Source organism: Lagopus muta, chromosome 3, assembly GCF_023343835.1.
Source record: "Lagopus muta isolate bLagMut1 chromosome 3, bLagMut1 primary, whole genome shotgun sequence".
Classification (NCBI taxonomy): Eukaryota; Metazoa; Chordata; class Aves; order Galliformes; family Phasianidae; genus Lagopus; species Lagopus muta.
Window position 1 is genome coordinate 1,300,045 of NC_064435.1, and position 56,337 is coordinate 1,356,381.

The window sequence follows — 56,337 nt, forward strand, 5'->3', positions numbered from 1 at the left end:
ATCAGGTCAATCAGGGTGAAGTTTCTCTCAGCTTCCTTCTTCATTTCTTGAACGCAGGAGGGAGATGAGTCTCATCCATTCTTCAGGAATCACTTTGATTCACCAGGACCTTACAGGGCTGCACCTCGAGTACTGTGTCCAGTTTTGGGCCCCTCACTGCAAGAAAGATATTGAGGCCCTGGAACGTTTTCAAAGGAGGGCAACGAAGCTGGTGAGGGGTCTGGAACACAGGCCATATGAGGAGAGGCTGAAGGAGCTGGGAATGTTCAGCCTGGAGAAGTGGAGGCTCAGGGGAGACCTGATTGCTCTCTATAACTTCCTGAAGGGAGGTTGTAGTGAGCTGGGGGTCGGCCTCTTCTCTCGTGTCATTAGTGATTGGACCAGGGGGAATGGTTTCAAGCTACGGCAGGGGAGATTCAGGCTGGACATGAGGAAGTATTACTTGTCAGAAAGGGTGGTCAGGCACTGCAATGGATGCCCAGGGAGGTGGTGGAATCACCAACCCTGGGGGTGTTCAAGGAAAGACTGGATGTTGTGTTGAGGGACATGGTTTAGTAGGAGCTATTGGGAATAGGGGAACGGTTGGACTGGGTGATCTTTTAGGTCTTTTCCAACCTTAGTGATTCTATGATTCTATGATTCTATGATTCTATGAAAAGGGCCTTACAAAGACATCAGGCACGTCCCTCAGCATCTGTGGGAGAAACTTGTCAGGTCCTGTACACTTTTGCACACCCAGGAGCACAACTTCTTCATTTGACCCTGCAACCGGCAGCACGCATCTTTCCCACATCCCACCAAGCAGCACAAAGGGAACTCCAGATGGCACTGTGTCAGACCAAAGCCCAGGCTTCATCTGGATGATCCCCAATAAGGGTGGCATAGAGAGAGGACACTGGGACCTTTCTGGGACTAAGGCAGTACTCCCAACTCCAAAAGCCCTGTCAGCTCTGACACAGCCCCACACGGACAGCATCCTGCTCTGGTTGTCCACCCCAGGCGCACAGCAGGCAGCCTCCTTTCTGCGGTTGCACCTCTGCAGGCACCAGGGGCAGCAGACACCTGAGCAGGCAGCGCTCCCAGGGGGAGAGGGAGACGGGCTGAAGACTGCTTTGTCACGTGGGACAAAGGCAAGGAAGGAGGGAATGCAATTCCAGTGGCAATAAAGCCCAAGAGGCACAGAAGCGTGGAGCAGCTTAACAAGGATGCCAGGACATGGCGTACACACCTCACAACACAGCCACAAACCACCACCACAAGTGCCACACGGTGACCTCACTCCTGATACCCACCCACCACTCACACTTTCAGCACGTATGGACTCAAATCCCAGTCCCACGTGAACACTGCCAACAGGGTCAAAGGAACACAACCACAAGAGAAGGAAATGAAAAGGCAGCATTTGGGGAAGACAAAAACACATCGTGTCATCACTGGTCAAGCATTGGCACGCAAGAGCTGTTTGTGGCACGCAATGCTGCCATGCGCAGAGGCTCTCTCCAAGCCCTCAGGCACTCACACAGCAGCATAAAAGCCTGTCCTGTGCCTTGCTACCTCACACCACTCTCCTGACACCTTCTCCTCTGCAAACCTCCAGGTGAGCCTGAACCCCTTCCTGCCTTTCTTTCGCCACCCCACCTGGCCAAAATCTCCATTCCTTGCTCTGCCCAAAACTCTGAAACTCTTCCACCTCCTCTCTGTCATGCTCCACACAACCAGGCCTCCCCACTGCCTGGGAACACAACGCCATTGCTTCACTCACCCCTTAACACACTCCGCTCACCCAACACCCTCTCTTGCAGAGACCCTCCACCCACAGCCATGTCCTGCAACAACCTCTGCCGCCCCTGTGGACCCACCCCGCTGGCTAACAGCTGCAACGAGCCCTGTGTCAGGCAGTGCCAGGACTCCCAAGTCGTCATCCAGCCTCCTGCCGTGCTGGTCACCCTGCCGGGACCCATCCTCAGCTCCTTCCCCCAGAGCACCGCCGTCGGATCCTCCGCATCAGCTGCCGTGGGCAGCGCCCTCGACGCCCAGGGAGTGTCCATCTCCTCCGGCGGCTTCGGCTTCGGAGGCCTGGGCTGCTTCAACGGCGGCAGAGCCCGCTACCCCTGCTAAGGGCCTGCGCCCACACCCTGACACCAAACACCTGCACCCTGCAGCGCGCCTCACGCACTGACCAGGCACCGCTGGGTCACTAATGCCACATGGGCTCACAAGCTATGGCTCTTCTTTTCATGGCATGCAACAGGGAAGCATGGAACAACATCAGACCAGGCTGCCTGGAAACATGACCGCTTAAACTTTCCTCTTTCCTTGCACTTGAAATTGTGCTCTTTCCACTTGGCGATCACCAAGTGGATCCTTCCTCTTAGTGTCTTTCCCTCAATAAAGTTCTCTTGCACATCAGCCTCAGATTCCTCCTCTTCATTGCTTTGCACAATGCCCTTTCCACTTCACCCACTACAAACACTTGGCTCTAGAAACCAGCAGGTCTGCTACAAAAGGGCCCCAACACCTCCTCTTGCAACCGCGTCTCCAACAAGAGCTTGGGTGCCTAGCACATGCCCTTCAGCACAAAATACATTATCTACTCCTACACTAATAAAGTCTTGGCCACATTGACGCTCTTCTGCCCATGCTCTCTCATACAACACCTCTGTGTCAGCACACACTTGATTCCTTTTCCACCTGGGCAAGATTCACTCGTATTTACAACCAACATGCTCACAGAATCTTTTCTTTTTGTGCTATCGTCTTGATTTCTTACAGTGCAACAGCCCCGCTCAAGCACAGTCAGCAAGAGCAGGCTGTCCACAATCACGTCCAGTCCCCGCACCCAGGCGTTTGGTGAAGACACTGAACCTCATTCTGTTCACTTCCCTTTCATTCACTTCCCCGTCTTGGCCTGGACAACTCTGAACTCACCACATCAGGTCTCTGTCACTCCTCTCACACCATCAGATCCCTGCATTCAGCCACTTCTAAGAACATCTCAGCATCTACTTAACTGAGCAGTTTGCTGACAGTTTGTCTATAAAGCATGTCATGGGAGGAAGCCTCAAAGCCATTCCTAAAGGCAAGGGCATCAAATGTCACTTCACCCCCTCATGCACGTAACTAATCACTTTAGTGCTGAAAATCTGACGTGGGCGTGTGCAACTTGGTTCTCTATTTCCAACAACTTCTGAGCCATTCTGTGCATGGCTGTACTTTCTGGGAGGATTTCCACCACCTCCTTCCCCGGGACTAATGTCAGGCCGACCAGGCTCAAGTTCCATCCGTCTTCATTCTTCATTCCTTTAAGATGGGAACAGCAAGAGTCTCTTACAGTTTACAGAAACCGCTCCTCATTACACTGATCCTTCTAACGTAATTGATGTCAGCATGGTCAACACATCAGACCCTCACCACTCATGGGTGCAACTCTACAGTTTCATTCAGCTCATGCAGAACCTTCCTGATCTCCACAAATCCAAGAATTACGCACGCCCAAAAACAACACGAAGAACTCTTACTCTCTTCACTACGGACAGCCTGACACACTCCATTACCATTGGGGATGCAAATAGCCCCACAAACAAATCAGGTCTGCAGCCCACGAGAGACTGCGTCCTCAGAGTACACCGAGGAATTACTGAAACCCTCATTCTGAACAACAAACATGTGAGTCCAACTCATGCCTCCACAACTTGCTCCTTCAAAATTAAATGGTGGATCTGAAGGCATTGCCCAACGTGTCTTGAAATCCAGCAGCCATGGTGCATCTGCACTGGAGCCTGGGAGCCTGTTCCATGCCCACTGCTCTCTTATGCAGAACCACAGTTGAGAAAAGCCTTTAAGTTGGACTTGTGAGGCAACAGTTCACTCAACGCTTACTGTCTTTGCCTATCTCTGTGCTAGACGTTTTCCCCAGAACTATATGGAGAAAAACTAGGAAAATCTTGGTAGAAATCCTTAGAAATTAGGCCTATTAGGATCCCTTGGGGAATGACATGGGCATTCATTTCAGAAAGGGAAGAGCCATCTTCTCCGATCTGGGACACCCAGAATGCCCAGACCAGGCTTCCACGGCTGTTTGCAATTGGCAGCTCCTCTAACAACAAAGGCACAAACCCTATTGCACAAGTGCCAAGCCATGACCTCGCTGACTCCTTTTCTGTGCTTTGGACACAGAATCTTCCGCATCCTCTCACACCAACGTGCCAAATCCCTCCCCTGCCCTCCAGTACTCTCACTTGGAACGTGCCACCAGTGCCAAATGGACGCGTCCTCAGGTATGCAAAAAGGCAGATTGCTGGAAGAGCAACACATAACAGATGACACGCAACACTACGCGATGCAAGAGTAGCACGCAGCATGGAGAGGAGATCCTTAACAGTCCACTGGTAAGCAGGAGGAACTTACCTCCAACTACACTTGCTGCCCTCCATCACAAGGCTCTGGGCCCAGGCCTTCCACCAGCTGCTTTCCGTCCACCTCGGAAGCTCTCCACTTGTCGAACCAACACTGCCTCAGCTTCTGCATGAGCGTGGCATGGGACACAGCCTCAAATCATACCGTTATGCAAATGCGGAACGGTGAAGGTTGGAAGGGATCTTAACCACCATCCCTTCTGTGGGCCGACAGCCTCCCAACAGGGCCCCATCCAACCTGGCCTTCAATGAAAAACCAGGGATGAACAACGCACAAGTTGATCGGGCAGCCTGTGCCAGGGCCTCACCAGCACCCGAGTCACAAATTTCTTCCTTACATCTAATACAAATTTCTCCTCAATCCTTTAAAACCTCCTATTGCAAGCAGACCGTGTAAAAAGATGATTCCCCTCCCACCTGAAAGCTCCCTTCACGTACTGGAAGGCCACCGTCAGATCTCCCTGGAACCAACTCCTCTCCAGGCTGAACAAGCCCAACTCCATCAGCCTTTCTTCACAGTAAACGTGCTCCAATCTTTGATCTTCTCTGAGGACCTCCACTGAACCCACTGCACACAGCTTCCTCAGCATTCCGGCCTGACACCCGGAAAGCAGGCCTCACACACCTAGGCACATCCCGTTCAACAGCCCCTCTTTCTACTTTGCTCCATCTTCTCCAGAACAGGTCATGAAGGGGCTCATGGCTGCTTCATCCATTCACACACCCACCAATAAACGACCCCAGCATCTCAACACCACACATTGTACTGCTCTGGCTAAAAATATTAAAGCCATCATGGATGGCCCGACGCTGAAACAGCACAAAAAAGCCTGCCTCCTTGCTCCAAAACACAATTTTCAAAGCAAAAACGCAATCAAGGTGTTGACACAGCACACCCAATGCAGAAGACAACCACTAAGCTCAAGGAAAGCAAATTCAGGAGAAGGCAGGCAGGGAGTGCAGTGCAGTGCAACTAGCAGCGTCTCAAGCCAAACGCACCTGGGAATCACAGAACAGCCCTCTAAGGAGGCCTGGAATGGGGTCCGCACCTCACAAAGTGGCCACAAACACGACTGCATGAGTAGCACACGATGGCATCACTAATGAGACCACATCACTCCTCCAAAGCTTTGCACAAGCCTTCCAACATCTTCCAAGAGATGCGCCTTCCTCGTCACTCCAGTCACACTCAAAAGTGCCGACAGAGTCAAAGGATCAAATCCACAACAGGAGGAAATGAAAAGGAAGTGTTGTGGGAAGGCAAACACACCCCACCTCATGACTGGCCAGGCTCTGGCATGCAAGAACTGCTCACTGCACAGTGCTGCCATGCGCAGAGGCTCTCTCCAAGCCCTCAGGCACTCACACAGCAGCATAAAAGCCGGCCCTGGGCCTCACTCCCTCACACCACTCTCCTGACACCTTCTCCTCTGCAAACCTCCAGGTGAGCCTGCAACCCCTTCCTGCCTTTCTTTCGCCACCCCACCTGGCCAAAATCTCCATTCCTTGCTCTGCCCAAAACTCTGAAACTCTTCCACCTCCTCTCTGTCATGCTCCACACAACCAGGCCTCCCCACTGCCTGGGAACACAACGCCATTGCTTCACTCACCCCTTAACACACTCCGCTCACCCAACACCCTCTCTTGCAGAGACCCTCCACCCACAGCCATGTCCTGCAACAACCTCTGCCGCCCCTGCGGACCCACCCCGCTGGCTAACAGCTGCAACGAGCCCTGTGTCAGGCAGTGCCAGGACTCCCAAGTCGTCATCCAGCCTCCTGCCGTGCTGGTCACCCTGCCGGGACCCATCCTCAGCTCCTTCCCCCAGAGCACCGCCGTTGGATCCTCCGCATCAGCTGCCGTGGGCAGCGCCCTCGACGCCCAGGGAGTGTCCATCTCCTCCGGCGGCTTCGGCTTTGGAGGCCTGGGCTGCTTCAACGGCGGCAGAGCCCGCTACCCCTGCTAAGGGCCTGCGCCCACACCCTGACACCAAACACCTGCACCCTGCAGCGCGCCTCACGCACTGACCAGGCACCGCTGGGTCACTAATGCCACATGGGCTCACAAGCTATGGCTCTTCTTTTCATGGCATGCAACAGGGAAGCATGGAACAACATCAGACCAGGCTGCCTGGAAACATGACCGCTTAAACTTTCCTCTGTCCTTGCACTTGAAATTGTGCTCTTTCCACTTGGCGATCACCAAGTGGATCCTTCCTCTTAGTGTCTTTCCCTCAATAAAGTTCTCTTGCACATCAGCCTCAGATTCCTCCTCTTCATTGCTTTGCACAATGCCCTTTCCACTTCACCCACTACAAACACTTGGCTCTAGAAACCAGCAGGTCTGCTACAAAAGGGCCCCAACACCTCCTCTTGCAACCGCGTCTCCAACAAGAGCTTGGGTGCCTAGCACATGCCCTTCAGCACATCATACATTATCTACTCCTACACTAATAAAGTCTTGGCCACATTGACGCTCTCCTGCCCATGCCCTCTCATACAACACCTCTGTGTCAGCACACACTTGATTCCTTTTCCACCTGGGCAAGATTCACTCATATTTACAACCAACATGCTCACAGAATCTTTTCTTTTTGTGCTATCGTCTTGATTTCTTACAGTGCAACAGCCCCGCTCAAGCACAGTCAGCAAGAGCAGGCTGTCCACAATCACGTCCAGTCCCCGCACCCAGGCGTTTGGTGAAGACACTGAACCTCATTCTGTTCACTTCCCTTTCATTCACTTCCCCGTCTTGGCCTGGACAACTCTGAACTCACCACATCAGGTCTCTGTCACTCCTCTCACACCACCAGATCCCTGCATTCAGCCACTTCTAAGAACATCTCAGCATCTACTTAACTGAGCAGTTTGCTGACAGTTTGCCTGTAAAGCATGTCATGGGAGGAAGCCTCAAAGCCATTCCTAAAGGCAAGGGCATCAAATGTCACTTCACCCCCTCATGCACGTAACTAATCACTTTAGTGCTGAAAATCTGACGTGGGCGTGTGCAACTTGGTTCTCTATTTCCAACAACTTCTGAGCCATTCTGTGCATGGCTGTACTTTCTGGGAGGATTTCCATCACCTCCTTCCCTGGGACTAATGTCAGGCCGACCAGGCTGAAGTTCCATCCGTCTTCATTCTTCATTCCTTTAAGATGGGAACAGCAAGAGTCTCTTACAGTTTACAGAAACCGCTCCTCATTACACTGATCCTTCTAACGTAATTGATGTCAGCATGGTCAACACATCAGACCCTCACCACTCATGGGTGCAACTCTACAGTTTCATTCAGCTCATGCAGAACCTTCCTGATCTCCACAAATCCAAGAATTACGCACGCCCAAAAACAACACGAAGAACTCTTACTCTCTTCACTACGGACAGCCTGACACACTCCATTACCATTGGGGATGCAAATAGCCCCACAAACAAATCAGGTCTGCAGCCCACGAGAGACTGCGTCCTCAGAGTTCACCGAGGAATTACTGAAACCCTCATTCTGAACAACAAACATATGAGTCCAACTCATGCCTCCACAACTTGCTCCTTCAAAATTAAATGGTCGATCTGAAGGCATTGCCCACGTGTCTTGAAATCCAGCAGCCATGGTGCTTCTGCAATGCCTTAGGGAGTCTGTTCCATGCCAAGTGCCCTCTGGTGCAGAACCACAGTTGAAAAAAGCCTTTGAGTTGGACTTGTGAGGCAACAGTTCACTCAACGCTTACTGTCTTTGCCTATCTCTGTGCTAGACGTTTTCCCCAGAACCATATGCAGAAAAACTAGGAAAATCTTGGCAGAAATCCTTAGAAATTACGCCTGTTGGGATCCCTTGGGGAATGACATGGGCATTCATTTCAGAAAGGGAAGAGCCATCTTCTCCGATCTGGGACACCCAGAATGCCCAGACCAGGCTTCCATGGCTGCTTGCAATTGGCAGCTCCTCTAACAACAAAGGCACAAACCCTATTGCACAAGTGCCAAGCCATGACCTCGCTGACTCCTGTTCTGTGCTTTGGACACAGAATCTTCCGCATCCTCTCACACCAACGTGCCAAATCCCTCCCCTGCCCTCCAGTACTCTCACTTGGAACGTGCCACCAGTGCCAAATGGACGCGTCCTGAAGGATGCAAAAAGGCAGATTGCGGGAAGAGCAACTCATAACAGATGACACGCAACACTACGCGATGCAAGAGTAGCATGCAGCATGGAGAGGAGATCCTTAACAGTCCACTGGTAAGCAGGAGGAACTTACCTCCAACTACACTTGCTGCCCTCCATCACAAGGCTGTGGCCTTCCACCAGCTGCTTTCCGTCCACCTCGGAAGCTCTCCACTTGTCTAACCCACACTGCCTCAGCTTCTGCATGAGCGTGGCATGGGACACAGCCTCAAATCACACCATTATACAAATGCGGAAAGGTGAAGGTTGGAAGGGATCTTAACCACCATCCCTTCTGTGGGCCGACAGCCTCCCAACAGGGCCTCATCCAACCTGGCCTTGAATGAAAAACCAGGGATGAACAACGCACAAGTTGATCGGGCAGCCTGTGCCAGGGCCTCCCCAGCACCCGAGTCACAAATTTCTTCCTTACATCTAAACCAAATTTCTCCTCAATCCTTTAAAACCTCCTATTGCAAGCAGACCGTGTAAAAAGATGATTCCCCTCCCACCTGAAAGCTCCCTTCACGTACTGGAAGGCCACCGTCAGATCTCCCTGGAACCAACTCCTCTCCAGGCTGAACAAGCCCAACTCCATCAGCCTTTCTTCACAGTAAACGTGCTCCACTCCTTTGATCTTCTCTGAGGACCTCCACTGAACCCACTGCACACAGCTTCCTCAGCATTCCGGCCTGACACCCGGAAAGCAGGCCTCACACACCTAGGCACATCCCGTTCAACAGCCCCTCTTTCTACTTTGCTCCATCTTCTCCAGAACAGGTCATGAAGGGGCTCATGGCTGCTTCATCCATTCACACACCCACCAATAAACGACAACAGCATCTCAACTCCACATATTGTACTGCTCTGTCTAAAAATATTAAAGCCATCAGGCATGGCCCAACACTGAAACAGCACAAAAAAGCCTGCCTCCTTGCTCCATAACACAATTTTCAAAGCAAAAACACAATCAAGGTGTTGACACAGCACACCCAATGTAGAAGACAACCATTAAGCTCAAGGAAAGCAAATTTAGGAGAAGGCAGGCAGGGAGTGCAGTGCAGTGCAACTAGCAGAGTCTCATGTCAAACGCATCTGGGAATCACAGAACAGCCCTCTAAGGAGGCCTGGAACGGGGTCCATACCTCACAAAGTGGCCACAAACACGACTGCATGAGTAGCACACGATGGCATCACTAACGAGACCACATCACTCCTTCAAAGCTTTGCACAAGCCTTCCAACATTTTCCAAGAGATGCGCCTTCCTCGTCACTCCAGTCACACTCAAAAGTGCCGACAGGGTCAAAGGATCAAATCCACAACACGAGGAAATGAAAAGGAAGTGTTGTGGGAAGGCAAACACACCTCACCTCATGACTGGCCAGATCTGGCACGCAAGAGCTGCTCACTGCACAATGCTGCCATGCACAGAGGCTCTCTCCAAGCCCTCAGGCACTCACACAGCAGCATAAAAGCCGGCCCTGTGCCTCGCTCCCTCACACCACTCTGCTGACACCTTCTCCTCTGTGTTCTGCCAGGTGAGCCTGCAACCCCATTCCCTTGAATCCCTGCCCCACCTGGCCAATTTCTCCACAACTCCTCTGCCTCCAGATCTTGCACCAACCCACTGCCACACTCCCTGCACCTGAACCCACTTCTCCCTTCTCCCTTGGTCACCGCAGCACAGCCCCTTACAGCCACAAAACCCCCCTCACACCCAACACCTTCTCTTGCAGAGACCGTCCACCCCACAGCCATGTCCTGCTACAACCTCTGCCGCCCCTGCGGACCCACCCCGCTGGCTAACAGCTGCAACGAGCCCTGTGTCAGGCAGTGCCAGGACTCCCAAGTCGTCATCCAGCCCTCCACTGTCGTGGTCACCCTGCCGGGACCCATCCTCAGCTCCTTCCCCCAGAGCACCGCTGTCGGATCCTCCGCATCAGCTGCCGTGGGCAGCGCCCTCGACGCCCAGGGAGTGTCCATCTCCTCCGGCGGCTTCGGCTTCGGAGGCCTGGGCTGCTTCAACGGCGGCAGAGCCCGCTACCCCTGCTAAGGGCCTGCGCCCACACCCTGACACCAAACACCTGCACCCTGCAACGCGCCTCACGCACTGAGCTCACGTCTCTGTCTCACCCATGGCACAAGGCCACACCAGCCATGGATCTTCTTCTCATGGCACAAAACAAGCAAGCAGGGAACAGCCTCAGAACATGCCGTCTGCAATCATGAGGGCACTTACTTCCTTCTGTCTTTGCACCTTACATCGTGACCTTTCCACTTGGCGATCCCAAAGTGCATCCTTCCTTTTAGTGTGTTTTCCTCAATAAAGTTCTCATGCATGCCAGCAGCAGATTCCTCCTCTTCATTCCTTTGCTTAATGCTCTTGCCATTTCACCCACTACAAAGACATGGCTCTAGACATGAACGTGTTGGGTCCCAGAGGCCCCACGACCTCCTCTTGCAACCACATCACCTTGTCAACAAGAGCACTGGTGGCTGGCAGATGGCATTCTGCTCATCACATATTATCTTCTACAGAGAAAGGGAAATAGTCCAATTGCACTGCTCAAGTGCAGTCAGGAATAGCAGGCTGTCCACACTCAGCTCCACTCCCATCACCCTGGCTTTTCATGACGATACTGAACAGCACTGGCCTCACTTCCCAGTCTTGGCCAAAACACCTACAAACTCACAACATCACGACTGTGTTTTACTCACCTCAGACCTCCGGACCCTTGTGGTCAGCCACTTTACAGACCAACTCAGCATCCATTTCCCTGTATAGATCGCACACACTTTACCCATCAGCACATCCAGGGAGAAAACCTCAAAGCCTTCGCTAAAGGCAAAGGCACTGCACGCCCTTATGCGCAAAGCTGCTCACTTCAAAGTAGAAAAACGCAGGTAGGTTTGCCCTTTCGTGCTCTCTATTCCCATCACATCCTATCCACTCCATGCTCAGCAGAACTTTCGGCAAGGATTTCCTTCACCTCCTTCCCACTGACTAATGTCAGGCCAACCAGCGTGCGGAGCCTCACACCTTCCTTCTTCATTTCTTGAAGACAGGAGGGGGATGAAGCTCTCCCCGTTTTCTGGATCATCTCCTCATTATCGTCACCTTTCTAAGATAACTGCCATCATTGCAAACAAGACATCAGATTGGACCCTCAGCATTTGTGGCTGCAACACAGCAGGGCCTTTGGACTCAGAATCATGGAATCACCAAGGTTGGCAAAGACATGCAGACGAGCCGTATTCCTTTCACCAATATTTCCCAGGAAACCACGTCCCTCACTACAACATTGAAATGTTTCTTGAACACATCCACGGTCAGTGACTCCAACACCTCCTTGGGCAGTCCGTTCCAGCACCTGATCACTCTGTCACAGAAGTACTTCCTAATGCCCAACCTCCATCTCCTCGGCCACAACTTGAGGCCATTCTCTCTAGACCAGTCGCTAGTTACCCAGGAGAAGAGACAAAGCCCCACCTCAACACAACCTCCTTTCAGGTAGTTGTAGAGAGCCACAAGGTGACCCCTGAGCCTCCTCTTCTCCACACTAAGCAATCTCTGCCCTCTCAGCCGCTCCCCATAAGACTTGTGCTCCACACCACTTACCTGACTCATTCTCCAGCCCTCAACACACTCCAAGGCCTCGATGCATTTCTTGCACTGAGCGGCCCACATCTGAACACAGAACTCAAGCTGCGGCCTCACCAGGTCAGAGTACAGAGGGATGATCGCTTCCCTGCTCCCGCTGGCCACCCTATTTCAGATACAAGCCAGGACGCCCTCTTGGTTATACGGGCACATTGCTGGCTCATGTTCAGTTGAGAATCAACCAATCCCCCCAGGTCCGTTTCCTCTAGACAGCCTTCCAGACACTCTGCCCCAAGCCTGTAGCATTGCCTGGGAGTTTTGTGGCCAAAGTGCAGGACCTGGTACGTGGTCTTGTGCAACTCCATCCCATTGGCATCAGCCCTGTGATCGAGCACTGCTCTGTTGGCTCTTCTCTCCCCTTGTCTCGTACCACTGAAGCCAAAGATGAGCACAGTACTTGAGGTGAGGCCACACCAGCACACAGCAGAGTGGGACGACCCTACCCTCTCCCACTGGCACTTCTCATCTTGATGCATCCCAGGTACGGTCAGCCATGTTGGCTGCCAGGCCACACTGCTGACTCAGAATCAACTTGCCATCAAACAGAACCTCCTGATCTCTTTCTTCGGGGCTGCTCTTTAGTCTCTCATCCCAAATACCCAAGTATCCTCTGGGTATCCCAATGCCAGCTGGACAATCAAGCTCTTGCCCTCATTAAACTTTGTGCCATTGGTGATTGCCCAGCCCCCTGGTCTCTCAAGAGCTCTCCCACGGCCTCCCTAATACTGAGAGAGTCAACAGCTCATCCCTAGTCAGGATCAACTAAAAACTTCTTAATATGTATGCATTTGACTCCTGCATCCAGATCATTTAGAAAGGCATGGAAGAGAACAAATCCCAACACGCAGCTCTGGGTAATCTGACACCAGGCTGGTCACCTGCATGATGGAACCAAATCTAAAAAAGCCTCTGAGTTGGACTTGGGAGCCACCCGTTCACACAACGTATGATGAATTTTTGTAGATACATGCTGGAGATTTTCTCCAGGAGAATTTGGCGGGAAACATTAAGAATGACTTTGATGAAGATGACAGAAATTACGCCTATCAGGTTCCCTTGGGGAATGACATGGGCATTCATCTCAGAAAGGGAAGTGCCATGATTTCAAAACCAGGATACCTAGAATGCCCAGACCAGGCTTCCAAGGAGATCTGGAATTGGCAACTCCTCTAACAACAAAGACACAAAGCAGAGTGCACAAAGGCCAAGCAATGACCTCACTGTCAACACTGCTCCCATTCTGTGCTTTGGCCACTACTTCCGCGTGCCCTGACTCGAACGTGCAAGAACACTCCAACATTCTCATTTGAAAGGTGCCGCTGCTGTCAGAAGGACACGTCCTCAAGAGAAGGATGCAAAGAGGCAGAGTTGCCGGAAGAAGAACACACATCCCATGACTGGCAACACTAGGTGATGCAAGAGCTGCACCCTGCACAGTGCTGCCATGCGCAGAGGCTCTCTCCAAGCCCTCAGGCACTCACACAGCAGCATAAAAGCCGGCCCTGGGCCTCGCTCCCTCACACCACTCTCCTGACACCTTCTCCTCCCAGCTCTTACAGGTGAGCCTGAACCTTCCGCTGCCTTTCTTTCGCCACCCCACCTGGCCAATCTCTCCATAACTTGCTCTGTCCCCAGACTCTGCAACCCTTCCACCTCCTCTCTGTCATGCTCCCCACAACCCCAAATCAGGCCTCCCCGCTGCCTGAGAAACTTAAGGCATTGCTTCCCTCACACCTTAACACCCTGCACTCGCCCAATGCCCTCTCTTGCAGAGACCCTACACCCCACAGCCATGTCCTGCTACAACCTCTGCCGCCCCTGCGGACCCACCCCGCTGGCTAACAGCTGCAATGAGCCCTGTGTCAGGCAGTGCCAGGACTCCCAAGTCGTCATCCAGCCCTCCACCGTCGTGGTCACCCTGCCGGGACCCATCCTCAGCTCCTTCCCCCAGAGCACCGCCGTCGGATCCTCCGCATCAGCTGCCGTGGGCAGCGCCCTCGACGCCCAGGGAGTGTCCATCTCCTCCGGCGGCTTCGGCTTCGGAGGCCTGGGCTGCTTCAACGGCGGCAGAGCCCGCTACCCCTGCTAAGGGCCTGCACCCACACCCTGACACCAAACACCTGCACCCTGCAACGCGCCTCACGCACTGAGCTCACGTCTCTGTCTCAGCCATGGCACAAGGCCACACCAGCCATGGATCTTCTTCTCATGGCACAAAACAAGCAAACAGCGAACAGCCTCGGAACAGTCCGTCTGCAATCATGAAGGCACTTACTTCCTTATGTCTTTGCACCTTACATCGTGACCTTTGCACTTGGCGATCACCAAGTGCATCCTTCCTTTTAGTGTGTTTTCCTCAATAAAGTTCTCATGCATGCCAGCAGCAGATTCCTCCTCTTCATTCCTTTGCTTAATGCTCTTTCCATTTCACACACTACAAAGACATGGCTCTAGACATGAACGTGTTGGGTCCCAGAGGCCCCACGACCTCCTCTTGCAACCACGTCACCTTGTCAACAAGAGCACTGGTGGCTAGCAGATGGCATTCTGCTCATCACATATTATCTTCTACAGAGAAAGGGAAATAGTCCAATTGCACTGCTCAAGTGCAGTCAGGAATAGCAGGCTGTCCACACTCAGCTCCACTCCCATCACCCTGGCTTTTCATGATGATACTGAACAGCACTGGCCTCACTTCCCAGTCTTGGCCAAAACACCTACGAACTCACAACATCACGACTCTGTTTTACTCACCTCAGACCTCCGGACCCTTGTGGTCAGCCACTTTACAGACCAACTCAGCATCCATTTCCCTGTACACATCGCACACCCTTTGCCCATCAGCACATCCAGGGAGAAAACCTCAAAGCCTTCACTAAAGGCAAAGGCACTGCACGCCCTTATGCGCAAAGCTGCTCACTTCAAAGTAGAAAAACGCAGGTAGGTTTGCCCTTTCGTGCTCTCTATTCCCACCACTTCTTAGCCAGTCGGAGGGAATCCCATGACAGCTATCCACATTGAGCACTCCCCATCATCTTCTTCTTCCTCTGGCATATGGCAACACAGTCCGGGATTTCCTCTTCGCTTCCCCAGCGGCACAGGACACTTCCACAGATATCTACTTTGCCACTCTTCCTTCTTCCTTCTCCTTCAAGACAGCAGGGCTATGAGCTCTGTCCCGCACATCACAAGCCCCTCCCAGGCACTCTGACCTCTCCAAGACAAATGATGGCACCCTTGCAAGGACATCTCATGGCTCCCTCAGCATTCATGGGTAGAACCACGCCGACCTCACAGCCTTGAGCACGTCCACCCTGCTTCTCTTCATCTTCCTTAGCAACAAGCGCTATTCACCTCAGCAGCAAGCCACAGAGCACTCACCTCAGCTGAACGGAACGGGGCCATGAGATATGATTTAGGGGCTTGTGATAGCAATGGTGGTGGGAGGACGGTTGGACTAGATGATCTTGTCGGTCCTTTCCAACCTTGCGATTCTATCATGCTATCATTCTACGGCCTGCAACCTTCAGCCATGTGCTTGACCACATGGCTTGGCCTCAGCCAACTGACATTCAACTCCACAGGGATCCCACAGCGTCTGTTTCAGACTTCCATACCGCAAAATGGGATCCACACCACACAAGGCACCACACAAACCACCCTACATCAGTGCTACGCTGTGACCTCACTCCTGAGACCACAACTCTTCCATGCCTTAGACGCATCTCCAAGCCACCATCATGAGACACACCTTCCAAGTAAATGCAACAAAATAGTCATTTTCCCTTAAAAACTGCCAACAAGGTCAAAGGATCAAATCCACAACAAAAGGTAATGAAAAGGGAGAGCTGCGGAAGGCAAACACACCCCACCTCATGACTGGCCAGGCTCTGACAGGCATGAGCTACTCGCTGCACAAAGCTGCCATGCGCAGAGGCTCTCTCCAAGCCCTCAGGCACTCACACAGCAGCATAAAAGCCGGCCCTGTGCCTCGCTCCCTCACACCACTCTCCTGACACCTTCTCCTCTGCAAACCTCAAGGTGAGCCTGCACCCTGCTGCCCTCCTTCACCCACCGCTCCGGGCCCATCTCTCCACAAGTTCTCTGCTCCCAGCCCCTAAAGCCTTCATGCTTCCCCACAGCCACACTGCCCACAGCTCCACATCACGACACCCCACTCCCTGGGAACCCAATGCCATTGCTTCTTTCACCCCTCAAAACCCTGCACTCACCCAATGCCCTCTCTTGCAGAAACCCTCCACCCCACAGCCATGTCCTGCCACAACCTCTGCCGCCCCTGCGGACCCACCCCGCTGGCTAACAGCTGCAATGAGCCCTGTGTCAGGCAGTGCCAGGACTCCCAAGTCGTCATCCAGCCTCCTGCCGTGCTGGTCACCCTGCCGGGACCCATCCTCAGCTCCTTCCCCCAGAACACCGCCGTCGGATCCTCCGCATCAGCTGCCGTGGGCAGCGCCCTCGACGCCCAGGGAGTGTCCATCTCCTCCGGCGGCTTCGGCTTCGGAGGCCTGGGCTGCTTCAACGGCGGCAGAGCCCGCTACCCCTGCTAAGGGCCTGCGCCCACACCCTGACACCAAACACCTGCACCCTGCAACGCACCTCACGCACTGACCAGGCACCTCTGGGTCACTGACAGCACATGGCATCAGCAGCTCTTCAACCATGGCTCTTCAGTCGTTGTAACAAAGAAGCAAGCAGGGAAGGGGACCTGGCAACACTGCTTACAAGGACGGCCTCTGAAAAATTTAATGTCTTGAACATACTTCTCTAAATCCTTTTCTTTCTCTACAGTGATGCTAATGGTCATGCTACATGCACTTAAGGCCATGGCTTTCAGTCTTTGTGTTCCTTCCTTTCATCTATTTTCCTCAATAAAGTTCTCTTGCACACCAGCCTCAGAATTCTCTCCATCCTTTCTTCAACAAAAGCTCTTCACACCTCCCATTCCAAAGACACGGCTCAAGAGGCCATTAGGATGGGACCACGGGGGCTCCATGACCCCCCCTTGCCACAAGTGATACCAGCAAGAACAGTTGGGACAGCAACTGGGCTTCCAGCACAGCACGCAACATCCATGCTTGCCCACAGAAACTCTTGGGCACACCAACGCCCTTCTGCCCTTGTCCATTGAAACAACCTCTCCATGGCAGCACACCCCAGCAGGATTCTCCTATAATGACCAAAAAATCATAGACACAGAATCCTGTACCTGTTAAAGAATTTGTAGTGACCACGCTGTCCTACTGTCCCGCTCAAGCACACTCAGGTACAGCTGTCAGACCGGGAACACAGCCCATATTTTCAGTACCTCAAAGGACAGGGACTACACCAATTATTCTGCTGGGTAACCTGCTCTACCGCTTCCCTCCCTCACACTGTAAAAAGCTTCCTTTCTCTTCCAGGGAAGGTTCAAATCCAGTGCTGTCCCCTGTCCTTTCTTCTGGCAGCAGACGGTCTTGCAAAAGGGCTGGCTCTCTTCTCATCCTTCCTTAACATCTGGGATTTATACACAAGGACAAGATCTATCAAGACTATCCTTGTGTCCCGATTCAAAACTGCCTGCTGTCTCAGCTTCTCCACATCGGAAGGAAGCTCCAGGCCCATCAGCACTGGGGAAGCCCTGCACTGGAACTGCTCCACCATAGCCATGTCTGTCTTCCACCTGGAAAACATAAACTTGAATCACCTGCACTGAGCAGAAAAAAAGAGTGCATCCTCCAGCGTGCTAGCGATGCTCTTCCCAATGGCCTTCTGGAGAATGATGAACTCTTTTGTCACACGGCTGCGTTGTTGCCCTACCATCACCTTGCTCGCCTACAGCAAAACCCAGGTCCTTCTCAGCAAAGCTGGCTGCCACCCTCTCATTTCCATTGCTCCCTGTTACTGCTTCCCATCTGCAGGACTTCACTTTCCTCTCCTGCTGCTTCTGCATGTCCCTCTGGGACACACAACCCAGCCTCTCCACATCCTTCACAAACGAGGACTATTCACCTGGGCCATCTGCTGCTCCTTCCCATCTTCTACCATTTACAAACTCACTGGGATCTCTAACATCGCCCAGCTTTTTAATGCAGGCGCTGAACAGGGCTGGCCTTACTACCAAGCCTTGACACAATTGGGGCACTTCACCACACCGCTGCATTCAGCCACTTTCAAGCCCACCCCTGCGTCCTCTTTGACAGTTTCTCTGGGATCGCGTCATGGCAGGAAGCCTCAATGCCTTGACTAAAGGCAAGGCAATCAACTGTCACGGCCCCCCGTCATCCACCAGGCACATCACTTCAGTGTAGAGGAAACTGAGGTGGCTTTGTAAATCCACTGCTTTCTGCGAGGATTGCCTTCACTTCCTCCCCACTGACTAACATCAGGTCAATCAGCCTGAAGTTTCTCTCAGCTTCCTTCTTCATTTCTTGAACGCAGGAGGGAGATGAGTCTCTTCCATTCTTCAGGAATCACTTCGATTCACAAAGACCTTACAGGGCCGCACCTTGAGTACTGTTTCCAGTTTTGGGCCCCTCACTGCAAGAAAGATATTGAGGCCCTGGAACGTGTTCAAAGAAGGGCAACGAAGCTGGTGAGGGGTCTGGAACACAGGCCATATGAGAAGAGGCTGAAGGAGCTGGGCATGTTCAGCCTGGAGAAGAGGAGCTCAGGGGAGACCTTATTGCTCTCTATAACTTCCTGAAGGGAGGTTGTAGTGAGCTGGGGGTCGGCCTCTTCTCTCGTGTCATTAGTGATAGGACCAGGGGGAATGGTGTCAAGCTACGGCAGGGGAGATTCAGGCTGGACATGAGGAAGTATTACTTGTCAGAAAGGGTGGTCAGGCACTGCAATGGATGCCCAGGGAGGTGGTGGAATCACCAACCCTGGGGGTGTTCAAGGAAAGACTGGATGTTGTGCTGAGGGACATGGTTTAGTAGGAGCTACTGGGAATAGGTGAACGGTTGGACTGGGTGATCTTTTAGGTCTTTTCCAACCTTAGTGATTCTATGATTCTATGATTCTATGATTCTATGAAAAGGGCCTTACAAAGTAATAAGACACTTCCTCAGCATCTGTGAGAGAAACTTGTCAGGTCCTGTACACTTTTGCACACCCAGGAGCACAACTTCTTCATTTGACCCAGCAACTGGCAGCATGCATCTTTCCCACATCCCACCGGGCAGCACAAAGGGAACTCCAGATGGCACTGTGTCAGACCAAAGCCCAGGCTTTCATCTGGATGATCTCCGATAAGGGTGGCATAGAGAGAGTACACTGGGACCTTTCTGGGACTAAGGCAGTATTCCCAACTCCAAAAGCCCTGTCAGCTCTGACACAGCCCCACACGGACAGCATCCTGCTCTGGTTGTCCACCCCAGGCGCACAGCAGGCAGCCTCCTTTCTGCGGCTGCACCTCTGCAGGCACCAGGGGCAGCAGACACCTGAGCGGGCAGCGCTCCCAGGGGGAGAGGGAGACGGGCTGAAGACTGCTTTGTCACGTGGGACAAAGGCAAGGAAGGAGGGAATGCAATTCCAGTGGCAATAAAGCCCAAGAGGCACAGAAGCGTGGAGCAGCTTAACAAGGATGCCAGGACATGGCGTACACACCTCACAACACAGCCACAAACCACCACCACAAGTGCCACACAATGACCTCACTCCTGATACCCACCCTCCACTCACACTTTCAGCACGTATGGACTCAAATCCCAGTCCCACGTGAACACTGCCAACAGGGTCAAAGGAACACAACCACAAGAGAAGGAAATGAAAAGGCAGCATTTTGGGAAGACAAAAACACATCGTGTCATCACTGGTCAAGCATTGGCACGCAAGAGCTGTTCGCGGCACGCAATGCTGCCATGCGCAGAGGCTCTCTCCAAGCCCTCAGGCACTCACACAGCAGCATAAAAGCCAACCCTGGGCCTCGCTCCCTCACACCACTCTCCTGACACCTTCTCCTCTGCAAAACTCCAGGTGAGCCTGAACCCCTTGCTGCCTTTCTTTCGCCACCCCGCCTGGCATAACTCTCCATTCCTTCACTCTGCCCAAAACTCTGTAACCCTTCCACCTCCTCTCTGTCATGCTCCACACAACCAGGCCTCCTCGCTGCCTGGGAACCCAACGCCATTGCGTCTCTCACCCCTTAACACACTCCGCTCACCCAACACCCTCTCTTGCAGAGACCCTCCACCCCACAGCCATGTCCTGCAACAACCTCTGCCGCCCCTGCGGACCCACCCCGCTGGCTAACAGCTGCAACGAGCCCTGTGTCAGGCAGTGCCAGGACTCCCAAGTCGTCATCCAGCCTCCTGCCGTGCTGGTCACCCTGCCGGGACCCATCCTCAGCTCCTTCCCCCAGAGCACCGCCGTCGGATCCTCCGCATCAGCTGCCGTGGGCAGCGCCCTCGACGCCCAGGGAGTGTCCATCTCCTCCGGCGGCTTCGGCTTCGGAGGCCTGGGCTGCTTCAACGGCGGCAGAGCCCGCTACCCCTGCTAAGGGCCTGCGCCCACACCCTGACACCAAACACCTGCACCCTGCAATGCGCCTCACGCACTGACCAGGCACCGCTGGGTCACTGATGCCACATGGGCTCACAAACTATGGCTCTTCTTTTCATGGCATGCAACAGGGAAGCATGGAACAACATCAGACCAGGCTGCCTGGAAACATGACCGCTTAAACTTTCCTCTGTCCTTGCACTTGAAATTGTGCTCTTTCCACTTGGCGATCACCAAGTGGATCCTTCCTTTTAGTGTCTTTCCTTCAATAAAGTTCTCTTGCACGTCAGCCTCAGATTCCTCCTCTTCATTGCTTTGCACAATGCCCTTTCCACTTCACCCACTACAAACACTTGGCTCTAGAAACCAGCAGGTCTGCTACAAAAGGGCCCCAACACCTCCTCTTGCAACCGCGGCTCCAACAAGAGCTTGGGTGCCTAGCACATGCCCTTCAGCACAACATACATTATCTACTCCTACACTAATAAAGTCTTGGCCACATTGACGCTCTTCTGCTGATGCTCTCTCATACAACACCTCTGTGTCAGCACACACTTGATTCCTTTTCCACCTGGGCAAGATTCACTCATATTTACAATCAACATGGTCACAGAATCTTTTCTTTTTGTGCTATCCTCTTGATTTATTACAGTACAACAGCCCACACAAGCACAGTCAGCAATAGCAGGCTGTCCGCAATCACGTCCAGTCCCCGCACCCAGGCGTTTGGTGAAGACACTGAACCTCATTCTGTTCACTTCCCTTTCATTCACTTCCCCGTCTTGGCCTGGACAACTCTGAACTCACCACATCAGGTCTCTGTCACTCCTCTCACACCACCAGATCCCTGCATTCAGACACTTCTAAGAACATCTCAGCATCTACTTAACTGAGCAGTTTGCTGACAGTTTGCCTATAAAGCATGTCATGGGAGGAAGCCTCAAAGCCATTCCTAAAGGCAAGGGCATCAAATGTCACTTCACCCCCTCATGCATTTAACTAATCACTTCTGTGCTGAAAATCTGACGTGGGCGTGTGCAACTTGGTTCTCTACTTCCAACAACTTCTGAGCCATTCTGTGCATGGCTGTACTTTCTGGGAGGATTTCCACCACCTCCTCCCCCGGGACAAATGTCAGGCTGACCAGGCTGAAGTTCCATCCGTCTTCATTCTTCATTCCTTTAAGATGGGAACAGCAAGAGTCTCTTACAGTTTATAGAAACCTCTCCACATTACAGTGATCCTTCTAAAGTAAGTGATGTCAGCATGGTCAACACATCAGACCCTCACCACTCATGGGTGCAACTCTACAGGATGATTCAACTCATGTAGAACCTTCCTGATCTCCACAAATCCAAGAATTACGCACGCCTAAAAAGAACATGAAGAACAATTATTCTCTTCACTACGGACAGCCCAACACAATCCGTTACCATTTGGGATGCAAATACCCCCACAAACAACTCAGGTCTGCAGCCCACGAGAGACTGCGTCCTCAGAGTTCACCGAGGAATTACTGAAACCCTCATTCTGAACAACAAACATATGAGTCCAACTCATGCCAACATACTGCGCTCCTTCAAAATTAAATGGTGGATCTGAAGGCATTGCCCACGTGTCTTGAAATCCAGCAGCCATGGTGCTTCTGCACTGCCTTAGGGAGCCTGTTCCATGCCAACTGCCCTCTGGTGCAGAACCACAGTTGAAAAAAGCCTTTGAGTTGGACTTGTGAGGCAACAGTTCACTCAACGCTTACTGTCTTTGCCTATCTCTGTGCTAGACGATTTCCCCAGAGCCATATGGAGAAAAACTAGGAAAATCTTGGCAGAAATCCTTAGAAATTAGGCCTGTTGGGAAACATTGGGGAATGACATGGGCATTCATTTCAGAAAGGGAAGAGCTATCTTCTCCGATCTGGGACACCCAGAATGCCCAGACCAGGCTTCCACGGCTGCTTGCAATTGGCAGCTCCTCTAACAACAAAGGCACAAACCCTATTGCACAAGTGCCAAGCCATGACCTCGCTGACTCCTTTTCTGTGCTTTGGACACAGAATCTTCCGCATCCTCTCACACCAACGTGCCAAATCCCTCCCCTGCCCTCCAGTACTCTCACTTGGAACGTGCCACCAGTGCCAAATGGACGCGTCTTCAGGTATGCAAAAAGGCAGATTGCGGGAAGAACAACTCATAACAGATGACACGCAACACTACGCGATGCAAGAGTAGCACGCAGCATGGAGAGGAGATCCTTAACAGTCCACTGGTAAGCAGGAGGAACTTACCTCCAACTACACTTGCTGCCCTCCATCACAAGGCTCTGGGCCCAGGCCTTCCACCAGATGCTTTCCGTCCACCTCGGAAGCTCTCCACTTGTCTAACCCACACTGCCTCAGCTTCTGCATAAGGGTGGCATGGGACACAGCCTCAAATCATACCGTTATACAAATGCGGAACAGAGAAGGTTGGAAGGGATCTTAACCACCATCCCTTCTGTGGGCCGACGGCCTCCCAACAGGGCCCCATCCAACCTGGCCTTCAATGAAAAACCAGGGATGAACAACGCACAAGTTGACCGGGCAGCCTGTGCCAGGGCCTCCCCAGCAACCGAGTCAAGAAGTTCTTCCTTAAATCTAAACCAAATTTCTCCTCAATCCTTTAAAACCACCTATTGCAAGCAGACCGTGTAAAAAGATGATTCCCCTCCCACCTGAAAGCTCCCTTCACGTACTGGAAGGCCACCGTCAGATCTCCCTGGAACCAACTCCTCTCCAGGCTGAACAAGCCCAACTCCATCAGCCTTTCTTCACAGTAAACGCGCTCCAATCTTTGATCTTCTCTGAGGACCTCCACTGAACCCACTGCACACAGCTTCCTCAGCATTCCGGCCTGACACCCGCAAAGCAGGCCTCACACACCTAGGCACATCCCGTTCAACAGCCCCTCTTTCTACTTTGCTCCATCTTCTCCAGAACAGGTCATGAAGGGGCTCATGGCTGCTTCATCCATTCACAAACCCACCAATAAACGACCCCAACATCTCAACTCCACACATTGTACTGCTCTGGCTAAAAATATTAAAGCCATCATAGATGGCCCAACACTGAAACAGCACAAAAAAGCCTGCCTCCTTGCTCCAAAACACAATTTTCAAAGCAAAACTGGAATCAAGGTGTTGACACAGCACACCCAATGTAGAAGACAACCACTAAGCTCAAGGAAAGCAAATTCAGGAGAAGGCAGGCAGGGAGTGCAGTGCAGTGCAACTAGCAGCGTCTCAAGCCAAACGCACCAGGGAATCACAGAACAGCCCTCTAAGGATGCCTGGAACGGGGTCCACACCTCACAAAGTGGCCACAAACACGACTGCATGAGTAGCACACGATGGCATCACTAACGAGACCACATCACTCCTCCAAAGCTTTGCACAAGCCTTCCAACATCTTCCAAGAGATGCGCCTTCCTCGTCACTCCAGTCACACTCAAAAGTGCCGACAGGGTCAAAGGATCAAATCCACAACACGAGGAAATGAAAAGGCAGTGTTGTGGGAAGGCAAACACACCTCAGCTCATGACTGCCAGATCTGGCACGCAAGAGCTGCTCACTGCACAATGCTGCCATGCGCAGAGGCTCTCTCCAAGCCCTCAGGCACTCACACAGCAGCATAAAAGCCGTCCCTGGGCCTCGCTCCCTCACACCACTCACCTCACACCTTCTCCTCTGTGCACTTACAGGTGAGCCTGAACCTTCCGCCACTGCCTTTCTTTCGCCACACCACCTGGCCAAACTCTCCATATCTTGCTCTGTCCCCAGACTCTGCAACCCTTCCACCTCCTCTCTGTCATGCTCCCCACAACTAAAAGCCACGGCTCTCCGCTGCCTGAGAACCCAATGGCATTGCTTCCCTCACTCCTCAAAACACACCTCTCACCCAACACCCTCTCTTGCAGAGAACCTCCACCCCACAGCCATGTCCTGCTACAACCTCTGCCGCCCCTGCGGACCCACCCCGCTGGCTAACAGCTGCAACGAGCCCTGTGTCAGGCAGTGCCAGGACTCCCAAGTCGTCATCCAGCCCTCCACCGTCGTGGTCACCCTGCCGGGACCCATCCTCAGCTCCTTCCCCCAGAACACCGCCGTCGGATCCTCCGCATCAGCTGCAGTGGGCAGCGCCCTCGACGCCCAGGGAGTGTCCATCTCCTCTGGTGGCTTCGGCTTCGGAGGCCTGGGCTGCTTCAACGGCGGCAGAGCCCGCTACCCCTGCTAAGGGCCTGCGCCCACACCCTGACACCAAACACCTGCACCCTGCAACGCGCCTCACGCACTGAGCTCACGTCTCTGTCTCACCCATGGCACAAGGCCACACCAGCCATGGATCTTCTTCTCATGGCACAAAACAAGCAAGCAGGGAACAGCCACGGAACAGGCCGTCTGCAATCATGAGGGCACTTACTTCCTTCTGTCTTTGCACCTTACATCGTGACCTTTCCACTTGACGATCCGCAAGTGCATCCTTCCTTTCAGTGTGTTTTCCTCAATAAAGTTCTCATGCATGCCAGCAGCAGATTCCTCCTCTTCATTCCTGTGCTTAATGCTCTTTCTATTTCACACACTACAAAGATACGGCAATAGAAGTGAACGTGTTGGATCCAAAATGGCCTCATGACGTCCTCTTGCAACCACGTCACCTTGTCAACAAGAGCACTGGTGGCTAGCAGATGGCATTCTGCTCATCACATATTATCTTCTACAGAGAAAGGGAAATAGTCCAATTGCACTGCTCAAGTGCAGTCAGGAATAGCAGGCTGTCCACACTCAGCTCCACTCCCATCACCCTGGCTTTTCATGACGATACTGAACAGCACTGGCCTCACTTTCCTGTCTTGGCCAAAACAGCTACAAACTCACAACATCACGACTCTGTTTTACTCACCTCAGACCTCCGGACCCTTGTGGTCAGCCACTTTACAGACCAACTCAGCATCCATTTCCCTGTACACATCGCACACCCTTTGCCCATCAGCACATCCAGGGAGAAAACCTCAAAGCCTTCGCTAAAGGCAAAGGCACTGCACGCCCTTATGCGCAAAGCTGCTCACTTCAAAGTAGAAAAACGCAGGTAGGTTTGCCCTTTCGTGCTCTCTATTCCCACCACTTCTGAGCCAGTCGGAGGGAATCCCATGACAGCTATCCACATTGAGCACTCCCCATCATCTTCTTCTTCCTCTGGCATATGGCAACACAGTCCGGGATTTCCTCTTCGCTTCCCCAGCGGCACAGGACACTTCCACAGATATCTATTTTGCCACTCTTCCTTCTTCCTTCTCCTTCAAGACAGCAGGGCTATGAGCTCTGTCCCGCACATCACAAGCCCCTCCCAGGCACTCTGACCTCTCCAAGACAAATGACGGCACCCTTGCAAGGACATCTCATGGCTCCCTCAGCATTCATGGCTAGAACCACGCCGACCTCACAGCCTTGAGCACGTCCACCCTACTTCTCTTCATCTTCCTTAGCAACAAGCGCTATTCACCTCAGCAGCAAGCCACAGAGCACTCACCTCAGCTGAACGGAACGGGGCCATGAGATATGATTTAGGGGCTTGTGATAGCAGTGGTGGTGGGAGGACGGTTGGACTAGATGATCTTGTCGGTCCTTTCCAACCTTGCGATTCTATCATGCTATCATTCTACGGCCTGCAACCTTCAGCCATGTGCTTGACCACATGGCCGGGAGCAGATCACGGCTGCATCTCCACGTAGCATGCATGCTTCCAATTTCCCTATGCAATCTCCTAATCCTCACGGCAACCATCAAAGGCCATGCAGAGAAACGGCCTCAGCCAACTGACATTCGACTCCACAGGGATCCCAGAGCGTCTGCTGCAGACTTCCATACCGCAAAATCGGATCCAAAACACACAAGGCACCACACAAACCACCCTACATCAGTGCTACGCTGTGACCTCACTCCTGAGACCACAAGTCTTCCATGCCTTAGACGCATCTCCCAGCCACCATCATGAGACACACCTTCCAAGTAAATGCAACAAAATAGTCATTTTCCCTTAAAAACTGCCAACAAGGTCAAAGGATCAAATCCACAACAAAAGGTAATGAAAAGGGAGAGCTGTGGAAGGCAAACACACCCCACCTCATGACTGGCCAGGCTCTGGCACGCAAGAGCTGCTCACTGCACAATGCTGCCATGCGCAGAGGCTCTCTCCAAGCCCTCAGGCACTCACACAGCAGCATATAAGCCGGCCCTGGGCCTCGCTCCCTCACACCACTCTCCTGACACCTTCTCCTCTGGAAATCTCCAGGTGAGCCTGCACCCTGCCGCCCTCCTTCACCCACCGCACATGGCCCAGCTCTCCAGAAGTTCTCTGCTCCCAGCCCCTGTAGCATTCCTGCTTCCCCACAGCCACACTGCCCACAGCTCCACATCACGACACCCCACTCCCCGGGAACCCAACACCATTGCTTCTTTCACCCCTCAAAACCCTGCACTCACCCAACACCCTCTCTTGCAGAGACCCGACACCCCACGGCCATGTCCTGCTACGACCTCTGCCACCCCTGCGGACCCACCCCGCTGGCTAACAGCTGCAACGAGCCCTGTGTCAGGCAGTGCCAGGACTCCCAAGTCATCATCCAGCCCTCCACCGTCGTGGTCACCCTGCCGGGACCCATCCTCAGCTCCTTCCCCCAGAGCACCGCCGTCGGATCCTCCGCATCAGCTGCCGTGGGCAGCGCCCTCGACGCCCAGGGAGTGTCCATCTCCTCCGGCGGCTTCGGCTTCGGAGGCCTGGGCTGCTTCAACGGCGGCAGAGCCCGCTACCCCTGCTAAGGGCCTGCACCCACACCCTGACATCAAACACCTGCACCCTGCAACGCGCCTCACGCACTGACCAGGCACCTCTGGGTCACTGACAGCACATGGCATCAGCAGCTCTTCAACCATGGCTCTTCAGTCGTTGTAACAAAGAAGCAAGCAGGGAAGGGGACCTGGCAACACTGCTTACAAGGAGGGCCTCTGAAAAATTTAATGTCTTGAACATACTTCTCTAAATCCTTTTCTTTCTCTACAGTGATGCTAATGGTCATGCTACATGCACTTAAGGCCATGGCTTTCAGTCTTTGTGTTCCTTCCTTTCATGTATTTTCCTCAATAAAGTTCTCTTGCACACCAGCCTCAGAATTCTCTCCATCCTTTCTCCAACAAAAGCTCTTCACACTTCTCCCATTCCAAAGACACGGCTCAAGAGGCCATTAGGATGGGACCAAGGGGGCCCCATGACCTCCCCTGCCACAAATGGTACCAGCAAGAACAGTTGGAGCAGCGACTGGGCTTCCAGCACATCACGCAACATCTATGCTTGCCCACACAAAATCTTGGGCACACCAACGCCCTTCTGCCCATGTCCACTGAAACAACCTCTCCATGGCAGCACACCCCAGCAGGATTCTCCTATAATGACCAAAAAAACATAGACACAGAATCCTTTACCTGATAAAGAATTTGTAGAGACCACGCTGTCCTACTGTCCCGCTCAAGCACACTCAGGTACAGCTGTCAGACAGGGAACACAGCCCATACTTTCAGTATCTCAAAGGACAGGGACTACACCAATTATTCTGCTGGGTAACCTGCTCTACCGCTTGCCCCCCTCACACTGGGAAAAGCTTCCTTTCTCTTCCAGGGAAGGTTCAAATTCAGTGCTGTCCCCTGTCCTTTCTTCTGGCAGCAGACGGTCATGCAAAAGGGCTGGCTCTCTTTTCATCCTTCCCTAACATCTGGGATTTATACACAAGGACAAGATCTATCAAGACTATCCTTGTGTCCCGACTCAAAACTGCCTGCTGTCTCAGCTTCTCCACATCGGAAGGAAGCTCCAGGCCCATCAGCACTGGGGAAGCCCTGCACTGGAACTGCTCCACCATAGCCATGTCTGTCTTCCACCTGGGAATGTTAAACTTGAATCACCTGCACTGAGCAGAAAAAAAAGAGTGCATCCTCCAGCGTGCTAGCGATGCTCTTCCCAATGGCCTTCTGGAGAACGATGAACTCTTTTGTCACACGGCTGCGTTGTTGCCCTACCATCACCTTGCTCGCCTACAGCAAAACCCAGGTCCTTCTCAGCAAATCTGGCTGCCATCCTCACATTTCCATTGCTCCCTGTTACTGCTTCCCATCTGCAGGACTTCACTTTCCTCTCCTGCTGCCTCTGCATGTCCCTCTGGGACACACAACCCAGCCTCTCCACATCCTTCACAAACGAGGACTATTCACCTGGGCCATCTGCTGCTCCTTCCCATCTACCATTTACAAACTCACTGGGATCTCTAACATCGCCCAGCTTTTTAATGCAGGCGCTGAACAGGGCTGGCCTTACTACCAAGCCTTGACACAATCGAGGCACTTCACCACACCGCTGCATTCAGCCACTTTCAAGCCCACCCCTGCATCCTCTTTGACAGTTTCTCTGGGATCGCGTCATGGCAGGAAGCCTCAATGCCTTGACTAAAGGCAAGGCAATCAACTGTCACGGCCCCCCGTCATCCACCAGGCACATCACTTCAGTGTAGAGGAAACTGAGGTGGCTTTGTAAATCCACTGCTTTCTGCGAGGATTGCCTTCACTTCCTCCCCACTGACTAACATCAGGTCAACCAGCCTGAAGATTCTCTCAGCTTCCTTCTTCATTTCTTGAAAGCAGGAGGGAGATGAGTCTCTTCCATTCTTCAGGAATCACTTCGATTCACCAGGACCTTACAGGGTCAACTGAAAAGGGCCTTACAAAGACATCAGGCACGTCCCTTAGCATCTGTGGGAGAAACTTGTCAGGTCCTGTACACTTTTGCACACCCAGGAGCACAACTTCTTCATTTGACCCTGCAACTGGCAGCATGCATCTTTCCCACATCCCACCGGGCAGCACAAAGGGAACTCCAGACGGCACTGTGTCAGACCAAAGCCCAGGCTTTCATCTGGATGATCCCCAATAAGGGTGGCATAGAGAGAGGACACTGGGACCTTTCTGGGACTAAGGCAGTACTCCCAACTCCAAAAGCCCTGTCAGCTCTGACACAGCCCCACACAGACAGCATCCTGCTCTGGTTGTCCACCCCAGGCGCACAGCAGGCAGCCTCCTTTCTGCGGCTGCACCTCTGCAGGCACCAGGGGCAGCAGACACCTGAGCAGGCAGCGCTCCCAGGGGGAGAGGGAGACGGGCTGAAGACTGCTTTGTCATGTGGGACAAAGGCAAGGAAGGAGGGAATGCAATTCCAGTGGCAATAAAGCCCAAGAGGCACAGAAGCGTGGAGCAGCTTAACAAGGATGCCAGGACATGGCGTACACACCTCACAACACAGCCACAAACCAACACCACAAGTGCCACACGGTGACCTCACTCCTGATACCCACCCACCACTCACATTTGCAGCACGTATGGACTCAAATCCCAGTCCCACGTGAACACTGCCAACAGGGTCAAAGGAACACAACCACAAGAGAAGGAAATGAAAAGGCAGCATTTTGGGAAGACAAAAACACATCGTGTCATCACTGGTCAAGCATTGGCACGCAAGAGCTGTTCGTGGCATGCAATGCTGACATGCGCAGAGGCTCTCTCCAAGCCCTCAGGCACTCACACAGCAGCATAAAAGCTGGTCCTGGGCCTCGCTCCCTCACACCACTCTCCAGACACCTTCTCCTCTGCAAACCTCCAGGTGAGCCTGAACCCCTTGCTGCCTTTCTTTCGCCACCCCACCTGGCCAAAATCTCCATTCCTTGCTCTGCCCAAAACTATGTAACCCTTCCACCTCCTCTCTGTCATGCTCCACACAACCAGGCCTCCCCACTGCCTGGGAACCCAACGCCATTGCTTCACTCACACCTTAACACCCTGCACTCACCCAACACCCTCTCTTGCAGAGACCCTCCACCCACAGCCATGTCCTGCAACAACCTCTGCCGCCCCTGCGGACCCACCCCGCTGGCTAACAGCTGCAACGAGCCCTGTGTCAGGCAGTGCCAGGACTCCCAAATCGTCATCCAGCCCTCCACCGTCGTGGTCACCCTGCCAGGACCCATCCTCAGCTCCTTCCCCCAGAGCACCGCTGTCGGATCCTCCGCATCAGCTGCCGTGGGCAGCGCCCTCGACGCCCAGGGAGTGTCCATCTCCTCCGGCGGCTTCGGCTTCGGAGGCCTGGGCTGCTTCAACGGCGGCAGAGCCCGCTACCCCTGCTAAGGGCCTGCGCCCACACCCTGACACCAAACACCTGCACCCTGCAACGCGCCTCACGCACTGACCAGGCACCGCTGGGTCACTGATGCCACATGGGCTCACAAACTATGGCTCTTCTTTTCATGGCATGAAACAGGGAAGCATGGAACAACATCAGACCAGGCTGCCTGGAAACATGACCGTTTTAACTTTCCTCTGTCCTTGCACTTGAAATTGTGCTCTTTCCACTTGGTGATCACCAAGTGGATCCTTCCTCTTAGTGTCTTTCCCTCAATAAAGTTCTCTTGCACGTCAGCCTCAGATTCCTCCTCTTCATTGCTTTGCACAATGCCCTTTCCACTTCACCCACTACAAACACTTGGCTCTAGAAACCAGCAGGTCTGCTACAAAAGGGCCCCAACACTTCCTCTTGCAACCGCGTCTCCAACAAGAGCTTGGGTGCCTAGCACATGCCCTTCAGCACATCATACATTATCTACTCCTACACTAATAAAGTCTTGGCCACATTGACGCTCTTCTGCCCATGCTCTCTCATACAACACCTCTGTGTCAGCACACACTTGATTACTTTTCCACCTGGGCAAGATTCACTCATATTTACAACCAACATGCTCATAGAATCTTTTCTTTTTGTGCTATCGTCTTGATTTCTTACAGTGCAACAGCCCCGCTCAAGCACAGTCAGCAAGAGCAGGCTGTCCACAATCACGTCCAGTCCCCGCACCCAGGCGTTTGGTGAAGACACTGAACCTCATTCTGTTCACTTCCCTTTCATTCACTTCCCCGTCTTGGCCTGGACAACTCTGAACTCACCACATCAGGTCTCTGTCTCTCCTCTCACACCACCAGATCCCTGCATTCAGACACTTCTAAGAACATCTCAGCATCTACTTAACTGAGCAGTTTGCTGACAGTTTGCCTATAAAGCATGTCATGGGAGGAAGCCTCAAAGCCATTCCTAAAGGCAAGGGCATCGAATGTCACTTCACCCCCTCATGCACGTAACTAATCACTTCTGTGCTGAAAATCTGAGGTGGGCGTGTGCAACTTTGTTCTCTACTTCCAACAACTTCTGAGCCATTCTGTGCATGGCTGTACTTTCTGGGAGGATTTCCACCACCTCCTTCCTATGGACTCATGTCAGGCCGACCAGGCTGAAGTTCCATCCGTCTTCATTCTTCATTCCTTGAAGATGGGAACAGCAAGAGTCTCTTACAGTTTACAGAAACCGCTCCTCATTACACTGATCCCTCTAACGTAAGTGATGTCAGCATGGTCAACACATCAGACCCTCACCACTCATGGATGCAACTCTATAGGTTCATTCAACTCATGTAGAACCTTCCTGATCTCCACAAATCCAAGAATTACATACGCCTAAAAAGAACATGAAGAACAATTATTCTCTTCACTACGAACAGCCCGACATAATCCGTTACCATTTGGGATGCAAATACCCCCTTAAACACCTCAGGTCTGCAGCCCATGAGAGACTGCGTCCTCAGAGTTCACCGAGGAATTACTGAAACCCTCATTCTGAACAACAAACATATGAGTCCAACTCATGCCAACATTCCGCGCTCCTTCAAAATTAAATGGTCGATCTGAAGGCATTGCCCAACGTGTCTTGAAATCCAGCAGCCATGGTGCTTCTGCACTGCCTTAGGGAGCCTGTTCCATGCCCACTGCCCCCTGGTGCAATACCACGGTTGAAAAAAGCCTTTGAGTTGGACTTGTGAGGCAACAGTTCACTCAACGCTTACTGTCTTTGCCTATCTCTGTGCTAGACGTTTTCCCCAGAGCCATATGCAGAAAAACTAGGAAAATCTTGGCAGAAATCTTTAGAAATTACACCTGTTGGGATCCCTTGGGGAATGACATGGGTATTCATTTCAGAAAGGGAAGAGCTATCTTCTCCGATCTGGGACACCCAGAATGCCCAGACCAGGCTTCCACGGCTGCTTGCAATTGGCAGCTCCTCTAACAACAAAGGCACAAACCCTATTGCACAAGTGCCAAGCCATGACCTCGCTGACTCCTTTTCTGTGCTTTGGACACAGAATCTTCCGCATCCTCTCACACCAACGTGCCAAATCCCTCCCCTGCCCTCCAGTACTCTCACTTGGAACGTGCCACCAGTGCCAAATGGACGCGTCCTGAAGGATGCAAAAAGGCAGACTGCGGGAAGAGCAACTCATAACAGATGACACGCAACACTACGCGATGCAAGAGCAGGACGCAGCATGGAGAGGAGATCCTTAACAGTCCACTGGTAAGCAGGAGGAACTTACCTCCAACTACACTTGCTGCCCTCCATCACAAGGCTCTGGCATTCCACCAGCTGCTTTCCGTCCACCTCGGAAGCTCTCCACTTGTCGAAACAACACTGCCTCAGCTTCTGCATGAGCGTGGCATGGGACACAGCCTCAAATCATACCATTATGCACATGCAGAAAGGTGAAGGTTGGAAAGGATCTTAACCACCATCCCTTCTGTGGGCCGACGGCCTCCCAACAGGGCCCAATCCAACCCGGCCTTGAATGAAAAACCAGGGATGAACAACGCACAAGTTGATCGGGCAGCCTGTGCCAGGGCCTCCCCAGCACCCAAGTCACAAATTTCTTCCTTACATCTAAACCAAATTTCTCCTCAATCCTTTAAAATCTCCTATTGCAAGCAGACCGTGTAAAAAGATGGTTCCCCTCCCATCTGAAAGCTCCCTTCATGTACTGGAAGGCCACCGTCAGATCTCCCTGGAACCAACTCCTCTCCAGGCTGAACAAGCCCAACTCCATCAGCCTTTCTTCACAGTAAACGCGCTCCAATCTTTGATCTTCTCTGAGGACCTCCACTGAACCCACTGCACACAGCTTCCTCAGCATTCCGGCCTGACACCCGGAAAGCAGGCCTCACACACCTAGGCACATCCCGTTCAACAGCCCCTCTTTCTACTTTGCTCCATCTTCTCCAGAAGAGGTCATGAAGGGGCTCATGGCTGCTTCATCCATTCACACAGCCACCAATAAACGACCCCAACATCTCAACTCCACACATTGTACTCCTCTGCCTAAATGTATTAAAACCATCATGGATGGCCCAACGCTGAAAAAGCACAAAAAAGCCTGCTTCCTTTCTCCAGAACACAATTTTCAAAGCAAAAACGCAATCAAGGTGTTGACACAGCACACCCAATGTAGAAGACAACCACTAAGCTCAAAGAAAGCAAATTCAGGAGAAGGCAGGCAGGGAGTGCAGTGCAGTGCAACTAGCAGCGTCTCAAGCCAAACGCACCTGGGAATCACAGAACAGCCCTCTAAGGATGCCTGGAATGGGGTCCGCACCTCACAAAGTGGCCACAAACACGACTGCATGAGTAGCACACGATGGCATCACTAACGAGACCACATCACTCCTCCAAAGCTTTGCACAAGCCTTCCAACATCTTCCGAGAGATGCGCCTTCCTCGTCACTCCAGTCACACTCAAAAGTGCCGACAGGGTCAAAGGATCAAATCCACAACATGAGGAAATGAAAAGGCAGTGTTGTGGGAAGGTAAACACACCCCACCTCATGACTTCTGAGGGTTTGGCATGCAACAGCAGCTCACTGCACAGCGCTGCCATGCGCAGAGGCTCTCTCCAAGCCCTCAGGCACTCACAAGGCAGCATAAAAGCCGGTCCTGTGCCTCGCTCCCTCACACCACTCTCCTGACACCTTCTCCTCTGTGCTCCTCTAGGTAAGCCTGCATCCTTCTGCCCTCCCTCGCCCACCCCAACTGGCTTTGCTATCCACAAACCCTTGTCCCCAAAACCCTTTCAGCTCTACTGCCTACCCAAAAACTATGCAACCCACAGCCACAAGCCACTACTCCTTGTTCCATGGGCCATATCCTGCATGTCTCCCTGTGTCCTCAACAACCTCCATTTGAACAACACCCTCTCTTGCAGAGACCCTCCACCCCACAGCCATGTCCTGCTACAACCTCTGCCGCCCCTGCGGACCCACCCCGCTGGCTAACAGCTGCAACGAGCCCTGTGTCAGGCAGTGCCAGGACTCCCAAGTCGTCATCCAGCCTCCTACCGTGCTGGTCACCCTGCCGGGACCCATCCTCAGCTCCTTCCCCCAGAACACCGCCGTCGGATCCTCCGCATCAGCTGCCGTGGGCAGCGCCCTCGACGCCCAGGGAGTGTCCATCTCCTCCGGCGGCTTCGGCTTCGGAGGCCTGGGCTGCTTCAACGGCGGCAGAGCCCGCTACCCCTGCTAAGGGCCTGCGCCCACACCCTGACACCAAACACCTGCACCCTGCAACGCGCCTCACGTCTCTTTGTCACCCATGGCACAAGGCCACACCAGCCATGGATCTTCTTCTCATGGCACAAAACAAGCAACCAGGGAATAGCCTCGGAACATGCCGTCTGCAATCTTGAGGGCACTTACTTCCTTCTGTCTTTGCACCTTACGTCGTGACCTTTCCACTTGGCGATCACCAAGTGCATCCTTCCTTTCAGTGTGTTTTCCTCAATAAAATTCTCATGCATGCCAGCAGCGGATTCCTCCTCTTCATTCCTTTGCTTAATGCTCTTTCCATTTCACCCACTACAAAGATATGGCTCTAGATGTGAACGTGTTGGATCCAAAATGGCCTCATGACGTCCTCTTGCAACCACGTCACGTTGTCGACAAGAGCACTGGTGGCTAGCAGATGGCATTCTGCTCATCACATTATATTCTACAAAGAGAGGGAAATAGTCCAATTGCACTTACCTGACTCGTTCTCCAGCCCTCAACACACTCCAGGGCGTCGATGCCTTTCTTGCACTGAGCGGCCCACATCTGAACACAGCACTCAAACTGCGGCCTCGCCTGGGCAGAGTACAGAGGGATGATCGCTTCCCTGCTCCCGCTGGCCACACTATTTCTGATACAAGCCAGGACACCCTCTTGGTTATACGGGCACACTGCTGGCTCATGTTCAGTTGAGAATCAACCAATCCCCCCAGGTCTGTTTCCTCTAGACAGCCTTCCAGACGCTCTGCCCCAAGCCTGTAGCATTGCCTGGGAGTTTTGTGGCCAAAGTGCAGGACCCGGCACGTGGTCTTGTGCAACTCCATCCCACTGGCATCAGCCCTGTGATTGAGCACTGCTCTGTTGGCTCTTCTCTCCCCTTGTCTCGTACCGCTGAAGCCAAAGATGAGCACATTACTTGAGGTGAGGCCACACCAGCACACAGCAGAGTGGGACGACCCTACCCTCTCCCACTGGCACTTCTCATCTCGATGCATCCCAGGTACGGTCAGCCATGTTGGCTGCCAGGCCACTCTGCTGACTCAGAATCAACTTGCCATCAAACAGAACCTCCTGATCTCTTTCTTCGGGGCTGCTCTTTACTCTCTCATCCCAAATACCCAAGTATCCTCTGGGTATCCCAATGCCAGGTGGACAATCAAGCTCTTGCCCTCATTAAACGTCGTGCCATTGGTGATTGCCCAGCCCCCTGGTCTCTCAAGAGCTCTCCCACAGCCTCCCTAATACTGAGAGAGTCAACAGCTCATCCCTAGTCAGGATCATCCAAAAACTTCTTAATATGTATGCATTTGACTCCTGCATCCAGATCATTTAGAAAGGCATGGAAGAGAACAAATCTCAACACGCAGCTCTGGGTAACCTGACACCAGACTGGTCACCTGCCTGATGGAACCAAATCTAAAAAAGCCTCTGGGTTGGACTTGGGAGCCACCTGTTCACACAACCTATGATGTATTTTTGTAGATACATGCTGGAGATTTTCTCAAGCAGAATTTGGCAGGAAACATTAAGAATAACTTTGATGAAGACGACAGAAATTACGCCCAATAGGTTCCCTTGGGGAATGACATGGGCATTCATCTCAGAAAGGGAAGTGCCATGATTTCAAAACCAGGATACCTAGAATGCCCAGACCAGGCTTCCAAGGAGATCTGGAAATGGCAACTCCTCTAACAACAAAGACACAAAGCAGAGTACACAAAGGCCAAGCAATGACCTCACTGTCAACAATGCTCCCGTTCTGTGCTTTGGCCACTACTTCCGCGTGCCCTGACTCGAACGTGCAAGAACACTCCAACATTCTCACTTGAAAGGTGCCACTGCTGTCAGAAGGACACGTCCTCAAGAGAAGGATGCAAAGAGGCAGAGCTGCCAGAAGAAGAACACACATCCCATGACTGGCAACACTAGGTGATGCAAGAGCTGCTCACTGCACAGTGCTGCCATGCGCAGAGGCTCTCTCCAAGCCCTCAGGCACTCACGCAGCAGCATAAAAGCCGGCCCTGGGCCTCGCTCCCTCACACCACTCTCCTGACACCTTCTCCTCTCAGCTCTTACAGGTGAGCCTGAACCTTCCGCTGCCTTTCTTTCGCCACCCCACCTGGCCAAACTCTCCATATCTTGCTCTGTCCCCAGACTCTGCAACCCTTTCTCCTCCACTCTGTCATGCTCCGCACAACTCCAAACCACGCCTCTCCACTGCCTGAGAACCCAATGGCATTGCTTCCCTCATTCCTCAAAACACACCTCTCATCCAACACACTCTCTTGCAGAGACCCTCGACCCCACAGCCATGTCCTGCTACAACCTCTGCCGCCCCTGCGGACCCACCCCGCTGGCTAACAGCTGCAACGAGCCCTGTGTCAGGCAGTGCCAGGACTCCCAAGTCGTCATCCAGCCCTCCACCGTCGTGGTCACCCTACCGGGACCCATCCTCAGCTCCTTCCCCCAGAACACCGCCGTCGGATCCTCCACATCAGCTGCCGTGGGCAGCGCCCTCGACGCCCAGGGAGTGTCCATCTCCTCCGGCGGCTTCGGCTTCGGAGGCCTGGGCTGCTTCAACGGCGGCAGAGCCCGCTACCCCTGCTAAGGGCCTGCGCCCACACCCTGACACCAAACACCTGCACCCTGCAACGCGCCTCACGCACTGAGCTCACGTCTCTGTCTCACCCATGGCACAAGGCCACACCAGCCATGGATCTTCTTCTCATGGCACAAAACAAGCAAGCAGCGAACAGCCTCGTAACAGGCCGTCTGCAAACATGAGGGCACTTACTTCCTTCTGTCTTTGCACCTTACATCGTGGCCTTTACACTTTGCGATCACCAAGTGCATCCTTCCTTTTAGTGTGTTTTCCTCAATAAAGTTCTCATGCATGCCAGCAGCAGATACCTTCTCTTCATTCCTTTGCTTAATGCTCTTTCCATTTCACCCACTACAAAGACATGGCTCTAGACATGAACGTGTTGGGTCCCAGAGGCCCCACAACCTCCTCTTGCAACCACGTCACCTTGTCAACAAGAGCACTGGTGGCTAGCAGATGGCATTCTGCTCATCACATATTATCTTCTACAGAGAAAGGGAAATAGTCCAATTGCACTGCTCAAGTGCAGTCAGGAATAGCAGGCTGTCCACACTCAGCTCCACTCCCATCACCCTGGCTTTTCATGACGATACTGAACAGCACTGGCCTCACTTCACAGTCTTGGCCAAAACAGCTACAAACTCACATCATCACGACTCTGTTTTACTCACCTCAGACCTCCGGACCCTTGTGGTCAGCCACTTTACAGACCAACTCAGCATCCATTTCCCTGTACACATCGCACACCCTTTGCCCATCAGCACATCCAGGGAGAAAACCTCAAAGCCTTCACTAAAGGCAAAGGCACTGCACGCCCTTATGCGCAAAGCTGCTCACTTCAAAGTAGAAAAACGCAGGTAGGTTTGCCCTTTCGTGCTCTCTATTCCCACCACTTCTTAGCCAGTCGGAGGGAATCCCATGACAGCTATCCACATTGAGCACTCCCCATCATCTTCTTCTTCCTCTGGCATATGGCAACACAGTCCGGGATTTCCTCTTCGCTTCCCCAGCGGCACAGGACACTTCCACAGATATCTACTTTGCCACTCTTCCTTCTTCCTTCTCCTTCAAGACAGCAGGGCTATGAGCTCTGTCCCGCACATCACAAGCCCCTCCCAGGCACTCTGACCTCTCCAAGACAAATGACGGCACCCTTGCAAGGACATCTCATGGCTCCCTCAGCATTCATGGCTAGAACCACGCCGACCTCACAGCCTTGAGCACGTCCACCCTACTTCTCTTCATCTTCCTTAGCAACAAGCGCTATTCACCTCAGCAGCAAGCCACAGAGCACTCACCTCAGCTGAACGGAACCGGGCCATGAGATAGGATTTAGGGGCTTGTGATAGCAGTGGTGGTGGGAGGACGGTTGGACTAGATGATCTTGTCGGTCCTTTCCAACCTTGCAATTCTATCATGCTATCATTCTACAGCCTGCAACCTTCAGCCATGTGCTTGACCACATGGCCGGGAGCGGATCACGGCTGCATCTCCACGTAGCATGCATGCTTCCAATTTTCCTATGCAATCTCCAAATCCTCACGGCAACCATCAAAGGCCATGCAGAGAAACGGCCTCAGCCAACTGACATTCAATTCCACAGAGATCCCACAGAATCCGCTTCAGACTTCCATACCGCAAAATGGGATCCAAAACACACAAGGCACCACACAAACCACCCTACATCAGTGCTACGCTGTGACCTCACTCCTGAGACCACAAGTCTTCCATGCCTTAGACGCATCTCCCAGCCACCATCATGAGACACACCTTCCAAGTAAATGCAACAAAATAGTCATTTTCCCTTAAAAACTGCCTACAAGGTCAAAGGATCAAATCCACAACAAAAGGTAATGAAAAGGGAGAGCTGTGGAAGGCAAACACACCCCACCTCATGACTGGCCAGGGTCCGACACGCAAGAGCTACTCGCTGCAAAATGCTGCCATGCGCAGAGGCTCTCTCCAAGCCCTCAGGCACTCACACAGCAGCATAAAAGCCGGCCCTGTGCCTCGCTCCCTCACACCACTCTCCTGACACCTTCTCCCCTGTGTTCTTCCAGGTGAGCCTGCAACCCCATTCCCTTGAATCCCTGCCCCACCTGGCCAAGTTCTCCACAACTCCTCTGCCTCCAGATCTTACACCACCCCACTGCCACACTCCCTGCACCAGAACCCACTTCTCCCTTCTCCCTTCGTCACCGCAGCACAGCTCCTAACAACCACAAAACCCCCCTCACACCCAACACCTTCTCTTGCAGAGACCCTCCACCCCACAGCCATGTCCTGCTACGACCTCTGCCGCCCCTGCGGACCCACCCCGCTGGCTAACAGCTGCAACGAGCCCTGTGTCAGGCAGTGCCAGGACTCCCAAGTCGTCATCCAGCCCTCCACCGTCGTGGTCACCCTGCCAGGACCCATCCTCAGCTCCTTCCCCCAGAACACCGCCGTCGGATCCTCCGCATCAGCTGCCGTGGGCAGCGCCCTCGACGCCCAGGGAGTGTCCATCTCCTCCGGCGGCTTCGGCTTCGGAGGCCTGGGCTGCTTCAACGGCGGCAGAGCCCGCTACCCCTGCTAAGGGCCTGCGCCCACACCCTGACACCAAACACCTGCACCCTGCAACGCGCCTCACGCATTGACCAGGCACCTCTGGGTCACTGACAGCACATGGCATCAGCAGCTCTTCAACCATGGCTCTTCAGTCGTTGTAACAAAGAAGCAAGCAGGGAAGGGGACCTGGCAACACTGCTTACAAGGAGGGCCTCTGAAAAATTTAATGTCTTGAACATACTTCTCTAAATCCTTTTCTTTCTCTACAGTGATGCTAATGGTCATGCTACATGCACTAAAGGCCATGGCTTTCAGTCTTTGTGTTCCTTCCTTTCATCTATTTTCCTCAATAAAGTTCTCTTGCACACCAGCCTCAGAATTCTCTCCATCCTTTCTTCAACAAATGCTCTTCACTCTTCTCCCATTCCAAAGACACGGCTCAAGAGGCCATTAGGATGGGACCAAGGGGGCCCCATGACCTCCCCTGCCACAAATGGTACCAGCAAGAACAGATGGAGCAGCGACTGGGCTTCCAGCACATCACGCAACATCTATGCTTGCCCACACAAAATCTTGGGCACACCAACGCCCTTCTGCCCATGTCCACTGAAACAACCTCTCCATGGCAGCACACCCCAGCAGGATTCTCCCATAATGACCAAAAAAACATAGACACAGAATCCTTTACCTGTTAAAGAATTTGTAGTGACCACGCTGTCCTACTGTCCCACTCAAGCACACTCAGGTACAGCTGTCAGACCGGGAACACAGCCCATACTTTCAGTATCTCAAAGGACAGGGACTACACCAATTATTCTGCTGGGTAACCTGCTCTACCGCTTGCCCCCCTCACACTGGGAAAAGCTTCCTTTCTCTTCCAGGGAAGGTTCAAATTCAGTGCTGTCCCCTGTCCTTTCTTCTGGCAGCAGACGGTCATGAAAAAGGGCTGGCTCTCTTCTCATCCTTCCCTAACATCTGGGATTTATACACAAGGACAAGATCTAGCAAGAGTATCCTTGTGTCCCGACTCAAAACTGCCTGCTGTCTCAGCTTCTCCACATTGGAAGGAAGCTCCAGGCCCATCAGCACTGGGGAAGCCCTGCACTGGAACAGCTCCACCATAGCCATGTCTGTCTTCCACCTGGGAAACTTAAACTTGAATCACCTGCACTGAGCAGAAAAAAAAGAGTGCATCCTCCAGCGTGTTAGCGATGCTCTTCCCAATGGCCTTCTGGAGAACGATGAACTCTTTTGTCACACGGCTGCATTGTTGCCCTACCATCACCTTGCTTGCCAACAGCAAAACCCAGGTCCTTCTCACGAAAGCTGGCTGCCACCCTCTCATTTCCATTGCTCCCTGTTACTGCTTCCCATCTGCAGGACTTCACTTTCCTCTCCTGCTGCTTCTGCATGTCCCTCTGGGACACACAACCCAGCCTCTCCACATCCTTCACAAACAAGGACTATTCACCTGGGCCATCTGCTGCTCCTTCCCATCTTCTACCATTTACAAACTCACTGGGATCTCTACCATCGCCCAGCTTTTTAATGCAGGCGCTGAACAGGGCTGGCCTTACTACCAAGCCTTGACACAATCAAGGCACTTCACCACACCGCTGCATTCAGCCACTTTCAAGCCCACCCCTGCGTCCTCTTTGACAGTTTCTCTGGGATCGCGTCATGGCAGGAAGCCTCAATGCCTTTACTAAAGGCAAGGCAATCAACTGTCACGGCCCCCCGTCATCCACCAGGCACATCACTTCAGTGTAGAGGAAACTGAGGTGGCTTTGTAAATCCACTGCTTTCTGCGAGGATTGCCTTCACCTCCTCCCCACTGACTAACATCAGGTCAATCAGCCTGAAGTTTCTCTCAGCTTCCTTCTTCATTTCTTGAACGCAGGAGGGAGATGAGTCTCATCCATTCTTCAGGAATCACTTTGATTCACCAGGACCTTACAGGGCCGCACCTCGAGTACTGTGTCCAGTTTTGGGCCCCTCACTGCAAGAAAGATATTGAGGCCCTGGAACGTTTTCAAAGGAGGGCAACGAAGCTGGTGAGGGGTCTGGAACACACGCCATATGAGGAGAGGCTGAAGGAGCTGGGAATGTTCAGCCTGGAGAAGTGGAGGCTCAGGGGAGACCTGATTGCTCTCTATAACTTCCTGAAGGGAGGTTGTAGTGAGCTGGGGGTCGGCCTCTTCTCTCGTGTCATTAGTGATTGGAACAGGGGGAATGGTTTCAAGCTACGGCAGGGGAGATTCAGGCTGGACATGAGGAAGTATTACTTGTCAGAAAGGGTGGTCAGGCACTGCAATGGATGCCCAGGGAGGTGGTGGAATCACCAACCTTGGGGGTGTTCAAGGAAAGACTGGATGTTGTGTTGAGGGACATGGTTTAGTAGGAGCTATTGGGAATAGGTGAACGGTTGGACTGGGTGATCTTTTAGGTCTTTTCCAACCTTAGTGATTCTATGATTCTATGATTCTATGATTCTATGAAAAGGGCCTTACAAAGACATCAGGCACGTCCCTCAGCATCTGTGGGAGAAACTTGTCAGGTCCTGTACACTTTTGCACACCCAGGAGCACAACTTCTTCATTTGACCCTGCAACCGGCAGCACGCATCTTTCCCACATCCCACCAAGCAGCACAAAGGGAACTCCAGATGGCACTGTGCCAGACCAAAGCCCAGGCTTCATCTGGATGATCCCCAATAAGGGTGGCATAGAGAGAGGACACTGGGACCTTTCTGGGACTAAGGCAGTACTCCCAACTCCAAAAGCCCTGTCAGCTCTGACACAGCCCCACACAGACAGCATCCTGCTCTGGTTGTCCACCCCAGGCGCACAGCAGGCAGCCTCCTTTCTGCGGCTGCACCTCTGCAGGCACCAGGGGCAGCAGACACCTGAGCAGGCAGCGCTCCCAGGGGGAGAGGGAGACGGGCTGAAGACTGCTTTGTCAAGTGGGACAAAGGCAAGGAAGGAGGGAATGCAATTCCAGTGGCAATAAAGCCCAAGAGGCACAGAAGCGTGGAGCAGCTTAACAAGGATGCCAGGACATGGCGTACACACCTCACAACACAGCCACAAACCAACACCACAAGTGCCACACGGTGACCTCACTCCTGATACCCACCCACCACTCACACTTTCAGCACGTATGGACTCAAAACCCAGTCCCACGTGAACACTGCCAACAGGGTCAAAGGAACACAACCACAAGAGAAGGAAATGAAAAGGCAGCATTTGGGGAAGACAAAAACACATCGTGTCATCACTGGTCAAGCATTGGCACGCAAGAGCTGTTTGCGGCACGCAATGCTGCCATGCGCAGAGGCTCTCTCCAAGCCCTCAGGCACTCACACAGCAGCATAAAAGCCAGTCCTGGGCCTCGCTCCCTCACACCACTCTCCTGACACCTTCTCCTCTGCAAACCTCCAGGTGAGCCTGAACCCCTTCCTGCCTTTCTTTCGCCACCCCACCTGGCCAAAATCTCCATTCCTTGCTCTGCCCAAAACTCTGAAACTCTTCCACCTCCTCTCTGTCATGCTCCACACAACCAGGCCTCCCCACTGCCTGGGAACACAACGCCATTGCTTCACTCACCCCTTAACACACTCCGCTCACCCAACACCCTCTCTTGCAGAGACCCTCCACCCACAGCCATGTCCTGCAACAACCTCTGCCGCCCCTGCGGACCCACCCCGCTGGCTAACAGCTGCAACGAGCCCTGTGTCAGGCAGTGCCAGGACTCCCAAGTCGTCATCCAGCCTCCTGCCGTGCTGGTCACCCTGCCGGGACCCATCCTCAGCTCCTTCCCCCAGAACACCGCCGTCGGATCCTCCGCATCAGCTGCCGTGGGCAGCGCCCTCGACGCCCAGGGAGTGTCCATCTCCTCCGGCGGCTTCGGCTTCGGAGGCCTGGGCTGCTTCAACGGCGGCAGAGCCCGCTACCCCTGCTAAGGGCCTGCGCCCACACCCTGACACCAAACACCTGCACCCTGCAGCGCGCCTCACGCACTGACCAGGCACCGCTGGGTCACTAATGCCACATGGGCTCACAAGCTATGGCTCTTCTTTTCATGGCATGCAACAGGGAAGCATGGAACAACATCAGACCAGGCTGCCTGGAAACATGACCGCTTAAACTTTCCTCTGTCCTTGCACTTGAAATTGTGCTCTTTCCACTTGGCGATCACCAAGTGGATCCTTCCTCTTAGTGTCTTTCCCTCAATAAAGTTCTCTTGCACGGCAGCCTCAGATTCCTCCTCTTCATTGCTTTGCACAATGCCCTTTCCACTTCACCCACTACAAACACTTGGCTCTAGAAACCAGCAGGTCTGCTACAAAAGGGCCCCAACACCTCCTCTTGCAACCGCGGCTCCAACAAGAGCTTGGGTGCCTAGCACATGCCCTTCAGCACATCATACATTATCTACTCCTACACTAATAAAGTCTTGGCCACATTGACGCTCTCCTGCCCATGCTCTCTCATACAACACCTCTGTGTCAGCACACACTTGATTCCTTTTCCACCTGGGCAAGATTCACTCGTATTTACAACCAACATGCTCACAGAATCTTTTCTTTTTGTGCTATCGTCTTGATTTCTTACAGTGCAACAGCCGCTCAAGCACAGTCAGCAAGAGCAGGCTGTCCACAATCACGTCCAGTCCCCGCACCCAGGCGTTTGGTGAAGACACTGAACCTCATTCTGTTCACTTCCCTTTCATTCACTTCCCCGTCTTGGCCTGGACAACTCTGAACTCACCACATCAGGTCTCTGTCACTCCTCTCACACCACCAGATCCCTGCATTCAGACACTTCTAAGAACATCTCAGCATCTACTTACCTGAGCAGTTTGCTGACAGTTTGCCTATAAAGCATGTCATGGGAGGAAGCCTCAAAGCCATTCCTAAAGGCAAGAGCATCAAATGTCACTTCACCCCCTCATGCATGTAACTAATCACTTCTGTGCTGAAAATCTGAGGTGGGCGTGTGCAACTTTGTTCTCTACTTCCAACAACTTCTGAGCCATTCTGTGCATGGCTGTACTTTCTGGGAGGATTTCCATCACCTCCTTCCCCGGGACTAATGTCAGGCCGACCAGGCTGAAGTTCCATCCGTCTTCATTCTTCATTACTTTAAGATGGGAACAGCAAGAGTCTCTTACAGTTTACAGAAACCGCTCCTCATTACACTGATCCTTCTAACGTAATTGATGTCAGCATGGTCAACACATCAGACCCTCACCACTCATGGGTGCAACTCTACAGGTTCATTTAACTCATGCAGAACCTTCCTGATCTCCACAAATCCAAGAATTACGCACGCCCAAAAACAACACGAAGAACTCGTACTCTCTTCACTACGGACAGCCTGACACAATCCGTTACCATTGGGGATGCAAATATCCCCACAAACAAATCAGGTCTGCAGCCCACGAGAGACTGCGTCCTCAGAGTACACCAAGGAATTACTGAAACCCTCATTCTGAACAACAAACATATGAGTCCAACTCATGCCTCCACAACTTGCTCCTTCAAAATTAAATGGTGGATCTGAAGGCATTGCCCAACGTGTCTTGAAATCCAGCAGCCATGGTGCATCTGCACTGCCTTAGGGAGCCTGTTCCATGCCCACTGTTCTCTGGTGCAGAACCACAGTTGAAAAAAGCCTTTGAGTTGGACTTGTGAGGCAACAGATCACTCAACGCTTACTGTCTTTGCCTATCTCTGTGCTAGACGTTTTCCCCAGAACCATATGGAGAAAAACTAGGAAAATCTTGGCAGAAATCCTTAGAAATTACACCTATTAGGATCCCTTGGGGAATGACATGGGTAATTATCTCATAAAAGGAAGAGCCATCTTCTCCAATCTAGGACACCCAGAATGCCCAGACCAGGCTTCCACGGCTGCTTGCAATTGGCAGCTCCTCTAACAACAAAGGCACAAACCATATTGCACAAGTGCCAAGCCATGACCTCGCTGACTCCTTTTCTGTGCTTTGGACACAGAATCTTCCGCATACTCTCACACCAACGTGCCAAATCCCTCCCCTGCCCTCCAGTACTCTCACTTGGAACGTGCCACCAGTGCAAAATGGATGCGTCCTCAGGTATGCAAAAAGGCAGATTGCTGGAAGAGCAACTCATAAGAGATGACACGCAACACTACGCGATGCAAGAGCAGCACGCAGCATGGAGAGGAGATCCTTAACAGTCCACTGGAAAGCAGGAGGAACTTACCTCCAACTACACTTGCTGCCCTCCAACACAAGGCTCTGGGCCCAGGCCTTCCACCAGCTGCTTTCCGTCCGCCTCGGAAGCTCTCCACTTGTCTAACCCACACTGCCTCAGCTTCTGCATGAGCGTGGCATGGGACACAGCCTCAAATCACACCATTATAAAAAGCACAGCGGTGAAGGTTGGAAGGGATCTTAACCACCATCCCTTATGTGGGCCAACGGCCTCCCAACAGGGCCTCATCCAACCTGGCCTTGAATGAAAAACCAGGGATGAACAACACACAAGTTGATCGGGCAGCCTGTGCCAGGGCCTCCCCAGCACCCGAGTCACAAATTTCTTCCTTACATCTAAAACAAATTTCTCCTCAATCCTTTAAAACCTCCTATTGCAAGCAGACCGTGTAAAAAGATGATTCCCCTCCCACCTGAAAGCTCCCTTCAAGTACTGGAAGGCCACCGTCAGATCTCCCTGGAACCAACTCTTCTCCAGGCTGAACAAGCCCAACTCCATCAGCCTTTCTTCACAGTAAACGTGCTCCAATCTTTGATCTTCTCTGAGGACCTCCACTGAACCCACTGCACACAGCTTCCTCAGCATTCCGGCCTGACACCCGGAAAGCAGGCCTCACACACCTAGGCACATCCCGTTCAACAGCCCCTCTTTCTACTTTGCTCCATCTTCTCCAGAACAGGTCATGAAGGGGCTCATGGCTGCTTCATCCATTCACACACCCACCAATAAACGACCCCAGCATCTCAACACCACACATTGTACTGCTCTGGCTAAAAATATTAAAGCCATCATGGATGGCCCGACGCTGAAACAGCACAAAAAAGCCTGCCTCCTTGCTCCAAAACACAATTTTCAAAGCAAAAACGCAATCAAGGTGTTGACACAGCACACCCAATGCAGAAGACAACCACTAAGCTCAAGGAAAGCAAATTCAGGAGAAGGCAGGCAGGGAGTGCAGCGCAGTGCAACTAGCAGCATCTCATGCCAAACGCACCAGGGAATCACAGAACAGCCCTCTAAGGAGGCCTGGAATGGGGTCCGCACCTCACAAAGTGGCCACAAACACGACTGCATGAGTAGCACACGATGGCATCACTAATGAGACCACATCACTCCTCCAAAGCTTTGCACAAGCCTTCCAACATCTTCCAAGAGATGCGCCTTCCTCGTCACTCCAGTCACACTCAAAAGTGCCGACAGAGTCAAAGTATCAAATCCACAACAGGAGGAAATGAAAAGGAAGTGTTGTGGGAAGGCAAACACACCTCACCTCATGACTGGCCAGGCTCTGGCATGCAAGAACTGCTCACTGCACAGTGCTGCCATGCGCAGAGGCTCTCTCCAAGCCCTCAGGCACTCACAAGGCAGCATAAAAGCCGGCCCTGGGCCTCACTCCCTCACACCACTCTCCTGACACCTTCTCCTCTGCAAACCTCCAGGTGAGCCTGAACCCCTTCCTGCCTTTCTTTCGCCACCCCACCTGGCCAAAATCTCCATTCCTTGCTCTGCCCAAAACTCTGAAACTCTTCCACCTCCTCTCTGTCATGCTCCACACAACCAGGCCTCCCCACTGCCTGGGAACACAACGCCATTGCTTCACTCACCCCTTAACACACTCCGCTCACCCAACACCCTCTCTTGCAGAGACCCTCCACCCACAGCCATGTCCTGCAACAACCTCTGCCGCCCCTGCGGACCCACCCCGCTGGCTAACAGCTGCAACGAGCCCTGTGTCAGGCAGTGCCAGGACTCCCAAGTCGTCATCCAGCCTCCTGCCGTGCTGGTCACCCTGCCGGGACCCATCCTCAGCTCCTTCCCCCAGAACACCGCCGTCGGATCCTCCGCATCAGCTGCCGTGGGCAGCGCCCTCGACGCCCAGGGAGTGTCCATCTCCTCCGGCGGCTTCGGCTTCGGAGGCCTGGGCTGCTTCAACGGCGGCAGAGCCCGCTACCCCTGCTAAGGGCCTGCGCCCACACCCTGACACCAAACACCTGCACCCTGCAGCGCGCCTCACGCACTGACCAGGCACCGCTGGGTCACTAATGCCACATGGGCTCACAAGCTATGGCTCTTCTTTTCATGGCATGCAACAGGGAAGCATGGAACAACATCAGACCAGGCTGCCTGGAAACATGACCGCTTAAACTTTCCTCTGTCCTTGCACTTGAAATTGTGCTCTTTCCACTTGGCGATCACCAAGTGGATCCTTCCTCTTAGTGTCTTTCCCTCAATAAAGTTCTCTTGCACATCAGCCTCAGATTCCTCCTCTTCATTGCTTTGCACAATGCCCTTTCCACTTCACCCACTACAAACACTTGGCTCTAGAAACCAGCAGGTCTGCTACAAAAGGGCCCCAACACCTCCTCTTGCAACCGCGGCTCCAACAAGAGCTTGGGTGCCTAGCACATGCCCTTCAGCACATCATACATTATCTACTCCTACACTAATAAAGTCTTGGCCACATTGACGCTCTCCTGCCCATGCCCTCTCATACAACACCTCTGTGTCAGCACACACTTGATTCCTTTTCCACCTGGGCAAGATTCACTCATATTTACAACCAACATGCTCATAGAATCTTTTCTTTTTGTGCTATCGTCTTGATTTCTTACAGTGCAACAGCCCCGCTCAAGCACAGTCAGCAAGAGCAGGCTGTCCACAATCACGTCCAGTCCCTGCACCCAGGCGTTTGGTGAAGACACTGAACCTCATTCTGTTCACTTCCCTTTCATTCACTTCCCGTCTTGGCCTGGACAACTCTGAACTCACCACATCAGGTCTCTGTCACTCCTCTCACACCATCAGATCCCTGCATTCAGCCACTTCTAAGAACATCTCAGCATCTACTTAACTGAGCAGTTTGCTGACAGTTTGTCTATAAAGCATGTCATGGGAGGAAGCCTCAAAGCCATTCCTAAAGGCAAGGGCATCAAATGTCACTTCACCCCCTCATGCACGTAACTAATCACTTTAGTGCTGAAAATCTGACGTGGGCGTGTGCAACTTGGTTCTCTATTTCCAACAACTTCTGAGCCATTCTGTGCATGGCTGTACTTTCTGGGAGGATTTCCATCACCTCCTTCCCTGGGACTAATGTCAGGCCGACCAGGCTGAAGTTCCATCCGTCTTCATTCTTCATTACTTGAAGATGGGAACAGCAAGAGTCTTTTACAGTTTACAGAAACCGCTCCTCATTACACTGATCCTTCTAACGTAATTGATGTCAGCATGGTCAACACATCAGACCCTCACCACTCATGGGTGCAACTCTACAGTTTCATTCAGCTCATGCAGAACCTTCCTGATCTCCACAAATCCAAGAATTACGCACGCCCAAAAACAACACGAAGAACTCTTACTCTCTTCACTACGGACAGCCTGACACACTCCATTACCATTGGGGATGCAAATAGCCCCACAAACAAATCAGGTCTGCAGCCCACGAGAGACTGCGTCCTCAGAGTTCACCGAGGAATTACTGAAACCCTCATTCTGAACAACAAACATATGAGTCCAACTCATGCCTCCACAACTTGCTCCTTCAAAATTAAATGGTGGATCTGAAGGCATTGCCCAACGTGTCTTGAAATCCAGCAGCCATGGTGCATCTGCACTGCCTTAGGGAGTCTGTTCCATGCCCACTGTTCTCTGGTGCAGAACCACAGTTGAAAAAAGCCTTTGAGTTGGACTTGTGAGGCAACAGTTCACTCAACGCTTACTATCTTTGCCTATCTCTGTGCTAGACGTTTTCCCCAGAACCATATGGAGAAAAACTAGGAAAATCTTGGCAGAAATCCTTAGAAATTACACCTATTAAGATCCCTTGGGGAATGACATGGGTAATTATCTCATAAAAGGAAGAGCCATCTTCTCCAATCTAGGACACCCAGAATGCCCAGACCAGGCTTCCACGGCTGTTTGCAATTGGCAGCTCCTCTAACAGCAAAGGCACAAACCATATTGCACAAGTGCCAAGCCATGACCTCGCTGACTCCTTTTCTGTGCTTTGGACACAGAATCTTCCGCATACTCTCACACCAACGTGCCAAATCCCTCCCCTGCCCTCCAGTACTCTCCCTTGGTACGTGCCACCAGTGCCAAATGAACGCGTCTTCAGGTATGCAAAAAAGCAGATTGCTGGAAGAGCAACTCATAACAGAAGACACGCAACACTACGCGATGCAAGAGTAGAACGCAGCATGGAGAGGAGATCCTTAACAGTCCACTGGTAAGCAGGAGGAACTTACCTCCAACTACACTTGCTGCCCTCCATCACAAGGCTCTGGGCCCAGGCCTTCCACCAGCTGCTTTCCGTCCACCTCGGAAGCTCTCCACTTGTCGAACCTACACTGCCTCAGCTTCTGCATGAGCGTGGCATGGGACACAGCCTCAAATCATACCATTATGCAAATGCGGAACGGTGAAGGTTGGAAGGGATCTTAACCACCATTCCTTCTGTGGGCCGACAGCCTCCCAACAGGGCCCCATCCAACCTGGCCTTCAATGAAAAACCAGGGATGAACAACGCACAAGTTGATCGGGCAGCCTGTGCCAGGGCCTCCCCAGCACCCGAGTCACAAATTTCTTCCTTACATCTAAAACAAATTTCTCCTCAATCCTTTAAAACCTCCTATTGCAAGCAGACCGTGTAAAAAGATGATTCCCCTCCCACCTGAAAGCTCCCTTCAAGTACTGGAAGGCCACCGTCAGATCTCCCTGGAACCAACTTCTCTCCAGGCTGAACAAGCCCAACTCCATCAGCCTTTCTTCACAGTAAACGCGCTCCACTCCTTTGATCTTCTCTGAGGACCTCCACTGAACCCACTGCACACAGCTTCCTCAGCATTCCGGCCTGACACCCGGAAAGCAGGCCTCACACACCTAGGCACATCCCGTTCAACAGCCCCTCTTTCTACTTTGCTCCATCTTCTCCAGAAGAGGTCATGAAGGGGCTCATGGCTGCTTCATCCATTCACACACCCACCAATAAACGACCCCAGCATCTCAACTCCACACATTGTACTGCTCTGGCTAAAAGCATTAAAGCCATCATAGATGGCCCGATTCTGAAACAGCACAAAAAAGCCTGCTTCCTTTCTCCAAAACACAATTTTCAAAGCAAAAATGGAATCAAGGTGTTGACACAGCACACCCAATGTAGAAGACAACCACTAAGCTCAAGGAAAGCAAATTCAGGAGAAGGCAGGCAGGGAGTGCAGTGCAGTGCAACTAGCAGCGTCTCAAGCCAAACGCACCTGGGAATCACAGAACAGCCCTCTAAGGATGCCTGGAATGGGGTCCGCACCTCACAAAGTGGCCACAAACACGACTGCATGAGTAGCACACGATGGCATCACTAACTAGACCACATCACTCCTCCAAAGCTTTGCACAAGCCTTCCAACATCTTCCAAGAGATGCGCCTTCCTCGTCACTCCAGTCACATTCAAAAGTGCCGACAGGGTCAAAGGATCAAATCCACAACAGGAGGAAATGAAAAGGAAGTGTTGTGGGAAGGCAAACACACCTCACCTCATGACTGGCCAGGCTCTGGCACGCAAGAGCTGCTCACTGCACAATGCTGCCATGCACAGAGGCTCTCTCCAAGCCCTCAGGCACTCACACAGCAGCATAAAAGCCGGCCCTGGGCCTCGCTCCCTCACACCACTCTCCTGACACCTTCTCCTCTGTGCTCTTCCAGGTGAGCCTGAACCTTCCGCCACTGCCTTTCTTTCGCCACCGCACCTGGCCAAACTCTCCATATCTTGCTCTGTCCCCAGACTCTGCAACCCTTCCACCTCCTCTCTGTCATGCTCCCCACAACTAAAAACCACGCCTCTCCGCTGCCTGAGAACCCAATGGCATTGCTTCCCTCATTCCTCAAAACCCAACTCTCACCCAACACCCTCTCTTGCAGAGACCCTCCATCCCACAGCCATGTCCTGCAACAACCTCTGCCGCCCCTGCGGACCCACCCCGCTGGCTAACAGCTGCAACGAGCCCTGTGTCAGGCAGTGCCAGGACTCCCAAGTCGTCATCCAGCCCTCCACCGTTGTGGTTACCCTGCCGGGACCCATCCTCAGCTCCTTCCCCCAGAACACCGCCGTCGGATCCTCCGCATCAGCTGCCGTGGGCAGCGCCCTCGACGCCCAGGGAGTGTCCATCTCCTCCGGCGGCTTCGGCTTCGGAGGCCTGGGCTGCTTCAACGGCGGCAGAGCCCGCTACCCCTGCTAAGGGCCTGCGCCCACACCCTGACACCAAACACCTGCACCCTGCAACGCGCCTCACGCACTGAGCTCACGTCTCTGTCTCACCCATGGCACAAGGCCACACCAGCCATGGATCTTCTTCTCATGGCACAAAACAAGCAAGCAGGGAACAGCCTCGGAACAGGCCGTCTGCAAACATGAGGGCACTTACTTCCTTCTGTCTTTGCACCTTACATCGTGACCTTTCCACTTGGCGATCACCAAGTGCATCCTTCCTTTCAGTGTGTTTTCCTCAATAAAGTTCTCATGCATGCCAGCAGCAGATACCTTCTCTTCATTCCTTTGCTTAATGCTCTTTCCATTTCACCCACTACAAAGACATGGCTCTAGACATGAACGTGTTGGGTCCCAGAGGCCCCACAACCTCCTCTTGCAACCACGTCACCTTGTCAACAAGAGCACTGGTGGCTAGCAGATGGCATTCTGCTCATCACATATTATCTTCTACAGAGAAAGGGAAATAGTCCAATTGCACTGCTCAAGTGCAGTCAGGAATAGCAGGCTGTCCACACTCAGCTCCACTCCCATCACCCTGGCTTTTCATGACGATACTGAACAGCACTGGCCTCACTTCACAGTCTTGGCCAAAACAGCTACAAACTCATAACATCAAGACTCTGTTTTACTCACCTCAGACCTCCGGACCCTTGTGGTCAGCCACTTTACAGACCAACTCAGCATCCATTTCCCTGTACACATCGCACACACATTACCCATCAGCACATCCAGGGAGAAAACCTCAAAGCCTTCACTAAAGGCAAAGGCACTGCACGCCCTTATGCGCAAAGCTGCTCACTTCAAAGTAGAAAAACGCAGGTAGGTTTGCCCTTTCGTGCTCTCTATTCCCACCACTTCTTAGCCAGTCGGAGGGAATCCCATGACAGCTATCCACATTGAGCACTCCCCATCATCTTCTTCTTCCTCTGGCATATGGCAACACAGTCCGGGATTTCCTCTTCGCTTCCCCAGCGGCACAGGACACTTCCACAGATATCTATTTTGCCACTCTTCCTTCTTCCTTCTCCTTCAAGACAGCAGGGCTATGAGCTCTGTCCCGCACATCACAAGCCCCTCCCAGGCACTCTGACCTCTCCAAGACAAATGATGGCACCCTTGCAAGGACATCTCATGGCTCCCTCAGCATTCATGGCTAGAACCACACCGAACTCACAGCCTTGAGCACGTCCACCCTACTTCTCTTCACCTTCCTTAGCAACAAGCGCTATTCACCTCAGCAGCAAGCCACAGAGCGCTCACCTCAGCTGAACGGAACGGGGCCATGAGATATGATTTAGGGGCTTGTGATAGCAGTGGTGGTGGGAGGACGGTTGGAATAGATGATCTTGTCGGTCCTTTCCAACCTTGCGATTCTATCATGCTATCATTCTACGGCCTGCAACCTTCAGCCATGTGCTTGATCACATGGCCCGGAGCGGATCACGGCTGCATCTCCACGTAGCATGCATGCTTCCAATTTCCCTATGCAATCTCCAAATCCTCACGGCAACCATCAAAGGCCATGCAGAGAAACGGCCTCAGCGAACTGACATTCAACTCCACAGGGATCCCACAGCGTCCGTTTCAGACTTCCATACCGCAAAATGGGATCCACACCACACAAGACACCACACAAACCACCCTACATCAGTGCTACGCTGTGACCTCACTCCTGAGACCACAACTCTTCCATGCCTTAGACGCATCTCCCAGCCACCATCATGAGACACACCTTCCAAGTAAATGCAACAAAATAGTCATTTTCCCTTAAAAACTGCCGACAAGGTCAAAGGATCAAATCCACAACAAAAGGTAATGAAAAGGGAGAGCTGCGGAAGGCAAACACACCCCACCTCATGACTGGCCAGGCTCCGACACGCAAGAGCTGCTCCCTGCACAATGCTGCCATGCGCAGAGGCTCTCTCCAAGCCCTCAGGCACTCACACAGCAGCATATAAGCCGGCCCTGGGCCTCGCTCCCTCACACCACTCTCCTGACACCTTCTCCTCTGTGTTCTTCCAGGTGAGTCTGCAATCCCATTCCCTTGAATCCCTGCCCCACCTGGCCAAGTTCTCCACAACTCCTCTGCCTCCAGATCTTGCACCACCCCACTGCCACACTCCCTGCACCTGAACCCAATTCTCCCTTCTCCCTTGGTCAATGCAGCACAGCTCCTTACACCCAAAAAACCCCCCCTCACACCCAACACCCTCTCTTGCAGAGACCCTCCACCCCACAGCCATGTCCTGCTACAACCTCTGCCGCCCCTGCGGACCCACCCCGCTGGCTAATAGCTGCAACGAGCCCTGTGTCAGGCAGTGCCAGGACTCCCAAGTCGTCATCCAGCCCTCCACCGTCGTGGTCACCCTGCCAGGACCCATCCTCAGCTCCTTCCCCCAGAGCACCGCCGTCGGATCCTCCGCATCAGCTGCCGTGGGCAGCGCCCTCGACGCCCAGGGAGTGTCCATCTCCTCCGGCGGCTTCGGCTTCGGAGGCCTGGGCTGCTTCAACGGCGGCAGAGCCCGCTACCCCTGCTAAGGGCCTGCGCCCACACCCTGACACCAAACACCTGCACCCTGCAACGCGCCTCACGCACTGACCAGGCACCTCTGGGTCACTGACAGCACATGGCATCAGCAGCTCTTCAACCATGGCTCTTCAGTCGTTGTAACAAAGAAGCAAGCAGGGAAGGGGACCTGGCAACACTGCTTACAAGGAGGGCCTCTGAAAAATTTAATATCTTGCACATACTTCTCTAAATCCTTTTCTTTCTCTACAGTGATGCTAATGGTCATGCTACATGCACTAAAGGCCATGGCTTTCAGTCTTTGTGTTCCTTCCTTTCATGTATTTTCCTCAATAAAGTTCTCTTGCACACCAGCCTCAGAATTCTCTCCATCCTTTCTTCAACAAATGCTCTTCACTCTTCTCCCATTCCAAAGACACGGCTCAAGAGGCCATTAGGATGGGACCAAGGGGGCCCCATGACCTCCCCTGCCACAAATGGTACCAGCAAGAACAGTTGGAGCAGCGACTGGGCTTCCAGCACATCACGCAACATCTATGCTTGCCCACACAAAATCTTGGGCACACCAACGCCCTTCTGCCCATGTCCTCTGAAACAACCTCTCCATGGCAGCACACCCCAGCAGGATTCTCCTATAATGACCAAAAAAACATAGACACAGAATCCTTTACCTGTTAAAGAATTTGTAGTGACCACGCTGTCCTACTGTCCCACTCAAGCACACTCAGGTACAGCTGTCAGACAGGGAACACAGCCCATACTTTCAGTATCTCAAAGGACAGGGACTACACCAATTATTCTGCTGGGTAACCTGCTCTACCGCTTGCCCCCCTCACACTGGGAAAAGCTTCCTTTCTCTTCCAG

General features: G+C 52.8%; 4 protein-coding genes and 12 pseudogenes across 4 annotated transcripts; all 16 read left to right on the forward strand.

The window, feature by feature from the left end:
* The first annotated feature begins 1,821 nt into the window (after positions 1-1,821).
* Positions 1,822-2,118, forward strand: LOC125690501 (feather keratin 1-like). Its single transcript, XM_048938892.1, has one exon. The coding sequence runs from the start codon at positions 1,822-1,824 to the stop codon at positions 2,116-2,118; it is 297 nt and encodes a 98-aa protein (XP_048794849.1).
* A 3,617-nt stretch (positions 2,119-5,735) lies between these two features.
* On the forward strand, positions 5,736-6,381 carry LOC125690514 (feather keratin 1-like; annotated as a pseudogene).
* Positions 6,382-10,331: 3,950 nt separating this feature from the next.
* Positions 10,332-10,628, forward strand: LOC125690499 (feather keratin 1-like). The gene has a single exon (XM_048938890.1). The coding sequence runs from the start codon at positions 10,332-10,334 to the stop codon at positions 10,626-10,628; it is 297 nt and encodes a 98-aa protein (XP_048794847.1).
* A 3,043-nt stretch (positions 10,629-13,671) lies between these two features.
* On the forward strand, positions 13,672-14,325 carry LOC125690511 (feather keratin 1-like; annotated as a pseudogene).
* A 1,810-nt stretch (positions 14,326-16,135) lies between these two features.
* Positions 16,136-16,804, forward strand: LOC125690817 (feather keratin 1-like; annotated as a pseudogene).
* A 3,291-nt stretch (positions 16,805-20,095) lies between these two features.
* LOC125690521 (feather keratin 1-like) lies at positions 20,096-20,736 on the forward strand (annotated as a pseudogene).
* Positions 20,737-22,876: 2,140 nt separating this feature from the next.
* LOC125690821 (feather keratin 1-like) lies at positions 22,877-25,005 on the forward strand. The gene is made up of 3 exons (XM_048939544.1): positions 22,877-22,892; positions 24,320-24,472; positions 24,689-25,005. Exons 1-3 carry the CDS (start codon positions 22,877-22,879, stop codon positions 25,003-25,005), a joined length of 486 nt encoding a protein of 161 aa, XP_048795501.1.
* A 1,940-nt stretch (positions 25,006-26,945) lies between these two features.
* LOC125690490 (feather keratin 1-like) lies at positions 26,946-27,587 on the forward strand (annotated as a pseudogene).
* Positions 27,588-30,692: 3,105 nt separating this feature from the next.
* Positions 30,693-30,989, forward strand: LOC125690500 (feather keratin 1-like). The gene has a single exon (XM_048938891.1). It carries the CDS (start codon positions 30,693-30,695, stop codon positions 30,987-30,989), a length of 297 nt encoding a protein of 98 aa, XP_048794848.1.
* Positions 30,990-34,598: 3,609 nt separating this feature from the next.
* LOC125690506 (feather keratin 1-like) lies at positions 34,599-35,250 on the forward strand (annotated as a pseudogene).
* Positions 35,251-36,262: 1,012 nt separating this feature from the next.
* Positions 36,263-37,881, forward strand: LOC125690822 (feather keratin 1-like; annotated as a pseudogene).
* A 1,936-nt stretch (positions 37,882-39,817) lies between these two features.
* Positions 39,818-40,450, forward strand: LOC125690520 (feather keratin 1-like; annotated as a pseudogene).
* A 3,294-nt stretch (positions 40,451-43,744) lies between these two features.
* LOC125690522 (feather keratin 1-like) lies at positions 43,745-44,383 on the forward strand (annotated as a pseudogene).
* Positions 44,384-47,996: 3,613 nt separating this feature from the next.
* On the forward strand, positions 47,997-48,641 carry LOC125690517 (feather keratin 1-like; annotated as a pseudogene).
* Positions 48,642-52,215: 3,574 nt separating this feature from the next.
* LOC125690823 (feather keratin 1-like) lies at positions 52,216-52,914 on the forward strand (annotated as a pseudogene).
* Positions 52,915-54,844: 1,930 nt separating this feature from the next.
* LOC125690508 (feather keratin 1-like) lies at positions 54,845-55,484 on the forward strand (annotated as a pseudogene).
* Positions 55,485-56,337: the final 853 nt, after the last annotated feature.

Bases quoted from the DNA above. Each gene is read 5' to 3' on its own strand.
- LOC125690500 (XM_048938891.1), top strand. From the start codon at position 30,693: ATGTCCTGCAACAACCTCTGCCGCCCCTGCGGACCCACCCCGCTGGCT.
- LOC125690501 (XM_048938892.1), top strand. From the start codon at position 1,822: ATGTCCTGCAACAACCTCTGCCGCCCCTGTGGACCCACCCCGCTGGCT.
- LOC125690821 (XM_048939544.1), top strand. The intron at 24,473-24,688 runs GTGAGCCTGAAC...CCTCTCTTGCAG, and splicing joins TCTCCTCTGTGCACTTACAG to AGAACCTCCACCCCACAGCC.
- LOC125690499 (XM_048938890.1), top strand. From the start codon at position 10,332: ATGTCCTGCTACAACCTCTGCCGCCCCTGCGGACCCACCCCGCTGGCT.